The sequence below is a fragment of the Lutjanus erythropterus genome, chromosome 24, assembly GCF_056507025.1.
Source record: "Lutjanus erythropterus isolate fLutEry1 chromosome 24, fLutEry1.hap2, whole genome shotgun sequence".
Classification (NCBI taxonomy): domain Eukaryota; kingdom Metazoa; phylum Chordata; class Actinopteri; order Lutjaniformes; family Lutjanidae; genus Lutjanus; species Lutjanus erythropterus.
Window position 1 is genome coordinate 13,579,392 of NC_139340.1, and position 72,089 is coordinate 13,651,480.

General features: G+C 40.7%; 1 protein-coding gene across 1 annotated transcript; it reads right to left on the reverse strand.

The window, feature by feature from the left end:
- Positions 1-12,281: 12,281 nt before the first annotated feature.
- Positions 12,282-33,865, reverse strand: slitrk6 (SLIT and NTRK-like family, member 6). Its single transcript, XM_084713966.1, has 2 exons — positions 33,329-33,865; positions 12,282-15,280 (listed from the first exon to the last, which is right to left on the reverse strand). The coding sequence occupies exon 2, from the start codon at positions 15,263-15,265 to the stop codon at positions 12,728-12,730; it is 2,538 nt and encodes an 845-aa protein (XP_084570092.1). The 5' UTR covers positions 15,266-15,280; positions 33,329-33,865; the 3' UTR covers positions 12,282-12,727.
- Positions 33,866-72,089: the final 38,224 nt, after the last annotated feature.

Consider the following 72,089-nt stretch of genomic DNA (forward strand, 5'->3'; position numbering starts at 1 on the left):
CTAAGAATGAGGCAAACAGAAGAAAACAGAAAAGAATAAGAAATAGGCTTACATCTCATCTTTTTTTGTGCTTTGCATGACAGCTCTTTGAGACGGAAGAACAAGATAGCTGGGATCCACTGCAGTGCTAGTACTGATGTTGGCACACTATGAAACATTTAATTGCACCATCATTCAGTGGAAGGAAGGAGCGGATGGCTTGTGCTGCTCCGCCTGCACGTCTTCTCGAGCCATGAAAGCCCATCAGTGATCCTGTTCAATGTTCCAAGTGGGCCGGGCCAGGCACTTTCCGAAATGGGTCATTAGCTTGTAATATTATTAGAAACACTTTGGGCTACCATCTCATATTTCTGCAGCGGGATCACATGAGGAAATTTGTTCAAATGCGGGGAGCACAAGTGTGACTTGTGACTCTCTGTGTCTTGGAGGGTGTTGCCCTTTCTCCCTTTTTCCTCCTTATCGCAGACGGTCGTGTCACAGCCGTCCTCGCTTCATGCTTGACAGGCTCGCGCTGTGTTTCCAAGATGTAATGAAGAGTATTCTCTTATGTATGCACCATGTATGCATGTCCCCTATTACATTTGCATGAATGGGCTTTTCCTCGCCTGTGAAATTCAATTCATTGAATCCATAGAGAGGGAATAAGGCACTTCTGTGATAAGGTTCATTGAGCGTTTTCAATGTTACTCTATAGGCTACACTTTTCTACTCCATATGAACACTGTTAAGGTCATAGGTGGAATCTCACGTGTTACGTCTGTGTCACTTGTTGCCTTATCTGTGAACCGTGCCGCTCACGCTCTGCTTGGAACAATTCGCCAACGGGGCAGAATGAGCAATTAAAGTCCTGTGGAAATGTAATGGTGAGCAAAGTCCATTTATTTGTTCAGCTGAACATCTAAATAAAAACATTTATTGTGAAAAAAATATCACCATTCTTGATTTAACTGGTACACATGTGATATCAACGCACGCCTAGGTTGCCGCAGCCATGCATCGCTGAGTGGCAAACACCAACATTCAGCATCTGCCATTGATGCCCTCACATGGGAATGAAAAATACATGCTAAAATAGTAAAGAGATGTTGTGCAACTGACTGCACAAACAGACAAAGACGGAGTTCAGGCGTACCTTTTTACAGACTGCCTCAGGGTGAAAGAAAAGGAAACAACATGAAGTGATACTTGTTCAGGGGTTGTGCAACGTTAAAGTCCCTGAAAACCAAATTTATCTGAAGCAACGGGAGGCAAGACTGGGTGAAACCTAGTATATGGCTCAAATTCAAAGAGCTGTTGTGACATTTAGATTAATTTTTATTATTACTTTTTTGTGCCTTCATGTGATAGTGCTACAGTCTCTCTCATGCATGGTCTTTAAAGTTAAAAACTAACTAAGCTAACTCAATATTTTGAGAAGGTTGCACATTATTACAGTGCGGACGGAGCATCGACAGCGGCCGCGGGGGGTGTGTGATTTGTTTGAGGGGTGTGAGGCCGAACCGAACGGGCGTCGTGTCCAAAACACAAAGCTCTCTCTGTCTGAAACACACAATATTAAAAATTATCATATCCGATGGGAAAAGGCTGGACACGAGCACAGAAATAAAACCAAAAAAAGTCGGAACATACTGACACATATTTACATGCAATAATTCTTTAAACAATATCTTACTGTCTCCCAATCTGGTCCCTCACCACAAAGGAAATCACCAAACCAATAGCAAGACTGTAGATTGCAGGTTATATGATCCAGGGCAACTTTGCCCCTGGACACACCACTGCACTTTCACATTCTAATAATCAAACTATTAAATTTACCATCAACCTCTCCAACACTCCAGATCCCATATTATATTATATCAATAACCTGTTATGCATTTTAAACAGGCGTATAAACGCTATATGTTGGCAGGACACACTTGCAACCACCATAATATATATGTCCGTGTTGCTGTTTGTCTTCTTGTTTTTGTTGACTTTCTCTGTTTTGTGATGTGATTTTGTCTTTCACGTCCTGCAGAACAGGAACCTGCTGTGAACCAGTTTTAATTGAGTCAGGCCTGTTTCCTGTATAATAAATTAAATTAATTCATTAATTAATTAACTTGTTTCAAAATTCCAGAGCTTTAACACAAAAATGAGTTACAGGTGCAGAGACAAAAAGTGTTACAACTGTCCCTGGTCTCCCCTACTTTTTAAAAAATTATTCTAATTAATCAGTTACTTGTATTTTAATATCAGGAAATTAAGACCACTTGTGAAGTTTTTTAACAAAAGGGACAATGATAGTTGCTAAGCAACCAGGATGCATCTCTGTCTGTGCAAAAAGTAACAATATTTCTATTTGTTCAATATAACTGCTTATGGCCAAAGCAGGTAAAAATGCTGTATATAAAAACATTTTAAATGAAAACACAGGCACTTTTAGGAGAAGTTGGGTAGCAGCAGTATTGTATTTGTTAATTCAACAAAGTTGTTGCACATATAAATTTAAAAAGGGTCAAAATGACAACTTTGGATGTTTTTGTGTTAAATAGCCGAGCACATGGTTCTCTAAAGGAAACGTATAATAGAATCAAAATAATATAATCATCCACATCCACAGACATCCCTTTGAAGTCTTCATGAATTCAATCAAACTGACAAATCCTGCTTTAACAGAGGACTTGGCATCTGGTATGCCTTCAGAAGAACATTACTATCCTGATGTTAAGCCACGTTTAAGCCATATGTGCCAGGAAACTCAATTTCTGGCCTCATTTCAGTGTCTAGACGTCACACGGGTCATGTCCAATTCCTTTACGTTTTTGAATGTGTCCATTTTCCACTCAGTGTCACACCTCTGCACATTCACATCAACCCGAATAGCTGTATCTGGCCTCTCTTTGGTGGTGATGGGGGTTGTATCATGTGAGAAAAATGACATCAAAGCATTACCCTCTATTGAGCCGGAAGTTTTCTTGTGCAGTTGTCTCAAAACTTTCAAATTCAATTGCTTCTCTTTTATGATCAGTAAGGATTTAATAAAGTTAATCAATTAGAGATAATGGGTTTTCTTTGAATGTAATGTACTTCGTGAAAGAGTAATTGCCCTCCAGTTGGTTTAAAGACAAAAAGGAGTCTTTTGAAGAGGACAAATCAATACTATTCATAAAACACAACGTGTCTCTGCACTTCTTCAACTGATACACACCGTTTAATCCATCAGTGGTTATGATCTCACTCACACAGTACATTTTCCCATATTTCTCCCCATCCATTTTTGCCGTACTGCAATACCTTATACAGTAAAACACTGCACACACTCCATTAAAGGGCGAAACCCTCCCTTGGATACTTTTATTGTTATATATCATCAATCTGAGATGTTCAACACATTCCAGGAGCTATTTGGTGATGAAGTGCTGTAATTTAGTTTTAGCACCCAATTTCTCTCACTATACCTTGTTGATTTGTAGTCCAAAGTGACGTCCTACGTTCCCCAGAACATCCTTGAACATACAAGTGAGACTTATGCATGCAGTTAAATTAACACATAAGAATTTTGTGCTCTTTGAAAGGAAGGTGATAGCTAGAACCATGTAAGGTTCTTCAGCTTGTCCCCAAGGGAGAGTCCTTTCTGGCTTTATAAAGGTTCCACCTGTAGGCCTTTTTCACCAACATGGAACAAGAAGTTTCACATATAACACACTTGTCTTCTCAAGGTTCTACAAAGAACCAAATTATATTCTACGGATGAGGCAAAAACACAAGAACACAAGTCAAATGAATTAAGGGGATTCCAGATGCATCTACATTTAATAATACCATTTGAAACATGCATAAACGTGAATATTTGAGGATGAAGATCTTTCCAAAAAAGGGTTTATTGGATGTAAGGGTTTCTTAATGAGACCCTTAGTTTGACAAAGAACCCTTGATGAACTGTTCTCACTAAAAGGATTCTTCAGAACTTTATGCAGCCTTTTTTTTTCTACGCTGAAGAAAGTTTCTGTTTCTGGATCTGAACATCAGTGCAAAACGTTTGGGATCAGACAGAAAGCGACACAGCCGCAGCGCAATGCAACAATGTCTACAACAAAAACAACAAACCATAAAAATCCTAAAATATATTGTCAGAGGATGGTTTTAACGCTTGATTTGAGGGAGGATTTTTTCCTTTCACACAACGGTTTTTATCCCCTGTACCTGAGAGGCTGCTCTCAAAACAAAACATTCAATACAGTACATCCCATGACTAAACACTTCTGATGTTCAGATGCAAAATTGGGTCACCGGCTTGCTGTTTAAACTGTGTGCCAGGCGAACAACAGGATAGGGGTTCAATGTCCACGGCTTCATAGCAAGCTGCTCGCCTTGGCAGCCAGCATCATAAGATCGCCCCCAGGGTAAAAGCTCAGTAACAGACTACAGTTCAGTCAGGAAGTGGGGGTGTGCTGACAGACAAAGTCACCCCTCATAATGGCGCTTCGTTTGCGGTTGGGGCTTCCAAAGACACTACACAGCGCGTGGACACTTGATGTAGATTTATGTCTCTTCAACGCCTTGAATAAATTCCCTTTTTATGTGCTCGGTCTCTTCTTCCTTTGTCCACAGTCGTATTTTTGTCACAGCAAGATATTTAAGAAGGTATTTTGTGCCAAAAGTGTCGATCGAATATATTAGAGGAATCTCTGGCAGCCATTGCGGCGGCATTGACGTTTTAATAGACACGCTCAATCTTCCATACCACTTTACATAGACGTGCATTTCATGCACGTCTGCATGCAGGGATAGGCTCCGGCCACTTTCATGACCCCGCGCGGCAAAAAGTGCATATAGAAAATGGATTGTTGGAAGGATTGATGGATGTGCATTTCATTCTGAATCATGCCCCATCAATTAAACTGACCACAGGTGGAGTCCACTGATAGAGAGGTCTAGGAGAGAATTCTAATGCATCGCGGGTCAATTTGTACTGTCACTGCAGAGGGGTGGGATGCCTGCTACTTTATTGCAGCTCCTGGGCAAAACTAAACTTAATATAATATTGAAAGTCCAAATTTATTGGCTCAAGAGTCTAAATCATGGAGCAGGGTTTCAGTGCACAAAGACGCTGCTGCTCGGCAGTAATCAGGCTTTGAATCTGCCTGTTAGTCCTCATCTTCAGTGCAACGTTCTGTGGAATTAAACAGTTTATTTTGCTTTATATGATGGCTTTTATTTTTTAGACCCCACAGTTCTCACCATGAGCAAGCACTAGGTGACAGTGGTGAGGAAAAACTGCCTGCAAATTCTGTTTTACATAAGGTATTATTTAAGAGTTGAACCCTCTTATCAGCTTATGAAAAACAGAATGCAGCTGCTCTCTTCAGACTGTACTTTTTATACCATTATTTGAAATCTGAAAAGAAAAAAATTAAACCCAGTGGCATCATAGCAGCTTGAATTGCATTGTGAGAAATGCATGATCCGGCATTTTTGAAGCTCGAAGACAAAAAATGTGAATATCCCAGCCTCTGCTGCATCGGGTTGACTTTTTTTTTATCTGTCATGTGAGACTCCACAACTAATTTCCTAAACTTTCATGTTGACATGACCCAGTTTTGGGTCAGAACCTGTTGACTTAAACTACCTTAAGCGAATCTAGTGTTTGTGGTAGCCTACTTTCTACTGCTCCACTTTCAGAGGCAATTATTTTACCACATTTATCCAACTGTTGACACTGTACACAGCAATTACTTTGCAGGGCGTGCAAAATATATGTTTTTACAAAATATGATGCATTGTTATCGTCTTACCAGCAACACTTAAGTACTCATTAGACTTTAGAACGTAATCAGAGACATATTTCACTGCAGTTTACAGGACAGTTCTGCTATAATGTGTCCCAAATAACCACCTAAAAAAAGGGTCTAATACTGTCTGATAAAGAACATATTATTTCTATTTTTTGTGCATCTTGTTTCGTCTTATTAGTGTGCTGTAAAATAAAGCACCACTGATTAACCTATACCCAACAGCACTGAAATATTTCCAAATGTCGGCCTTTTGAAGGAACTCTTGTGTTGTGGTATTGTTACACTGGCTCAAGAACACTTCCTCCTCCTCTGAGGAACAGGCGCTAATTTCAACCTCAGACCTACATCTTTTGACCTCTTGCTCGCACCGAACCCCTTTTGTCCTCCGCCAATTATATCCGACAGGCCGATTGTTCTGCATTCCTGCCACTCACTGTTCATTAAATGTCAGGAGGAATTAAAGGCAGAGAACGAGGTGCAGCCTGAATAATGTAATCTGCGAGGCATTAATTGACTGCGGCTTACTACAAAGAACCGGCTGAAACTCTTGGACGCAAACGAGGGATCGATAATGTTGCCCAGAAGAGACGTTCTGTTGTGGCGCTCTCAGATATGAATATTAATGACTTGCAGTTGTGGGATGTAACAGATAGAGCGCTTTATAAAATAATAACAGGGTGAGATGATATAGATTTTTCAAACCGCTCTTTGAGAGCATTTTGCTAATAAAGCTAATACATCATCTGCAGTACAAATGAGACAGTGGACACTCCAATAAGTCCACTCACGCTGCCTGAATTAATGGAGGCAACACAAAATACCATTATTGTAATAATGTGTTGTGTTATGTGGTGCATCAGATGCATTTTTTGTGCACTTGCTGCTGTTTTTGAGTGTAAAGAGACTGTATGTAATTACGTTTTAGGTCACAAGACATGATTCGTGTCTGGCTGCGGTGCAAAGCAAACACAGGCAGCGATCAAAATGAATTGTAAATAGTCACAGTTGGTTGCTGGTGTATTCGGGTCTGTGAGCTTGTTTGCCTGTGAATCCAGCGTGTGTGTGTGTGTGTGTGTGCGTCTAAACAACATAGTATCTTTCAGTGCTGGTTACCTTTACACTTTCAGGCTTATTATGAATCCCACAATTAGCACCATTGTTCACGCTTCCGCATAATTGCATTACACGTGATTAAAGTAGGAACATCGGCGTGTGAGCGTCTGTGTTGCTTTGCAGCCCCTAAACGTGAGCATCCGTGGTCATTACAGCTACAGTCCCATAGCTTACACAGAACGAGGGCCGCTTAGCTCTAATGTGTCGCCATTTTTCATCGTTATTGTGCAAATTTATGCGGCAAAGTGCATCAAAACATCATCACATTACGTACTCTGCGTGGGGTTATTGTTCTCACGCTCACAAGACAGTGTCCTAGAAAGATGCTGTGCAATGTACAGCACTGTCAGGGTTCTCAGGACATTATTAGTGATGACTGAGCCGGTGTGACACGCAGAGATGTCGCCACACTAATATGTTCCTCTGTGTGGAAGTCTGGTCTTTGGTTATTAACCATTGCTGCCTTAATACAAATAGTAGCTCACAATTTTGCCAGCTGACTAGACTGAACTTTACAGAATTAAAGGCACAATATGTAAGTTTTGCCGCTATGGTTCTCCCACATTAAAACAACAACAATAACAGTAGTATTGGATCATGGGAGTTGTTATGTTCGCTTGAAAAAGAACCCCACCATATATACATATATATAAACACCATATATAACTAATTATACAACTTCCTTCCTCACTCTCAGACGTATCCTGTGTTTTATACAGAAGTTATAGCAACGGCTTGCAGGAAACAAAGTGTTACCTTCAATAAATTATGGATTTCTCTGTGCAACAACGCAACCGGCAGAGATCTCATATGTCCAAAACTGCTGCTTTTTAGGAAATGAAAAAGATCCTGTGCTTTTAAACTAAAAAAAAATCTAAGTTGGTAGCTCTTTTTTAATACTTTTCAATGATTAAATAATTGTCAAACCCACAGTGAAATGTGAGGGATGACCAATTGCATTAACTTATGAAAAAAAAATAATGAAAATGTCAAAATATAGAGCTATGAGGTTTGCGCCCGACAGCAGGACTGGTCAGGTGTTTTCCAGGATGAGTGGAAAACCCTGAAAAATATTCTAGAGTTAAATCTTTTAGAAAGCGTTCCTCCTTAAGCTCTCCTCCTATGCGAAGATTTCTTACTTTTGAAATATTCAAATAATTCTCAGGGCTATACCAAATCTTCTATTTTAAAAAGAAGAAAAGTTTTTGACGTGTATAATTAACAGGCTGGGTCGTCCTGCACTCTAAAGTGAATATGAATTTCATAAGACCTTTTTCAGTTTCTAAATCCTTGCTTAAAGATTAAATATTTTAACAGTTCCAAGCCATGTTACCTCTTCTTAGAGTTGTGTTTTACTTATCTTATTAATTGCATTCAACAGTGTAGTTTTGTTGGACTTTAGCACCTTTAGTTCATAAGTGATTTAATTTATTTGAAGGCAGCCCCTAAAGTAAAGAAACTCTGAACACAGTTCTGCACTTTGCTCATGTTTCACCTTTGGAGGAGCATATTGCTTATAAGTCTCACAGGATCAAGCTGCAGAGGATAATTCGTCTTTCCTGCAGTGTGTGTTGCCTTTGTGAGTTTGCATACCTTAAATGATGCGTGTCTGCATACAAATGTATAAACATTTATTTATTCATGTTGGTGTGGTATCTGTATTGGAGTGCTGCACGTGTGCCCGCGTCTCAAACTGCGAGGTTACGTGTGCGTTCTTGCAGAGGAGCTTCAGATACATCAATTATGATAGAAAATGGAGGAATTAGAGAGGGTCCACTGTTTCCCCAGAGAGAGGGACAAAATGAAAGTCGTGCAGAAAAAGCGCGGCTGGTGAAAAACCCTGCAGCCATTGTTGTGTGATTAAGGACTAGGTTTGAGCCATCGTGGGGGGTTAAATTATTCACACAGCAGGATAACGACCAAATGGTGTTTACACAAGTACACGCATGCACGTATATGTTTCCAGTGTGGAGGACTGATAACACAATGAGAGGGAATGTCACTGTTTGGGGATGTAGATGCAGCTCAGGGTGGCTGGAGTGTCAATCAGCTAACAGACGGTGCACTGCAGAGAGGCTACGCATTCTTGTACACTACCTATGAACGTCGTCTGAATAGAAAACACATTGTACACTCAAAAATGTAAATGCTCTTGTTTTTGCTGCCATTATTCATGAGCAGAATAAAAGATGTTGCTCTTCTTCAGTTTGCTTCTCTCAAATTTTGTTCAAAAATGTTTAAAATTCCTGTTAGTGAGGACTTCTCCACCTGACAGGTGTGGCGCATCGAGATGCAGATTAAACAGCAGGATCGCTGCGCAGGTGTGCCCCGGCACAATAAAAGGGCCACTAAAATGTGCAGCTTTATCTTTACATATCAAGCTTTAAACTGCGTCTGTTTTACACAGGGCTGATTTTAAGTGCTCATTCAACACTGTGACTTTTTCTGTACCGGCAGTGTGTGCACGCCGTTAGTTAAAAAAATAAAGATAAAAAACATTCTTTCATGTGTGCCCAGGACTACTGTGTATTATTTTTTAATACCAGAATTGCAGTATTAGTACTAGTTAAAAATTCAGGGGCTGTTCAGTCTGAAAACAGTGCACAGTTTTCCTACAGTTTGCAGACTAAGTAATGTTTCTCTCATTTCACGAGTGAGTCAGAGGTGCTGCTCAATCAGCAGTGATGTATATATTAAAATAATCATATTGAAAAGGTGTTGCAGTCTGCTTGGGTGCACAACACCAGTAGTGATATTGGATCCTGAACAGTACTTTTTTCAATACCAGTGTTATAAAATATATTTTAACAAAATGAAAATTACATTACACATTATGGTAAAAATAAAACTGTGGGGTTATGTTTCAGCAAACCGGCATTTTTCCACTTAAAGCAGTTTTACAAGATAAAAAATGCACATATGAACTCTTCCCAAGATTTACTGTTATTTATTGTTAGCCTAAGTTGGGTCATGTTGGTTTGTCACTTTTAAAAAGTGGGTCTCCTGGAAAAAAGTTTGGGAAACAAACCTTGGAAAAAAAAATAGCTGCAGCCCTGTGTGAAATAAACAGTTCAGTGCCTAATAAATGTCCTGTTTTAAGGATACAACTGTACATTTTAAATATTTAAATATTTCAGGTGGATGGATTATCTTGGAAAAGCGGAGAAGTGCTCACTAACTAATGGATTTTAACAAATTTGTTAACACACACATTATATGGGAGCGAGAACAAAAGTGTTGAATTTACATTTTTGCTCACCATAAATCCAGCTCAGAGTTTATGGAATATTGCAACTCTTTATTTCCTGTTTATCAGTTACAACTTCTGTTTATATTCTGTACAGCACTGAAGGCACACAAAAACCAAAGATATAATGGAACATAGGTATATACAAAATATACAGAATAAATAATTAAATCTAGTTAAGTAGAAAAGCTACAGAGTGTGTGCTTACATGAACCGTTTCAAAGTCGGATGAGTTTCCAAGAGTATGACTGGAGTGTGTGGTGTAAATCCTGACAATGTCCGCACTGCAAAATGTCAGTCGCCAGCAGTTCATTGCTTTTAATGAGAGCTAGAGAGGTTGGCTGGAAGTCGGTCGGCAGGTTGTCTGGAGCTTGGCGTTTTGGGTAACGTTGCTCCTCGGTAACCGTTTGTGTGCTAATAAGACCCGCCTCTGATCAGTTCAGAACAGTTCCAAAATCAGCCGCTGTCAGCATGAGGAATATTGTCAAGACATAAATTAGTGACATGAAACACAGCCTCGCATACACTCGCACACATAAACACACACACTGGAGGATCATACACATTTGTGGCTCATTTCTTCTGGCAGAAAAACAAAAACAAAAGAAAAAATCAGCAGGACTCTGTTGATTGTCATGCACCATCTTATGGCATTTGATTAGTGCAATGCATTTATACAAGATTACAGTTGTGTATAATATACTGTACTTTAAGTGCTGTATTTACTGATTGAGAGAAGAAAAAACACCCTTTCTGTGAATATCACCAGTTTGTATAAAAATAAATAAAGGTCCTATTACTGCAACTGTGCAGTGTATCGGATCGATCAAAAATAGAAGTGGAACCACACTCCTATCACTGTTTTCCGATGTACTAGTTGGCATTTTGCTAACTCTACGGCACAATGAGCATCCTGGTTACAGCCTTCCAGCTGGCTTCTGTTGACAGAGGGCGTAATCAGGTCATACCCAGAGTCAGGGTAGACTGATTAAACGGCAATTCTGGGTCAAGTGGTGATTGAAATTCACTCACTTCCTTCCAAACATCTGCTTTATCCTATCAGGATGTCAGATGGGGATGTGTGCGCGCTGTGCGGATCAATTCATTTGGCGGCGGTGCCAAATGGAGGTTTAATCAATCATAAAAAGCTGATCGAGTGGATTTCAACGACGGTTTCAACCCAGGCCTGCTCCACAGCCTGCAGCACACTCTTAGAAATAAAGCTGCTAACTAGAACCATAAAGGGTTCTTTGGCTTGTTCCCGTAGGAGAACCCCTGTTGTTTCCTGCACATAGTTTTAAGGAAATTGCCTTCACTAGAATTTTGAGCTAAATTTTGAAATAAACTCAAAGTTTTTGCTATTTCGTAAACTTTTGATGAGTTTTAGAGACCTGGGTGAAAATTCAATAATTGCAATTGAAAATATTAAATGATAAAGCATTATTCACGTTACCCTCCATGAATTTACTGAACATTTTTTTAAATACATTGTTTCTATACTATCAAAAGAAGAAAAGTCAATAGAACATTATTAGTTGGTGAAACTTTTCAAAACTTAAAACTCAAAAATCTATTGAAGTAAGTTGCCATGAAATTAAACGTTTTCCTCAACTCAACTTTCATTTTTACAGTGTCTCTGAAAGGGTTCCAAGTGGAACCTTTATAAAAGGCATAAAGTGGAACCTTTCATAAAGGTTGGAGCCCTTTTAGAGAGTTCTACCTAGAACCCAACACAAAGGTTTATACCTAAAACCATCTGTGAAAGGTTTCACCCAAAACCCCCTATACAGAGAGCCTTTCTATACCCAGAGCCGTCTCTGGGGGTTATATCCAGAACATTTGCACCCTCTGAGGGTTCTAATAAAAACTCAACCACACGGTTCTGCCCAGAACCTTTCCCTACAGAACCCATCTAGGGGTTTCTACTAAGAAGACTTTTTATATTACGCTACAAAAAACCCTTGACGAAAGAGTTCCTCTTCCAAAAAGGGTTCTTTGGATGACAAGGATTCCTCTTGGAAACCTTAGTCTTAGAAAGAATCATTGATGAATCCTTTCTTTAACAAGGGTTCTTCAGAGGCAAATGGTTCTGAGTAGAACCATTTGAAACAAGGACAACTTTTTAATAACTTTTTTTTTTTTCAAAAAATTGGTTCTTAATGGACCTTTAGTCTTAGAAAAGAAAACCTTTGACAATCCAAAAAAGGCTCTTCAGAAGCAAATGGTTCTGTGTAGAACCCCAGCTCTTCAAGAAGAACCCTTTTGGAACCCTTATTTCTAAGAGTGTAAAAAAAGCTGATTGAGTGGCTCTCAAAGACAGGTTCTACCCAGGCCTGCTCCACAGACTCTGACAGCTTCTTTAAATTACATTTGGCCAAATATTCTACACCTTTCCCCAGCTACATAACATGGCTGTCAACAGATAAAAGGTAATAAAAAATAAACCAGTTACATTCTGTGCTACAATTAAACTTAAAGTGATGTGCCCATGATATATATTTCACACTGTGGAAAGTACAAGAGGGCCAACAGGACAAGGCACTTGGTTCAGAATATAATATATATAGTTGTTTTTGTCTGCTTAAGCTCAGTTAAATGCAGTTTGATGCTCCAGAACCTCTAAGTAGTCTGGCTCAGTATGCAAGTTAGCCTTAAGTTCAAAGTACTCATTCTTAGTTTGCTCAAGCATGACCTTGCGTGGCCGTGAGTACATAATTGTCTCCATTAGCTTTAACTCCTCCTGGTGCCCCGGGACCTGCATGTCTACAGCAGGCTGGAGCTGGGGCATGTTTTTCCTTAGGTACTCTGTTATTCCAAGCTGCTGCAGCTCCTTCTCCCGCTCCAGAATGTTCCTGTACAGGGAGTTGGGATTCCCGAGCGTGACGAACTCCGCCGGGCACTCTCCGGTCATGGGTCGGAACTTTGCGCTGGGGTTCCCCGTGAGCGGGGACGTGTTCTCCTTCTCCATGATGCTCCGGCACATGTGGTGCTTGGCGCCGGGCTCGTCGAGGCTGTAATCCAATTCGGCGTCGTGCTCCTTGTGCTGGGAGCAGTAGGTGGGGTTGCGGCAGATCTGCACGATGGGACTGTGCGATCGCTCCTCGTAGAGTGTGGCGGACCCCGTTCTTTGCGTCAGAGTGTGGTGTGTTGTTTTCTGCCCGTACATGCTGTAATGTAAGTGGATGGGGCTGCTGCTGGTGTTTTCTCGGGGCTGCTCCTCTGCTGCTTTTTTCTTTGCCCTTCGCCGCCGCCGGTGCACCACAAACACCACCAATCCGGCAGAGCAGAATATAATCATCAGCACGAACATAAGAAGGCTCAGAATGAGCACAGACAGCGGGACAGTGTCTGTGAGTGTGCTGAACAAACCCTTCCCAGTTTTGTCAGGCCCCAGCGTAGCCGTCACGCTCTCCTCCCCATCTGGGGACATAGGGTAGTAGGTCCCTAAACCGGGACATAGGACCTCATGACGAAGGCTTCTTAGCTCAGCCTGCATCACTTTCTTTGGGGTGTGACACAAAATGGAGCCCACCACTGTGTCCTTTCTGAGTTTCTCCACCCATTGTTTGAGGCTGAGCAAGTCACAGCTGCAGTCCCAGGGGTTGTCCTCTAAATAAATCTGCTCCAGCGAGTCAAGTTGATCAAGCACGTTGCTCACTGGCAGGTGCATAAGTAGATTTTTCCTCAGGTTTAATTTGGTGAGGGGCACGTTGCGGAATATCTGCGCTGGAAGGGAGCTGAGCAGATTGTTATTTAATGACAACAGCTTCAGGTTTGGCAGGGGATTAAATGTGCCTGGAGCAATCTCTTTGATAAGGTTATATTCCAGATACAGGTATTCAAGGTTGTGCAGCCCAACAAACATTGTGGAGAACAGTTTTTCAATCCTGTTGCCATTCAAGTAGAGTTTTTTCAAACTGCTCAAGCTGAGGAAAGTTTCATTATCAATGTAATCTATTCTGTTGTTTGCCAGATTGAGCAATTCTAAACTATCATATGTGACAAAATCATACTTGAGGAGTTTCTGAATCATATTTCCTGTCATGACCAGTTTAGTGGGGCTCTGCTGGAGTATTCCGATATCTGACACCTTTTGAATCCCTCTGTCCTGACAGTGCATCAAAAACCCAGCCACAGGGTGATTGTGACAGGAACAGTGCTCCACACAAGGACTGCCAGGAATGTGAGATGGCGTCGGTACCTTTGCGTCATCTTTGGCGTTGATCAGCTTGGGAATCTGAGACACTTTGGACGAGGGAGTCACGACCATATCCAGTGACTTTGACGGCTCCTCCAGGTTGATATCTGCGTGGGACGGGCACAAGACGTCCCGCTTGACCTTAGCAAGAATAGTTCCCTTGAGGTGATGTGGCGTGCTGCAGACCACGTCCCCGATCGCTGACTGTGCCCTCATGTTCTCCATCCAGATTTTTAAGTGTAAAATATCACAGTCACAGACCCAGTCGTTGTCCTCAAGGAGAAGTTCCATAATCCGTCCGATGTGCTCCAGAAATCCGACATAAGGCAGTGTCTGGAGCTTGTTGCCACGTAAGTCCAGGTGGGTGAGGGGCACGAACCGGAAAATGTTGCTGGGTAAAAACTCGATGGAATTATCATTGAGGATAAGGACCTTGAGGCGGATCAGCTTGTTGAAGGCCCCCGGCTCGATGACCCGAATGAAATTTGTGTCAGCTTGGAGGAACTCCAAATTCACCAGGCCTTGGAAAGTGTCCTCTTTCAGGGTGACGAGGAAATTGCTATTTATATGGAGTTTTTTCAGAGAACCAAGAGTGCTAAAGACCCCTGGTTCCAGCTCCTGTATGCTATTACCCCCGATGTGCAGCGAAAGGGCATTCTTAAGCCCTTCCATTTCCTCGGCGCGGAGCTCAACCAAGTCATTTTTGTAAAGGTTCAGGTGGAAGGGCACACCTGCCGGGACTTTGATTTGGGAGATTTTGCTGATGTTTCTCTGCTCGCAGTTGAGATGAAGGATGCCGTCTTTTCCCTCGCATGAGCACAAGGAGTCACAAGACTCGCTAATAGAGGATGATGCCTGTGAGGGATGTATGTCTTGGGATTGGGCAGCGGTGAGAAACAAGGCGATGAAAATGATACGGGGCAGCATTTCGCTCTGAGATATCTGTGAAGAAAGCATAGAAACATGGGCAGAAGGGGTGGGGAGGGGAAAAAAAAAGAACATTAAGTATAAGTTTGATATAAATTTAAAGTCATGTTCTAAAATCTTTTTTTTTTTTACGTCTGAGTTTGTTAAACGCTATTCAATCCCAGGGATTCAAATGTCATACAAGTTTAATGTGTTACAATACATGAACTTTGGTTGTTGTATGTATGAAAGGGTAATAGCGTAAAATTACATTTATGGTTGCATTATATGCATGAGGGGAAGTCACACACTGAGGATGAAAGGGTTTGTGTAGTGTTGAATTGTCTTTATATAGTAAAAATGATGAAAAATACATGACAGGAAGAGGCAAACAGTGTTTACATGTTCATTATTCTACAATTATTTAATACACAGTTTTAAATGTAGCTTCATAAAGTTATCATTGTCATCATGTTCTTTTCTTTCTGAATGTTTTATCCTTATGTGGCCTGTATTCTAGTTAGCACTGTTGTATCCTGGCTGAACTTGAGGAATAGGAGTTAAACCAAGTGTAGCGTCTAATGGGAATCCTAATAATCCACATAAAACTGTCATCAGAGTCCACAGCGTCTAACAGGACAGTGCATTTTACCGATGACTAAATGCATTTCACGGGGTGAGCAATGACAGTAAGACAGCATCTCTTTTCGATGACTCACAGAGGGATAATGGTACATTTAAAGAAATGACTTTCTCATTTGACTGATTTTTTCTGCCCCTTTCTTTGCAGACTCATCTGAACAAAGACTCAGTGTGAGTCATACAAATGCAGAAGTTATTTCGGTCCATGTCAAAGTAACATTCATAACAGGCATCCTAAACAAAGAACTGAAGATTAATGGTCGCATCTTGATGGTCCAACAAATTACGTCTCACTTGGCTGGACTGAAAGTGAACTAATCATAAGTGAGACCTATATTTATCAATCTGATTTCTTATACTGTTCATCTGAAACTGTTATCCATACTGTGAACTAAAGATCACAATGCATCATGGGAATTGATGCATATGAGGGCCATGTCTCAGCCTATCTGTCTCAGACTGAAGTCCAGTTTCAGTCTTATGTAATATACTACCTCAACTATGACACAACTAATAATAACAATAAAAATCCCAAATATCAAGAAAAAAGAGTGCTGGTATTTGTATTGTCAAGATATTCACAGATCAGAACCAGATCTGAACTTAAAAAAGTAGACTGGTAGATCTCCACTGTGAACAAAAACTTCAAGAGCAGCACACAGACAGCTCCGTCCACTGAAAACAAGTTCAACTAGGCTCTTAAGAAAAGAATTCAAACATCACTGCCGGCAGGATTTATGTTGAATGACAAGAGAAAGGCCGAAATGTGATTTTAATGATGAGAGCGCCTCAGCACCACATCTCAATCCATTAGGCTACATTAATTTGACTGAAATCACAACGGATCAGAGGCGAGAGCACTCTCAGGGGGACTGGTAGACGAATAAAGACATCTTCCCCTTATCAAGGATAACTAGATATCCACTGTTAACTAACAGAATCCTTCAAGAGATAAGGCATGGAAAGCTGGCAGGACGGCACAGCTGTTCCTGTTAACGAATCCGATTAGCATCTGGAGAGCTTCATCCTAACAAGACTGGGCAAGTTCAGCCGATACAGCTTGTGGAGAACATTGTTTGTCAGAGGGTGAAACCTCTGAGTCATGATCCATCTATAAATGGTGCTCGACCCTCCTCTGACCAGAAAATACTTCCTCCCCATTCAAACTTAATGAGACATGGGGCACATTTTCAGGGGGTGTTTGGAACTGCCTGTGCCCTAAAGCAAGTAGTGTGGCATAACATGCAGTTTAGAATGTGGATTATCTGACTACACGCATAAGAATTTACATCCATCCCTAATGAGGGATACAGTAAAACCTCAAGGAATGATAACACCACAAAAAAATATTTATCTCGCTACATTAAAATAAAAATGATAACTTGAAATAGTGTCCTTACTTAAATAATAAATGATGTGTACAATTAAACAAAAATGATAAAAAGAAAAAACTTGTTTTTGTTCAACCTCCTTATAACTTTCAGTGTAATTTTAAATGTCTGAAGAAGTTGCTGCTGTGTGACACTGTCACAAACACTGCATCTTGCTGTATTTTTACTGAACCTACAGCAGAAATGTTGCACACCACACTACGTTACACTTCCTTTCTGCCACTCACCATGAATGTATTAAACTTTACAGGTTTGATGCATAAGCGTGTGATTGTTCTCACATCCCAGAGGCTTCCCCAGTCCTGTGACATGGGCCAGCGAAATCAAAACGTCAGGGCTGTTTATTGGCACAAACATTATTAAAAAGTACTGAAAACCTTTGGAAGTGATGCAGAAACCCACATTTTGTATTTATATAAGGCTATCAATAGTTTTTTTTAAGGGAATCAATACCAAATGAGCAGTTTGTTAGAATCAATGTATTGGTCCTGCAGAATCCATCGACTCATCCTTACTGAGTACTAATAGGAGAAGCCTAACTTTAAAAGATATATGAAGGTCCAGCGAACTCCGCACAAACCCAGCAACAGAGCTCGAAGCTCTGGAGACAAAAGCTGAACTTGAAGGAGTCTCTTAAATCGTAACTTGACTCTCTCGCTTTCACCTTTTGGTCTATTTGTGTCTAAAAACAGTTTTTGTGCAGGGGGTGAAGTCAAAATTATTGATGAAAACCAACTCAACACCATGTCCAATATCTTTGATGTATTAAGCCCTATACCTCAAGGTCACTCTAAACTTTTCAGCTACTATAGATCTAGACTTGTACTCCTCGCTCCACGGACTCCGGAAACACTGAAATATTGAAGAGAATAGTAGAGAATATTAAAAGCGCTCATCACCATGTGAACCAAGACAGATTAAAAAAAAAAAAAAAAACTCCTCTTCCTAAACGAAAATAATAAAAAAATCTCTCTGTACCATACATCACTAACAATCTGCCAACAGACTGAAATAAAAGTTCACAAACTAAATGCATTAATAATGCCTCTTGCTAATTTCTGCAGGGAATCACCACAACATCAGACAGAATACACCAGAATAATTAGTTGCATGTTCTCGCCTCCAGAGACATCCAGTGCTCTGAGTCAGCCTGCACAGCAGCTCCATAACAATGGGGAGACCTGCTATTGAAAAACCTTTCAATATGACAAGTAAAAACCAGTGACTGTGCACATAAAATTGTAGTGTAAAAGGTATTTCTTAAATGATAAGCAGTGATTTTCAGGCAAGTATTCTGCAACTATTTTGCATTTTCAGAGGAAACCTTTCACATCATCTCACAGAGCTGAAACTGTTGGATTGCTACAATATCAGTGTAAAAAGCCTTTGAGGTGATTTACATGCACAGGATTGCACAAAGATGTAGGGGCAGGTTGCACCGACAGGACTTGCACCTGGTCTTAAGCTAAGTTGGTGATAACTTGGCATTCTAAGTCCAACCTAACAGTCACACCAGCTGCGCCATCGAGGCTTAAGCCTTCTTCTCGCTTAAGTTTAAATCTAGGCTTATTCATACAGATATATACAGCCTTTAATCACAAGTACTTTCAACAGAACTGTGTGGAAACTTAAAGCATTACAGGTTACAATACCGGTACAGAGTAGCTAACACTCTGGGACAAACACACACACAAAGAATTAAACAACTTACTAATATCTAACATTTGCCGAATTTACGAGGAGGCCCAAATAATAAAGTATTGTAGTAGACAGCGTTCACAAGTTTATTACGCTTCTCCTGACTCAACAGCTCTCAAAATTGCACATCTTTTAAAGGGAGTCTGGGGATATTATGAATCTGTTAAACCAGATCTATTTCATCTGATCAAGCGTTCGTGGCCTCCGTTATTTCTCTCCGAGTCGACTGTATCTTATTCGTTATTACATTTGACTGCTTGGCAGTCAGCATTTTCTTGTCCTGGATGTACAGCTCAAGTAATTTTCTTACCTAAATGTGAGACAAAATTGACTTTCCTACTTTATATCTTTGATCCTCCATAAAATTGCAGCAAATTAGAAATGATTAGCTACAAATCGGCGAGACAGCGGGAGATTGTTAATGTATTCTTGCAATTCATGCTGGCTGCTACAGGCGTGGTTAAGGCTAGGTTTAAGTTTGGTCTGTGCAACCAAACCAAAGTCCATTCTAAAGACTGGTCTTAACAGAGGCCGACTCAGCAGCTAGGACCAGATTTAGTAAAGACAGTTCATGCAAGCCACTCTTAGGGAAATCTGACTTGCTTTAACATTGTTTGGAGAAACATGTGGACAGCTGAACATGATTTAAAATGCAGGAAAGATGATGAAAGTGTCCAGAACTTACAAGCTTTTAAATCTTGTGAAGTCTCTTGAACATGACAGCAAGCTGAGAAATGACTGCATCAATAATAGACGGAAAATGAGGAGATACGATTGTCTATGAGCTCCAATTACCCATGTTTATCATTCAAAGATAATATGGTGAAATATAATGAAACACCAAAATCTAATTTGTCAAACCTATTAAATATGTATTGTTTGGACAGTAATAACATTCAGAAAATGGCTCCGAAACCCGGTGCCCGAAAATATCTCTGGCCATTTCCTTTTCATTACTTGCTTGTTCAGAAGTCTGGTGGTGGTCATAGCACCCGAGGCATTCACCTCTGTGACCCTGATGGCTCGCAGGACAATGTGAAATGAAACAGACTATTGACAGATGTTATCGCGTGCTGCATGATAACACTGCAGAGGGCAGATATGGAAAAGGCATTAGCCTCGTGCGCACTTTCTTCTGTATTTCAAACAGACTACTCTAACTGATCCATTTTTCAGGTAATCAATGTTGCATGGGACTCAGCGTGACGGGCACGAGAGATGAAACGCTCTTCCGGTGCCAGTCCGCCGCCGCGCTCTCTTTTCCGAATTCAAATGCGCATCCCTTGCTGTTCAGACAATTCAATTAGAGATCTACTGAAGCCCTGTGAGATCTCCCCTCATGCATGTGTGTGAAGCCAACTCATCGTCCAACATCAAATGAGACGAGTTAGAAAAAAAAAAAAAAAGAAAGACGAGCACAGAGCTGAGGAAGGAAAGACGGCGGGGAAAGTGGAGACGAAAAATCTGTTGATAGAATATTTATCACGCATTGAGCCCTTCTACAGGCACTGTAACATACACAATAGGTTTTGCCACTTACACACCCATAAATAGCATGTTCACACTTTATTTGGGCCAGCTATAAATTATATTGTTCCAGTGCAGTGAAGTGTTCCATAATATCATGGAAGTACAACGCGCCCTCTTGAGTATAATATCATGTCACAGAGACGAGGCTTCCTCTGTGCGTTTCTAGTGACACTCGCACAGATTAGTCATGAATACACATGTTCATATGGCACCCAGATACTTCTTCAACAGTGCAGAAACTGCTGTCTTCTCATGTCCATCACATTCACTTCCATTCACTGAGAACAGGGTTTGATGTTAATTGTAGCCCCATGGCCACTAAAAGTGACTCTGTGGCCAGCAAATACTCCGTAAAGGTGATCCCCTACAAGCCTTCCCCAATGCAATGTTACAGTTCCACAAAGACTGCGGATGTGAGCAGTTGCAGAACAGTAGATGCAATGGCTAAACACTAAACGGGCGTGCACATCACTCACAATGATGTGGTCAAGGCAAGTTCAACTTTTATACTTTATTGCTCCCTAAAGGAAGTTCTTTTTTGTCTTTTGCATCCTTCAAAGGAAGGTCAGAGGGCAGGTTCGCCTACAAGGCAAATAGAGTCCTGCAGCGAGCGAAGATTCATTGTCGTGCTCGTGGACATTTCAGTAGGGCAAGAAAGTGGATTTACCACTTTGCTGTAGCTGCACCAAACTACACGACTAACCTCACCTTAGTCAAATATTCTTTTCTACTTTATTTTCCTCCTTAGCGGTGTACCAGAGTACTACCAACTGTCATTCCAACCCTTCCCTTCACTGATGCTGGTTACTGGTGCTACTTTCATGAGGAAAACAGTGCTTCTTAACTCCACTGTTTTCATTCAGGGACAGGCAGACAGATGCAGAACTGATGTATTCTCGTTTTGAGTGACAGGCTATTTAGTGAACGGTTGCTAATTGACACCCTGTCAAAATACCACGACAGATTGCTACATCTGCCCCCAGCCTCAGGACAAAGATGAGTGGATTAAAAATTAATGTTTGATGGCAACGTGTGCATCTTCTTTTTACGCTGCTGGACCGCTTTCTCAATGAGGGCTGGCTGGTAAAGGTTCAAACTCAATGATGGATTGACAGATGTTGGACTTTTAAGTTGTCTGAGTGTTTATTTTGTAAGTTATCCTCCCACAGGCCAGGTCGATGTTGGACTGATATTGTAATATTGACGGACAGTTAAGAGAAACCGCTTCACTGGAGGCCAATTAGATAACTAAATGAATTTACTTGGGAAACTGCAGGAATTCATTTAATTGGCAAGGCTGTGTAACTTTGCTTGGCACCATTTAGGCCACCAGCTAATGGTGCTTCTATCACCCAATCTGTTGGATGAAGAGTAGTAGAATTTCACTTCCTGAACTTTGCGTGTAGGCCGATACGAGCACCAGTGCGATAGCAGGCTGCAAAAACATTTCAGTCCAATGTACATTTGAAGAATCAGGGTCCCGTTTTGGGTCTAATAGATGAAGGACACTGGATCATGGATCATAGACTTACTCACACTCACTGATGCCCAATGATGCATTTTAAGCAGTGATGGAGGCATTTTTTGATCCTTGCATTGATATCGAAACATCTCTTAAAAATCTTAATTATGTTAAAATTGACAGTTGCTTCTTGCAACTTTTTCTGTTTTGAATGGTCAGACACAGTTTGACTTTGACAAAACTTGTGAAAGACAATGGTGTTTGCTACACAGCTGTGTATGTAATACTGACTGAAGGGCACGAAGCACACGTGCCCTTGCTTCCCATTGATTTTGCACACTTCATGACTCAAACGGTCAGACTGCTGCAGTACCACTCATTTTCCTTGCATTTATCATAGTTTGCAGAGAACTGACGCACACAATGCAGATCCCGTATGTGACAACACAACGTGAACCTGGATATGTACTGCACCGAGTGGCGTGCACATTATCCAGTTGACAGTTTAGGGCATTATTTTTAGATAATATGAACACAGCTGTAGTCATGTTCTGTCCTCGTCACTGTCAGAGTAAGTAAAGCATGCTGGAGCCACAAATAGCCTATAAGGCAGAAGCCTAATTCCTTTTTCTGTAGCGTGAGGCAACTTGATGTACGAGTATGAAAGGCTTGTTATCCCTAGTGGCACCCGACAGATAGAGCCATTCTCCCAACTCCGTCAAGACTGATAAAAGTCACTCCATATTTTCTTTTAGAACATATCGAGAGGATATCTAGTGGATAGACTTTTTTTCCTTGGTTTTCTACTTGTCTTTAAAGGCTCCACAGTCACCTCACTTCTTAGCATTTTATGACCTCAGTGCTCTTCTTTGCTAGGCTACCTGCAGTCATACTGATTTATGGATCTTGACAACATGGAGGTTGAGGGAGTACATTTTAATTCACTGAAGTCTGAGGTTCCCTGTCAGAATCATAAATAGTGTTTAATATACTGGTGTATCGTCTACGTTTCTAAAAGCTAAAATGTAAATGTAATCTGCACTCCAATAACAAGGAGCAAACACTATGATTGAGAATTCAAAGCAGGTATGAATTGCTCTTACACTCTTAGAAATAAAGGTGCAAGCTAAAACCATAAAGTGTTCTTCATCTTGTCCCCAGAGCAGAACCCTTTTTGGTTCCTTTTATAAATGCTGCACTTTGAACCCTCTCAGAGAGTTCTGCCAAGCACTCAACATAAATCCTTATACCTAGAACCATCTGTGAAAGGTTTTACATAAAACCCTTCTATTTCTTTTCCACCAACGTGGAACCTATTCCAGTTCAAGCACCAAGTGGGCGTGTCATATGCTACAGGACATTGTCAATTGTGCAGCGCCCTTTGTGGGCTGGTTCACCAGACAATACCAAGGTTCCAAGAAGCTGGAAAAAAAATGGAACCTGAAAAGTTGGTTCCCAGATGAACCAAAAACTGGCAGGTGGTTTTTCTGCAGACTGCATGGTGCAAGCCCCCTGTTGAAATGGAACTGGTACAAGAACTCGTGCTAATGTGGTGTAAAAGAGCAAGAGGCTTTACACTTTCTACAGATGCTAACAAGAACTGACATGGGGTTCTCCTGAGAAACTTTTTATAGGATAAAGGTTTTACATAGAACCCAACCAAGGAGATCTACTGAGAACATGTCTGAAATTAAATTATGGCTGCAAATTTCTATGAACAGGGTGCTTAGTGGAAGCTTTAGTCTCAAAAAGAACTTGACACCCCCTTTGTTAAAAAACGGGTTCTTTAGAAGCAAAGGGATCTGGGTAGAATCTCAGTTTTTGTAAGAGGAACCTTTTTGGAACCCTTTTTTCTAAGAGTGTAGACTGGATATTTTTCTTATCTCACTAGTGGAAACAATCTCAGTTTATGGCAACTAATGTATCAAGTACGTGCCAAGAATAGATGCTCTTACTACAGAGGCAGGATTCTGGTTGATGATATACATCTTTGCATCATTCTCTGCACATTTCCTTTGACGTCATACTTTTCTTAGTTCCTGAAGAGGCCTATGTATCTGCTCTCCTTTGAGATATCCACAAAGTCAATAGATATTGAGCTGCGTTTGCAGCTAAAGGAAACTCCGTAAAACACCAACTTGACCAAACTTCAACCTATTAAATCAACCCCACATCCTCCACCTGGAAAGGGAGCTGGGCTGTAGCGACCCCATAATTCCTCTACCAACTGCCGTGCAGAGACAAAGATCCTTTTGGCAGCGTCGGAGGCACACAGCCTTGGGTGACCAGGGAGCCGAGGATCGTGGCCCATGCTCTGCTGGCTGCTACAAGGCTCGCATCTTTAAAACATCATCAGTGGCCTGTTAAAAAGCTAGATCAGCTGTGAGCTTCCTCGCGTCATGCAGTGGCTTGAACAGCTGGCAGATGATCATATGGTGAGATGTGAGCAGCGTGGGCTGATATACTGAAACTGCTGTACACATAGCAACCTCATATATATATGTTGAACATAAACTGATACAAGATCTTCACTAATTCTCTACCTTGTGTACTGCAGTCCCTCCTCTCATACTGTTCTCAGCTGGTGGGCCTTAATTACTGATAGCAAACATATGCATGATAGAACTAATAATAGCAGCACAAAGACTGCATGGGGAGGGGAGGGGGGCGGCTCGGCTCCCCTGGCAAGCGCGATTTAGAAGGCTTGCATTTCAAATGGTCTGTTTAACTAATGCGCAGTAATTAGTTCTCCAGAAATGAGCAGGCAGATTACACCAGTGTATTGTGGCATCAAGGTACATTTTGTAAGAAAAGACATCTGCACCAAGCAGATGTACGTTTTCTGTGTAAATTATTGTCCCTTTTTTTAAAAAAGGACACATTTAATTCAGGAGTGACAAACTAGGGCCCAGCAAGACTGGTAAATTGTAGATAAATTCATTTCCGAATTCTCATTCCAGAGGCTGGAAAATCAACCACATCAAAAGAAAAGCATAAATAACATTTGACAAGAAAAACTTTGTTAAGACGTCCTACATACCGCCTTAAGTGGCTGCGTCTTTATCTGTTCACAGCTGACTCGCCCATTTAAAAGGAGCAGCCACCCTTCAGTAAAAGGGCCACAGGGTATCAGTAATGACAGTCTTATGATTCACTCCATAAATAAGTGGAGATCTGCAGTCTGATACACAAGCCAGTCTCAAAGGAGCTGCACGGTACAGGTAGACAGACCTGCTTACTGAGGATAAACAATATAAAGGGCACCACCTAGAACATTTTTTGTGACGCTAATCAAAGCGTGCTTTATGTTGCCCACAAAATATGCATGTACTGCACTTTCTTTTGGATTAATTACCACCTACGGTTGAAGAAAGTTTAAATGCATATAGTATTTTAATCTCGTTATGTACGGTTGCACAATTAATTGAAATATTATTAAAATCGTAATACGGCGAGCTGCAATATCCAAAACACAGATGCTGCAAATTTTGATAGAGAAAAAATTACAAAGCAGCATTATAATGAAGTACCGTGGTGCTGCAGAGATGCCCTGGTGATTCTTGTTCTCTGGATGTTTGGTACAGACTCCAACAAATGTCACATCATCATGAGCTTAACACTTAACAGCCCGATTCTTATGCAACTAAAAATACATAACATGGACACTTATATGCCTTTTTATGAGATATGGCAGATACAGTATGTAACTAGTTTGAAGTTCAACATACAGTATGTAACAGCTGGCTGAACTCTAAGTGTTATTAAGGGACATTAAATGATGCCTACTATAGAAATACATTATTGACAATTTGTAATAGCAACAATTAAATTAATCGCCACCTGTTTTGTTAATTGGTTTGAGTCATTTTTTTTAAGAAAAAAAAGTGCAAATGTTAATATTTTCTGGTTTCTTTAGTCTTCTGCATCAATAAACTGAATATGTGTTTTGTTATGGACAAAACCAGGCGTGTGAGATACTAATCAAACCTTCATAAACTTCATAAGCTGCATCCATTGCATAAAAACAAGCCTGGTGACTTATGACTTTTGCAAAACGTTGGCGAATTGTGAACATGGCGTGCTTGATTCAGTGCTGCGCTTTATCTTCCATCGCTTGCAGAAGAATCTAACCTTGGCATTATGATCTGGGAATTTTGCCACAGACAAATAAACTCAATCAGAATGTGGTTTAACTGTCTTTAACCTCTACACCTGCATATTTGTGAAATTTCACTCATAGCTGTAGTGTCATTCATAGGTGATTCTGCACATTCTGGAAAGTGGCTGCACACTTTGTTGAGCCCATGCATGTCCATGAGCAGAATGAAAAAAATCTAGGCTAAATAAATTAAAAAAACAATGGTGGCCCAGCTTTAAGCCCTGCGGATTAGCTTTCGCCTAACCTAGCAAAAACATATCCAGGTTCCAAGTTCCCTCGGCTCTTGCGGCGAAGGAAAAGTTAGAACAGGAGAGAAGATTAGCAGCAGACTCTTTTTTACTGTTTGGGAGACGTGCACTGGCAAGTTTTATGTTTGACAGAAAATCACTGGCTGGATCATGTATATCCCCTGTTCAGATTCTCTTTGAGCTCAGCCCTCTCCCTATTTATTCAATGGACACTTCCATAATTCATTCCTCTGGCAGACTGGGAGCAGTTTTAGTTGCTTTGCGATGCAGAGCCAGTAGAACAAAACCGCACCTATTTGACACTGTGAGTGGACTGATACGCAATGCCTGAAGGAAATCCAGTCTACCTCCAATGGAAATAACAAGGCTCGTTGGAAGTGCCAGCATCAAACAGAGCAGGCTCAAACAGCCTACAGACAGAGACAGAGCTTCAGTGTTGATGGGTACAAAACATTTTTTCACAGAGGACAGGGGAAAAAAAAGGTGCACTCTCGGCTCCTCAACAGGACAAGCTGGTTAGAAGACTGAAAAAAATCGATAGACGACAAGTCTGTGCAAGTCTGCATTCAAACCAGGGTTGTCACAATACCTATAATGTGACACAAAAATGACAATTACCAACATAAACCACTATAAACTATGATGTTCTGAACAAATGTGTTACAAATGGATGACAACATAATCAGAAATACTATCAACTTAAAACTCAGCAATGCATCATGGGAAATCATGCAATGAAGGGCTATCTCGCAGCATATCAGCTGAGCATGTCAGTGTCACAAACCAGAATCCTGCAATGCCCCACAATGGTTGAAGGGCACCACTTCACAAGTTACATTACACGAACTGCACAAACTTTCCAGACACAGTTTCAGCTGCTGGCCTCAGTGCATTATGGGTATAAATTCAGACATCAGATTGGGATCAGAACTGAAAACAAGTGGATCAGTACATCTCTAATTTAAAACTTATATTACTAGTGTAAAAAAATATACTTAATATCTCTTTTGATATCACAGGAAAAAGGGAAAAAAAAAGCCTTAGGCACAGAAAATTGGATAAATTTCTTTCATTTTATTTAAAATTACCAGCCTGCACAAAGTGCTGGTTCAGAAAGTCACTGAACACTGGCTGGTTTTGCTGCAAGCTAAATTTCAGAAAAGGCAATAAAGACTGAACTGAGGTCTTTGAATGAGGACTCAGATCTTGTCTTTTTATAGCTTTCAATACTAATGAATGTTGGTATTGTATCATTTGTATCATGTGGTATTGAAAAAGTATAGACACTTTTAATAGCCTAAATGCTTGTGTTTTGCCTAAACACAGAGAGTAGACCTGCTTGATGATCATGAACTTCAAAGACGGGACTTTTAAAAAAGCAAAACCTGCACTACAAAGCTTCAAAGTTTTGATTTGACAGGACAAACCTTGGGAATCTCAGAGGGGGCTGATTCTTTCGGTCTGGGATAAAACGGGTATATTTTTACATAAAAGCTTAGAGGAGCTTTAAATAAGTCTATTAAAGTACACTTAAGGCAGGAACTTTAATGCCGACTTAGTTCAAGGTATCTTGTTTTTCTGGCCCTCCAGTTCTTCTTTTTTAAGATCAGGTAGAGTGACTGAGTTAATTGAGTGTCTGATGACTTAACAACTACAGAGACTTGAGCTGACCTGCACCGTCCTACTGAACAAGACCTTTCAAGACCAATTAAGTAGGAATGCCACAGCGGGCAATTAAGGAAGCCGGACAGCATTCGAAAAGCTCTTGTTAAGACCTGCAGGAGGAACAAAAGCTTCAGATGTCAGATGAAAAAAAAAAAAACCCTCAGCAACCATAATTCCCTGTTTATGTTTGGGACAGATTACTGCCAAGCATTTTAAAATGCTTCCAGTCAACAGAAATTTGAGATTAAGTGCATTTACAGGCAACACAGCACGTACCGCACGTCTGGAATACGAAATGTGTGCATATGACACATGACATTAATGCAACAGAAGGGAGTGTTCCATTTCAAACAAAGGCAGCGTGGCTGTTTATTGTCCTAAATAATCTGCTCGCTGAGCATTTCACCAGAATGCTAACCACAAGCCTTCATATACCATGCACCACTTTCCAAACAGCAGGCTTTCCAACATTTATAACCCACTCAGCAAGACAGACAGACAGACTCAGTACCTGTCATGAATGTCTGAATGAGAAGACAAAGCATCCCTGCACCGGTGCATTGTTATTTCTGTAAGGCGTCAGTTTAAAACATTGATCAGTAACACAAGTTTTCAAAAGAAATCGCGTCGAAAATGATTTTAAGTGGTGTTCAAGCATCGGGTCTGGAGCCCCTGCTAGGACTGCATCGACTCAGCAATAAGAGATCCACTGGCCTGAAGCTCCCCACCTGCTCTACAGGCTATCTCTCGACAGAGAGGTTTACAGCCAGACGAGTTTTTAGTGAAAGGAGTTATTTTCTTTCAGGTGTTAGAGATAACACTCTCCAGGACAACTGCAATACAACAAGGAGTGACTAAGCACAAATGGCTGAGAGCTAGTTTTAATAATAAAGAATAGCTTGTCTGACAATTACACAGAAAGCATTTTATAGGGAGTGCTTTCCACAATGTGAGTCATACCTGCTAATTTAGTCCAATTTGCTCTTGCTGTCCCTTAATGCAATGCAAAGCATGAAATATCATTGATAAGGCTGGGTGCTAAGGCTTTTCCATAATAAATACTTTCAGGCTATTCTGTGATAAACAATATACACATTTTCTCTCAAATAACATGCAGCAAATTGTCAGATAGTGCAAACATATGATGATCTTATAGAATATGATGCACTGTTGTAGAGCTGCAATGATTGATTGTCAGAATAGTTGGAGATTCATTTAATAAATCAATTAATAATCAATTAGTTAGCTGTTTTTTTTCACTCCTCTCTATGATAAAATCATCCAGTCTCTTATTACGATATCGATATGTTGATATATCCTCCCTACTCTTTTCTCCTTATTCACTTGGAGGTCACCAACCAACAGTTGCGTGTTTCCACTAATGCTCAAAGTCAGACTGCTTTTGCTCGGGGCCTGAAACAGAGAACGAGAGGCAGACTAAGACGGAGGATACGAGATAGCGAGACTTGTTGCGTCCAGCCAGGGGTTGTTTCATTTCAGCCTGACATGGGAGAGCAGATTAGAGCCCCCTGCACTCTATTGCCTCTGCGTGCGTGCGCGCCAGTGTGTTCCCGCGCTCGTGCTCGCGTCCCCGGGCCTTGTTTGTGTACACGTACACCGCCCCGACCGTCTATCAACTTTTCCCGGAGCGGCCCCGCAGTGTTCCCAGGCACCAATTACGGTGGGACTTGTCCCTTTTCCCTCTGTATTGGAAGTGATGTGGCTTGCCCTACAGGGTCGACACCACCGCTACACCCACATATCTGCAGAGATTCTGCCAGCGCCCGCGGCCCTCCACCGCAATCCTGGAGAAATGATAATTATGACATCCGCCCACTCAAGAGGCAAGAGATAGTTCAACTCCCTTGCCCCTTGTTCCGGCCTTTTTTTTTTTTTTTTTTTTTGACTGATTCAATATTCTGTGGGCTAGCGCTGCCTACTCTCTCCGCGTCTTAGAGAAGCAGAGGCTCTCCAATATATCTGCAGGCTTTCTCTGTCTGAAAGTAGTGTGCTTTAATAAAGTTTCACAATACCTCCAACCTTGTTCTGCCCCTGAGCTGATACTCTTAAAACTACAGATTACTTGCACTGGTCAGTCCAGTTTCCATCGGCTGTTTCACAAAACACAACAACATCTATTCAAAACACACATTTGTGTTTCCTCTCACTGCAAGACAGTTGTTCAATAGGGGTCAATAGGGATCAACATTATGCTGTGGTTGTGTGATTATTGGTATTGAGCCACTGGTCCTTTTAAGGAGAAATATATAACATTTGCACGTCCAAAATTTAGTACTGCAATCCAAATAGCATGTGAGGTGGTTAAGTATCGTAAGTTTATGGTCCCTCAAATTGATTTTTGGATTAGTGGGTCCATTTTTTCTTTATATAATCTACTTGTGCTTAGCCTGTTAGCTCGATGCTACACATACGGGGAATTCCTATTGATGTGCTAACCAAAATTAGCATTGCAGTAACATTATCTTAAATGGATCCAATTTACTTCATGTGCTTAACATAAAACGACATGCATGCACACGTATTTCTTCTGATCTGTGGAAACAAACTAATATCTGTTAGCCTCAGGTTGCTAACTGTGGCTTCAGCATTTCACACTGACCAGTGACAGCAACCTCGAAGGGTCAAAACTCAAAACTTATGTGCAGTATAGCAATGATGCTTCCCCACGCTCCCTCCTTCTAAGACCCAAGGAAGCTCAGGCAGGCTGCAAAGATGGTGCAGGAGTGTGTGACGAGCACAACATTGTATTCTGACGATAACAAGCAACAGTGAATTCTACAATGTAAGTTGATCAGCTGTTTATAGCCTGTTATCACAAAAACAAAAGCTCACTGCTCTGAAAATACATAGTATTCAGTGACTCCCTGCCAGACTCCATTAACATTTTACTCAATTTAACCGTAATAAACCATCTACTCCTTGGAAAAGATTTTTAATGATTCCTTAAGACTCACAAACAGACACTTTCTGTTTTGGCAAACATTCGGCATTAATTACATCTCTAATTAATGTGAAACGGGCAAACAAGAACACAAGTTAAAGGCAGACATTTCAAAGGGCACCACAGCTGCAGCGTTGATTTCTGTGAGCCGAGCATTTAAATTTAGCATATTCCCTTAATCCCTGTTGACATATCATGATCATTTTATGATTAATAACTGTAAATATATTTCAGATTTCTCCTTTAAAGCTGGAGAAAAGAGGGGGATGTCTGATTATATTCAGACCAAACAGGAGGATGGACAAAGCAGGACACAAAACTCAATTTCTGAATCCTTAATTTTGCACATTTTCGGCCCACCAACCATCAATCAACAGTTAATCTCAAGTTATTCCTACACATTAGTCTTAAGGAGTCTATACATGCATGGTATGGAGCACTTATGACTAAGCTATTAGTTCATCCAAGCAAAAAATTAGGATGCAAACTCAATTATGCAATTCACAACTTAGAGCTAATTAGACACTTCTTTCCTTCATTAACTTACACTTAAAATACGACTAACAGTATGACCCCACCCTCGCAGTCCAGCAGGACAAAGTGCAAACTGATTAAATAAATCTAAACTGTATTTAAAGCCTAATTTAATCAGTCGTGATCTACAGTATGGCTACAAATGAATGCTTAATGTTAACAACTGTAACAACGCCTGATGAATTTTAATGAGATTCAGCTATGACAAACAAAATGTGCTTCCGAGGAGAGCGGATACCCTGCTTTCTGATTGGTTGGAGGTCTGTTAGAAGTCGTGATGCGGTCCTCATTACACACACCTGCGACCACTAACAGTAATTATAAATATTCATACGCCACCACTATATTTAGCTGGATGGCTGAATGCCAAACAAGAGGAACCGGTGAATAATGAAGGATTTGGCGTCTGAATCTGTTTTCGAGTGTTTTTAAATTAAAACAGAGCCACATAGAGCTGAGTTTGAAGGGTTTTCGGTGGGTAATAAGAGGCCAAAGCACCAGTCTTGAGTGCTGTAAGACAGCACAGTGCTGTAGGATACAGTAACTGTGTGTGGCAAACAGCCAGGTGTGCTAGAGGAGGTAATGGAGGACCCTCAGGAAAACTCACTCTCTGTCAGTTCCCTGTCGAGTCCAGGCACTTCTTTTTTTTTAACAGCACTTTTGCTCACTCGTAAAATCATCCCAGTGACAAATAGCTTTGCTTTGTGCCGACAAGTCCAGTCCACATAATGTAAATTTTACAGTAGGAGGTCAAAACTGGAGGGGTGGTGGAAACTGCTCTACAGCATACTTCTGCGAGCTGAAACCTGCCCTTAATGGACATATGGATTCCTAGAGCTACTGAGGCAATTCCAAAATAGGGGGGAGGGGGGCATCTTGTCACAGTTGTTACACTGACAACACCAGAGGGCATCATCTTAAAAAAAAAAACAGACACACACACACACCTTTGAAGTCATTTTGTTATGAAACGCAATGTCACTGTATTCTCAGATAAGAACAATTTCCATATTTTTTAACCATAAAAGTAAATAAAAAATAAATAAATAAATAAATAAACCATTTATTACTTTCAGTGCCTTTGCATTTAGTTTATTATAACTTACTTTTTAACTTGGCTTTTGTTACTTATATTGTTATTCTATAGGCAGTTTTTCATTTACTCATATATTTTACATTTCATTTATATTTACACTCTGCTAGTTTTCTAGCTTTTATTCTGTGTAACTACAGTTTCGGAGCAATCTGTATGTAATAAAACTTTTGATACCTAAACAAAAGTCCTCTACTGACCTTAGCTTGTGTTATAGCTAGCACTAGCACACATATGTCACTCTGCCCCGAACGCACTGACACAACTTGCCCCAAATTGTCACATGTGACAAAATTGCCCCAGTATGCATTGCTCAGCTGTAGCCCTGCAGAAGTGCAAAAATGAACCTCTATCCATTGATAAACGTGACAACTTACCCTGCATCGTGTGACACCGTACCCAGTGATGGGGCAAATTTTCACAGATGCACTGTGCTTAATTTATAACTAAAGATTATACATTTGTGCACAGGAATTCATCATTTAATTCAATGTGGAATATGAGTCATGTACTGAGATGAGAAGGGAGAAGCAGAAAGTGTGACAAGAAGCCCTAGTCTCCCCTATAGCAAAATGAACCCACCTGGCCCAATTGTAAAACAAGAAATAAAAAAAAAAGTAATTTCACACCCTGCAGCACTATATTTTTAGAGAAATATATCCAGGAAAAATATGACAAGTGACTCAGCTTCGTGTCTTACCGGCTAAAACTGCTGAAAAAAGCGCAAGGCTGCTCCAAATGTCACCGTACTCAGTCCATCAGTGGATACGACGAACCGACGCATTGAACCTCCACAACACTTTCTCCCCGCTTCACCGCGCTCCTTAAAAAAAAAAAAAAGAAGAACAGGCTGACACAAACTTCACGGGGTCCGTCAGTCAGTCCCCGCTCGTCCTCCTCGGGTCCTCGCACAGTCTCTCTTGAGTGTGACAAAGCTGTCTCACACCGGTGACTAATTATTCCGCCGCACGTATGAGCTCTTTTTTTTTTACGCGGTGAGGTTGTCACTCCGGTCCCGGGATGATGAGTGTAACCCTCCTCCCACGGCAGCCTCCACAGAATTAATTATGATTAAGTTGCAGGTTCGAGCCACGGGATCAAAATTTTTAAAAAAAAGAAAAAAAAGAAAAGCAGAACAGTGATTAAAAATATTAAATATGTCACCTTTCTACAGTCCACTCAGAAAGATGAAAGCGCGTCCAGCTCTGGCGCCGCGCCGTGCGCTCTGTGTAGTTAACCAATCTGCGATATATTGGAGTTGCTCCGTAATTTGCATGCTGTAGAGGTGGACTACAGAGGAGGATGGCTGAGACAAGTCACACACAACGCACAGCGCGAGTTCCTGTGATGCATTTCAGAATAAAAGCGCCCAAACTCACTTTTAATTCATGTGACCCCTTTTACGCATTTCCCCTCAAAAGCAGACTTTACAGAATCAAGGCACCTACATATAAAAATAACCTTACTTAACAATTCTGTTTAAAAAATCTGAGCATCCATAACAGTTTCATCCCTGTTTCCTTGCCTTTATTTAGAAGGGAAAACCGCCCAACTTCCCGTATTTCCCTGTCTATATGTGGTTATTTCTGATACAGCTGGGAAAGCTCTGTAGCAGTTACACAGAGCTCCTCCTCTTGGAGGTTCTTACAATACCAAGGAAGAAAAAAAAAAAAAAAAAAAACTTGCATTGATGGGCTTTAAATAGCCTGGCTGCAGCACCAAGCCGAAAGGATGAAACTAATGCGAAATAATAGGCATACCGATGCATCCAAAACGTAGATTATAATGATCTAGGGAGCCAATGAACACTAGTAAGCCATTTGCAAAACACATAATGCAAGAGAATCTGTCCTGATGAGAGATAAGGATGCATGAAATAACAATGCTATGGAAACATAAGTTGCAGTTATTATTTTGGGGGGAAATAATTTCCAAAATGCAACTTTTAATAGAAGTACTTTTAATATTAGAACATTATAATATAGGTATAATATTCTAATACTGCAGCAAAATTAACACGCCAAGGAATATTAATGCAACGTCATTCCTTTCAACTGGGGGATATTTTTTATTTCCAATTCAAAAAAGTGTTCAGTTGTTTTGTAATGTGAAAGAGATGACAAGTATCGTATGAGGATGTGGAAATGTATTTCATAATTATGCTAATAAATCAACTTGATGCTTTGAAGGCACAACAATTGCATTGCCAGTGGGGTTGTAAATTTTGTCCGTTCTTGCTAACAAATCGTTGAAAATGCCAAAAGATGATCCATCAATAAATCATTAATAATTAAGATACAAAATGCATTTTTTTTTCCTCATTAATTTGCTCTTGTTTCTTCTTGTTTTTGCCCATTTTAAGCTGAAGTTTCCTCATTCAGGAAATGGCTCTGGCAGACAAAACAATGTCAAACGAGGCCCATTTCTACTTTGATCGATCACAACTCTAATGAGAGAGAAAATAAGGCACTTTATTAGCAGAAAGTCCAGTGGCCAAGTCTTGCTGGGGGTGGGAGGATGAGCACAGTGGCACGTCGCACGCCTTCCATCACGCGGCGAACTGGGGTTCAAGCTGGTCTTTGTCCTTGAGCGAGACACCGAAGTGCAACCAGCTCCAGCTGAGTTGTAGCTCAGCCTGACCTCTGATCTCCCTGTGGAGCGGGAACTGTATGCCAGAGCGTGCGGGATGATTTAAAAAGTTAAACTTGATAAATCAAAGTACAGTACTTGGGGACAGTAGGGGAGAGTGATTTTAAGAACAGTAAGTTTGCCGCAATTTTGCTCTATCACCATGGCAGTCACACCTATTTCCACACCAATTTTTGCAGTTAAAAGTCTGATTTATTTAGACAGATGTTTATTAATATTTTCCAACTTTATGTGTCTCACTGCCATCAGGTTGTGTGCTGCCATTTTGCACACATTTTGGCCGATTGCAGATGCTGACACTGATATATGCACATTTTTTTTCAGCTAATGTCACACACCTCTTTCCTAGTAGTGAATTAACAAAATAAATACATCGTATTTTATTTTGAAAAGCACTGTATTTCAAAATGGACACATTCACAAACTGGAGCAATCCTTGTAATTAGTGAGTTTGATTTTAGACACTTCAAAAATCCTACACAATGTGCACATACATGTGCCATATGCGTATAATTAAAGCGTTGTGTCATATCTGAAGAAATATTGACATTTGATTATTAATTATTAATATTGTGTATCCACCTCAGATTAAAGTGTACTGCATGTCAAGAGCACGGTGACGTCGGAACAGTTAGTTGTTTGTTTTTGATAGCGCACTCTTTTGTTGGAGCTACCCGTGTGACAACATGCCCCGCTCTCCCCTAACTGATATCATCTGTGCGTTTAACCCCTCCAGCTGTTATTCTCCACAGCTTACCGGTTGATCACTTTCATATGTCTCCCTCATGCCGTAGTTTTACGCGCCCGCAGCTTAAAGCCAAGTGGGTTTGTCACAGGATTAGCATAAAATGAACTCTTATCTGGAACATCGAGTGCGGGTGCAAGTCTGTTCTTGACCTCATCGGTTACCCGGCCCAAATAGATCTCCATGAAAGGACAGGAGGAGGATTAAAGAAGAGAAACACTGAAGAAAAATGAAAAATTACAACCTTGGAAAGGCAAATTATGGAAGGCTTAGACCTAAAAACTAATGAGGAGTTATTGCCGTACGAAAAAGTTAGCAGATATATCACTTGTAAAAACAGGAGAATGCGTGCACATCCAAACCAAAAAAGGGCTGGTGCTAAGCTGAAAGTGAGCAAATCATGTAATGAACACTGCAGGGCTTTAATGTCCAGTTATATAATGCACCACTTAAGTAAAATCAGACTGATATATCACTTACTAATATATTCACACAACCTGAGATCATCTGGAAGTGGTTTTGCAAGCAGATTCATGCATTTAGACCAAATGAAATCAATATTTAACAGTGTGTGCTGCTTTAATGGCGGTGATGTTTCACGACCAAACTGTACAACTTTGTGAGTCACTTTCCAAATAACTCCCGACCTCGTACCTACCTCTTATTTAAAGTAAATAAACTGTATCCTTTGCAGCTGCGACTCGTTGAAAAATGCTCCTCAGCCGCTTTCTACGGTTGCTTTCCTGTTAATGAAAGCCACAAAGCCATTAAGCTCTTCTGTCAGTAGGTTCTTTATGCACGGTTCCTAAGTAGTCCAGGTGCTTTATCACACAGAATGAACTAAAAACCAATAAAACAGATAAGAAGCATATCTGTATTCTTTTGTATTTGTTTTTTGTGAACCCAGACAAGAAAAAGCAGGGGCGGCGAATGTTTAATTATTTGTCTTTTTTTATTAATCTGTTCACAGAATAAGGTGCTATTTGTTCATAAACATATAAAACATTAGCCACCAACGAGCACATAGGAAATCAATAGTCACTAAGCTTTATGCAGAACCTTGCTGTTGGATGAAATGAATGGCGTTTGAAAGAGGACGTGGGGGCTGACGCTGCAAAAACATAAATAAAACTATTATTCAAAACTGTTTTTACAATTCAAATGTCTTCCCACACTTTGTGTAACACATTTTAAAATGGACACAGTGCAAGAAAAACACCACATGTTGCAATAAAGTCCCTACAGTGAAAACCAGTCTGGTGTAGCTCACACATTTGTAATGGAGCCTAATATTGCAAATTGACCCTTCTTAAGCCCCGCCCCTTTTCAAAAAGCAACATCAACAAGCCAAGCACATAGCAGATCTAAGTATAGGACACATGAAAGAGTGCAAAAAGGGGCGGGACTTATGAAGGGTCAAGTGTAATTGGTTTAAAAGCACAAACAGAATAAAACCATCTCAATCTGAAGGTCCAATCAGTATAAACTGGTTGCAGAAGTGTACGTTTCTCCACATCCTAAAAAGCAAAATCCTGGAGCCTTCTCTTCTCTTCCTTCCTGAAGAGTTTGTTTTCAATACAAACTTTTCAGGAACTGAACATTAATTGTATTTGCAATCGTCTCTTTGTGGCTCAGATGTTTAGTTTCTCTTTGTGGTCAGTGTGTTTCTCTTTGTTATTGTTTTGGTCTTTGTTTGTTTTGGTCTCCTTGTGGTTGTTTCGGTCTCTTTGTGGATGTTTTGTTTGTCTTGGTGGTTGTTTTGTCTGCCTGTGTGGTTGTTTTGAGGGAAAGAAGGAAGCTCAACACAGCCAGGCTTTCTGTGCACAAGCTGGCTCCACAAAACCAAAAAACACCAGTCAGAGATAACGGGTATCACCACGGTGGTTACCAGCCTGCTTTGTCAACTCAGGCTCTCTTCTTCAGGCTCTGTTGCTCGCTCGCTCGCATGAAAAAAGGCCGTTCGGTGCATCATTTGACTCTTCTTCCACACAAAGTGAGGCGATCGCGAGCCACCCACTTCAGTCAAGATGAACAAGTTGTTAATGAAGAGCTACGGAAAATATAAAATATATATATATATATGTATTTATATGTATATGCATATATATCACTCCAAAAAGTAACACTGTTGCTGAAAATAAGGCAGGAGAAGAAGAATGCTGATCAGCAGATCTTAATGCTGCTGTTTAGATATGATGCTGTGTGAATTTAACCAAACTGATGTTTCCATGACAACGCGATGCATACAGTTTGTGTTGCTGTTACATTACATTATGTCACATTTTTTGTTTAACATCTTCCCTTAGATAATCTATCATAAAGAACTTTGTTACAGCCGATTAAATCTGAAACTCTGAATGTAACCTGTTCCCGACAAGGTTACGAGTTCAGCATCAGTTACCATGGTGACGTAGTCAGGTTAAAATCCCTGGCTTTAGACTCAACACACCTTGCTTTGTAGTACACCCTTTTGGTCTCTTCCTCTTTCTCTGTGTGGGTTGTTTTGTTCCTCTTTCTGTTTGTTTTGGTCTCTCTGCAGTCGTTTTGCTTCTTTTGTAGTCGTTTCCCGTCTCTTCGGGGCCATTTTGTGGTTGTTATGCGTCTCTTTGTAGTCAATTTGAGGGACATTTTGCAGATTAGACCCAGGGGTGAAGGCCTAACTGAGACCTGCTCAATAATCCACCCTCTGCTTTTTGCACACATCTGTTCGGATTAAACGCATCAGCTCATGTAAACAACAGATATGTAAACAGGTCTTCAGCTGGCATGATTCCAACAGAATGAAAAAAAAAAGTGCGCATGTAACATGTTTGACTTGTCGGGGATGTTGATTCAACCTGCTAGTATTTACTAAAGCTGCAGTTTGTTCTCTCAGGTACTGCTGAATTTCTATTGTGACAACTGTGCCTGTTTTTGGGATGTGTCATGATTTTCGAGAGGGTCCCTCTGCCACGTTACATAATCTTGCAGCGTTTGCACAGCTCCAACTCAAGCAGCAACATATTGAAAGCAATTAGCCGTACAGCGGTTACAGCCGAGTCTGTCAACACTGACGCCGAATTAATTCCATTTAGGAGAGCTCTTTTTTAAAACTGGTTCCCTTTTAATGTTTGTTTTTTCACCATGGGATCCCTGAGATTTCCTCGCCGCAGTTTGTCGGCTTTAAGGTACCGAGCCAAGTGCTCCAGGCTGCTGGGTTTTTAACATTTTGTCTCCTGCACGCCATCATTAAAAGTAAAATCAAACTGAAAAGTAGGGTGACGCTCACAAAGGAGCAGTCTGTTGGCAAATGTTCAAACACATCCGTCCTATTTTTCATCATGATCATCATATACTTAACAGCAAAAAGAAAGCACCGCTGCATCCAGTGTGAACCCACGTCTGAGCTCTCTCTCAGTCCTCCATCAGTAATGACTGCGATGTTACCTCTGTGTTACCTCTATATATTGAAAAGGACACAGCAGCTATTGTATCAACACAATTACATGCCTCCCACTCGACTGATGGAGCAGCAGATACAAGTATTTGAGTAGGAGAGTGCTTGGAGATACTTCAGGGCAGGACGGCATTAGTCAAATGTAATACCAAAACTTCATCCCAACTAATACAAAGTTCCCATAAAATTCCCAGAACATCCTCCCACGGGTTTCTCTTCAGCACTCCACACTGTTCTAAGGATGTTTTGCAAATGTTTTAGTGCAATCTTACATTTCCAAAACTTGTTTTTTTTTTTTTTTTTAGGGGGACAGTTTTAACAAGGTTCCCCCGAGGTTCCCTGTTTGTGGGCCCTCTTGCAATGTTGCACAAATGTAAAGACTGTTCTAGGACTGTAACTGGCTGGAAAAATGTTTTTATGTAAGGGAGATGCAAGAGTTTAACTTCCAGGAAAGCAAACAGGAAACTTTGTCAAAATGTTCTGGAAACATAACCATAACTTTAGATTTATACAAGGCAAACTTTGAGAGGATGTTAAGGGGAATCCTCCAAGAATGATATAATTTACTTTTAACATCCAGTGAACGCTGAGGGGAAATATAACCTTCAACCAACAGTCCCAGAACATTCTGGAAAAGGTTCAATAATGCTTTAAAGTGCAAAAAACTTGGCATTTTAACTTTTAAGGAACGTTAAAGGAAAATGTTTAAGTAAGCTGTCTGGAACATTCCAGCTAACCTTCCAAAAATGTTCTAATAACGTAACAATAACATTGATTTCATGCCAGAAAAACAAATTTTGCCAGCTTGGATCTGACTATTCTTATCAGTTGGATTTGGGTTGAAAATCCATCATTGAACAGTTAAAAATGTTTCATTTGGAGAATGTTTACTTTGCAACAAGTCTATCTGGATTCTGTTATTGAGTGAGTGTCTAGTTTTCGTAGTTTCTTTGTTACATTTATTTATGCATAATTTAAGAGCTCTCAACAAATGCGCATCTTTCTGAGACGACTCTTGTATTTTCTGAAAGTTGAGTGTCTTCTGAAGAACCTTCCTTTGCTAAAAAGAGGATTTTTACATAATAGTTTGCATAATAACTCTGTAACAACATGCACAATTATCATCAATGTATTCCACAGCTGTTTGTCTATTTTTTCCTCTCTGTCAAGGTCATAATCTCTGCTGTATTTTAGGAAGGAAAAAATCACGCTGTGGATGTGTTCTTGGCTTTGTTTTAGACCTGAAGGCACAAAGATTCTGCAGCCCATTCAGCGCCATATCCTCTCTGCTCCTGCTTTTAGTACTTCTGATGTCATGATCAGTCATCTTCACGGAGGTGACGCGGTACCTCAAGAAGCCAAAGGAGTGAAACGCTGCTGCGTGATGGCGTGCAGAAGACAGGGCAACTTTTTTGCTTATTTGCAGTATCTGCCTAAAGAGGAATGGGGAAGATCCTCATGCATCTGTGTGTGTTTTTCTCCTGGCCCAAGGAGGTAGCCCACCCACAGTCCTACGCTGCACAATTTGTGTGTGCTGCAGTCTGAGATGTCTCACATGCTCTGCATCAGGCACTCTTATGAAAAGAGAAAAAAAAATCCTCTGCCAGGACCCAGACTGGGTAAATTTAGTCTCGCTCCTCGCTATTTCTCCTGTCAAAAGGAGACCCATCAGAAAATAGGCCTCCCAACCCAAAATTTGGAATCCCATCGAGTCTTTTACGCGGTTCACCTCAAGCTCTCAGTCGTGAAAAACTGGTCATGTAAGCGAAGTCCACAGGCTGCCACTGTGTGGGATTAGGGTCAGCAAACATTTTATTTTGTCAGAGCTCAAAATGTTCATATTAAAAGTTTGGAAAGTGGACTAAAAGGGAACGAGTCTTCTCTCCGCACTGAACCCTTAACAGTTTACCCCATGAGTTTGGAAAAATCATTGTCACAACATTCAAAACTGTCGCGTTTTCTATGGCTGCACCATTCAAATAGAGATGCTATGAATTTCCCCAAAACTCAGCCTGGCATATTTTGTATCTTTGGAAACTTTGTACAATTTAAATTCTGGTGGACATCCCAGTGTTTGGCTGCACAGCAGCGGTGTGTAATGACTGACCCACAGTGGCGCAGTGGAGTTTAAAGCTGGATTTCCACTTGATGCAAGGGGACTGTCTTGCATACATATCTGTGGCGTAGGCTTTGATTTAACGTTGGGTTTCACCCGTTCATCGCACCACCGCAAGACCAGATGGATGCATTGTATTGCATGCAAGGCCTTATCACGTTTTAATTATATTCCCACACAGTAATTGTGATCGCGTCCTTTCAGTCATGGAGTGATATAGAGCAACAATGAGAAGGTTTGCCTTGGCTCACTATCAAGTGATGTGCAATTGCAATGCTCTTTGTTCTTTCAGTCGTGATCTTGATTGTGTTAAGCGGAAGGTTTGCAGACATGGCTTTGCCAGGTGTGTTACTGAGAAGATAACTGAGCTGCTCAGCTTGAATAATGTATTCTTCACTTGCAGTAAAATGCAGAAAGGCTACATCCATGTGGTATCATCATAGTCAGAGCCAGGGGTTAAATTGGGATTTGTTGTGAGCTGGACTGGCGTACAAAACGTGTGCCGAGGACACATCTCTCTCGGTCACTCTCTTCGATCCAACCTAGGTTAGCTTAGCGCTTGTTCTGGCTCTCTTCTCTCTCACCCTGGGGTGATCACACTGCTCGCGTTGGCATATGGACAGGCTGGTCTGGCCGGTGGTTGGACGATGCCATGGGCAGTGATCGTCTCAAGGTCCGCCGCATTTAATGTGCTTCCCTCTCTGACACTGATAAGTGTATTTCTATCTTGCTGCTGGGGCTGTCAGAGGCTACTGAGCCTTGGAAAAATTTGGTCTCAAGTATGGTTCATTTGCACTCGGGTACAGTTTACATCAGGTGGGAAAACTAACTACCAAAACAAAGAAGCAACTGAGTGTCCCAAAGACCCCTCTGGCCAGAACAGGTGCTCGCCTAGTCCTCTTCAGGTTGGCTTAAGTGCCCTTGTGGTTAGCGTGATTGTTTCTTTAGTTGGTGTAACTGCCATCCAAGGACTCTTGTAATCAGGTCAAGTGCCCTTTTGATTAGCACAAATGCTAATTATTACCCAAACTTGAAAAGGCTGATGCTCAAGTACTCTAGGTGTATGGCCTGAAGTGGTAGCTGTGGCAAAAATAAAGCAATTTCCTATCAATTGCATTTTGAGCATCAGATCATAGTGTATTGTTCATGGAAGAGAACCGAGCCCCTTTTCCCCAGACTTCAAAGGAGCTGGATGGTTGAGTCAATTGAAAAAAGGTCAGTCTTCATCTGTTTGATAATGCTCGTCGTCTCTTATCATTCAGCCATTGTTAGCATGAAGCACCAGACCATGGAGCAGCAAATCACCCCGGGACACATGGTTGACTTTGGTGTCTTACGCTCTTATCACCAGCCTTTTTAAATCTTGTTCAGTCTCTAAAGACATCTTTAATAGTTCTCTACCAAAGTCCTGAACTTTTTCAGCACAGGTGCACGTCTGGTTGAATTTGTTTGGGTGAGGAAAGTAAGACAGAATCAGTGGGTTAAATAGGATGAATCAAGGACAGGAATCAATCATCTGGTGGAAAGACACAGTGTCTCTTTGGGTGTAAACAACTTGGATGACATTTACCTTCAGCATGAACTGTAATAGCCGTCAGTGACAGAGAAAGCCTGAAAATGTGACAGTAAACACACGTGCAACTTGGTTGATATTTACCCATGCTAAGTCCTAAACCTTGTGCTGACAGCTTCTTTCATCATGTCATCCTTGGAGTGGGGTCAGCTGCTTTTCCTTTCTGTTAGCACAATGGCTTAGTGGCGTCATGACAAATAAGACTTCCTCTCTTAATTTCAAACCCTGCCTTTTTGACAAACAGGTATGAGGCTGGGGTGTGTGATGAAAGAAGCATGCTAATTTGCCTCGTTGACTCAGGTCCAGGCTTGTAGGATATTTGATCACCACACTCTGGCAGTTGGACCTGTCCTTGTAGTGTTGTGCAATCAAGGAGTACAGGAGGAGTGTGATATTTTTTATCTAATGCCAAATACAAAGTTATGTAACAAAAAAATGTAGCATGTTAATAAAGCTGCATTATTAAAAAAAATATTCACAAATTTCAAATCAAATCAACTTATTTTTTATCATTAATGTAAATATACAAGTTTCATTTAAAACTGAAGACTTTTGACTTGAAATGGTGAGTTTCGCAGAGTTCAATCAACTCATTAAATTAAGTTTCTAAAGAAATATGATCAGCAAATTAGACTTCCCAGCATGCACTTGCTATGTGTATATATAATACACTTTAAGATAAGCCCTAGCCAGATGCTATGTTTGTTAATAACAAAAATCATATAGGAATTTAGTGGAATCAACTAATCTTTTGTAATTAACACAACGTAAATATACACAAAACTTGGAATGAAATGCATGAATGTACTATACAGACAGACTGTACAACTCAATTAATTAAATTAATTTGATAAGAAAAGTTTATTTGTTTTGAATCATTACAAACTTCACAAATGCATTCATTTTGATTGAATGACACCTGTGCTGTGTCATGCAAGGGCACATGGGAAATGAAGTTCAGTATGAGCTCTGAAGACTTAGAAATCCTTGGAAATACAAACAAAACAGAATCATTACAAAATTCTCAATTTGTCTTTTCAAATTCAATGAACTTAAAATTTTAGGTTTTTGTAAGTTAAAACACAGTTCTTACTTTTTACAGTGTACACAAAAAGTTAATTATAGGCAATTTCATGTTGCCTGTTAATCAGTTTCACACAAGGCATGATAGGACATGGAGGATTATGTTCTACAGCCTATATTTTTGGACTGCAAACACAACCCAAGCTACAACATGTTTGTCTTTAACCTTCGCTGACTAAAGCTTGTTTTCAGCCTTGCTCTCCCTGTAGTTAGTGATGATTTATGGTTTGCAATGAGATACTTTGCTGCACACTGGAGTTGTTTTGTCTGAGTAATCGCCAAATGACATGATAATGCAGCACTAGTAGCCACTGGAGCTCAACAGGAGCAGGCAGGAGTGGGAATTCTTCCAGTGTCTCTTATGCTAAATGTCATTGCTGGCTTGGATGCAGAGCACAGAGGAGTTTCATGGTCGTAATTCCAACCTTTCTTTAAAATCTTACACACATTTCAGGCTTGCTCAGCAACTACTTTCTTTCATGCACTCTGTCAGGGCTTTGTTGTTTTCAGGGTATGGGTGGTGCCTTGTTTTCAATTCCACTTTTACACAGTTATTGTGACAAGAGGGCAAAAGGTGAAAACGCGGCAGCCAGATGCAAAGGCACCGCAGGACGGGGGAACATGGCAGGTGTCGGATTTGATCCCTGCTCCCTCAGGGCGACACACTTCAAGTGTATGACAGGGTGTAAGAAAACATGCGCCAATGGCTACCCTGGCAGAGTACAAACATCTGATGGGAAAGGACAACAAAATGCTGCATGATTTCCCACAGGGACGGCACAAGCGTTCTTTCACGCAACACTTTCCTTTTCTTTTTTCACAAGAAAAATCACCACACTCAAAACCAAAACTGAAACAAAACAAACGATTCTGCACTCCACACGCAGCCAAAATGTCAGTCTCACACACACTCATCAAGCACCAGCAGCAAGAATCCAGCACCTTATAATGGGAGGTGATTGCGCACACCTGTGCTTGGTCATGCAGGGGCACGTGGGAAATGTAGTTCAGTAAGAGTTCTAGGCCATCTTAGCAATGCAACAAATCATGAGGCATCAACATTAACTGACAGAAAGACCAGTGAGAGTAAAACATTTAATACAAATATAGAAGAAAATATAAGAAAAATATTCTTGACTCACATAATATAAATACATTCAATCTAAGGCATGCTTTTTGAAGTAAACCGGTACAATTAGCTGTTTCTGCTCAGCAAGCTTGTGCAGCAAGGAAAAGGTAAATTAAAAAAGAGGTGAGGCTGAAATTAATAGAGCCTCTGGCTGTTAGTCTCTGTGGGAATCTTGAGTTTTGACCCTTTGAGGTCACTGTAGCTGGCCAGTGTGGAGTGCTGAAGCCGGAGAAACAGAATGAGTTAGAAATGTGAAACCAGAACACTTGTCATTTTGTGTTAAGCATGTGAAGTAGAAAGGATTTGTTGATCTTGATGCTAATTTCTGTTTTGCCAAAAGAGTTTAGTTGGTCATATTTGTCATATACAGTTATGGCAGAAAAGATTGACTGACAGCAAGATTAAGTGACAATACACATACACCGGTACTCCTGCTGCTTTTTCCAAAACTGGACGCCGCCATCTACTTCAGTTAATACACTGACTATTGATTAATACCTCATACCAAATGCAAAATTTAAAAAAAACTGCAATATCCCTTTAACATGGCTGTCAGCTCCAAACATAAATTTGACCTTCTGAAGGTCTTTAGCATGATGTAGGCTCTTGTTCTTGGATCCGCTGACAGCAAATCAAAATCTATTTGCAGGAGGAATTAGCCTCTAAATTAAAGCAGCAGGGCACCAATTATTCCCCACATACAGACTCAGCAAAGCCTCAAAATCTGATGTATTTTTTGGACTTTACACCCCTTTAACCTTCATGCAATAGAAGTTCAATTAATGCTAACGTCTGATCGATGCCAACATACCCTGACATCCGACTATTAGTTGTGTTCAACCATTTTAAATCAACTAAACATAAAACACACTGCGCGTGGAGGCCCTCTGTCCTTGAGTTGAAGTCGAGCCAACTTATCTCGCACATGCATTACTCATGCTGCCTGAACCCCATTGATCTATTATTGAGCCAAAATCTTATTAGCAATCCAATCCCATTTGTCATACAGTGCCCTTCCCTTCAGCGTCGGGCCTCTTTTACCTGCGCCGCATGACTCATAAGCGCTATATGAGCGATCCCTGATAATGTCGCCCTTGTGATTTTTTCCGTCCTGTGAACACCTGTTTGCTCTCATGAGACGTTCACTTGACACCGCTCCAGTCAAGCCCATGTGAGAGCCCGCGTCCTCCTCCCCCTGCCTCTGCAAACTGCTACAAAAGATGACTACCTGGGCAATATCCTGCTTATTGTTCACCTGGGACAACTTTTAATTAAAACCTAACGCTGCTTTTGTGTTTCCGAACAAAGCAACCGGTGCTATTGTAATCAGGCTGAGGGGAGCCACCTCCGCCTTTTGTGCTCTCTTCGCCTTTTCCTTTATTGACTGGTGATCTATGAGCCACTTCCAGGTAACACAGCAAATGATGAACACATCCTGACCCGTGAGTGCAGCTGACGTAAATTCTGGTGAAAGAGGACAGCTTGTTTCGCTGATGAAGTGGCTTTGAGAGCGAGATCGGAAGGGCCCCGGGGTGCGAGGCCTCTGCCACATGGTTCCCTCGGTCTATTGCTCTCTGATTTCTGTTTTATTTCGCCCTCGGTGCCTGTCACTCTGCATGTCGCCCCCCACTCTCCCTCTGTCTGTCTCTACTGAACTCCATTGGAGCCTGTGTTTTGTTGGAGCCACATGCAGACTGTCTGGGTCATTGTGTAATTGGTGGCCATTTTGGTCCAGTGCACTCTTAGAAATAAGGGTTCCAAAGGAGTTCTTCCTGAGAGCATTGCTTCTGAAAAACTGAGAAGGGTTCTGTGTAAGACTGTGGGTTCCATTAAGATCCATGTTAATCCTTAGAATCCTTTTTGAAAGATGTGTTGCAGGCATCAAATTCATAACAAGTGTATATTTTGAAAAACTGAATTCAATTAAATATAAGTCAGTTGCAAATTATTGCATTACGCAGTGCTGCAACTTCTTTGGAATTTGGGTTATATGAAGCGGTTCTAAGTAGAACCCCCTGGGTGGGTTGTTAGCAGCCTTAGAAGATGAAAAAGTCAGTGGATAGTGGGTGGGATCATCACACCAGATGGGTTCTCTGTAGCATCTCACACAGAAGGTTCTGGGTGAAACCTGTCACAGATGGTTCTCCTTTATGTTGGGTTGTATAGAAGGGTTTGCTAGAAACCAAAAAGGGTACTTTTATGGGAACAAGCCAAAAAAAAGCCTTCTAGTTTGTGTAGTTAGTGGATAGAAGCAAATTGCAGTGTGGCATTAAATGAAACACACACACACACACACACACACACACACACACACACAGAAATATATAAAGGAGTATTAGGTTTTTAATGCAGGTGCATTCCCACTTTGTAGGTCTAATATAAATTTGTACTCAGGATATCCATGGCTGCTTTCATTTGCAGCAGTCAAAGCTCAGAGGTGAACTGCAGGGATGTAATATGTTGCTCCAAATTAACAAGGGCATCTTTGTGACTTGGAAAATTTATTAAAAAAAAAATCTGAGGGAAGAATTGTCAATTTCACCATTTGCCTCAAACCCCATGATAAATTTCAACAGACCATTGCAGTCTTGAGGGGGACGTGTCGTGTTATTTGTTAGTTTTGGGGGCCCTCTGCTGGCCATTTGACATAACAACATTCAACATGGAATACTGTCTAGGGAACTCAATCTGAAACACATAAAACACCACTGATGTTTATCTTATTGAGTAGAATTTATTTGTCTTAAATTAATTAGAAAAAAGAAAACTGGTTTAATACATAGAGGCTTAAAAGACAGCTCTTGTCAAGTCATGAAAAGTTAAAACAGACAAGAAATATTTAATATTATGGATAAAAAAAATAGTTAGAACTTTATGACAACCCATAAGGATCATTGTAAATGAAAAGAAGTGAAAAAAGAAGTTTGTGGTGGTGTCTGTACCTGCACAGACCCTGCCCTCTGCTTATTTTCTCATTGTTTTGCTCTGGTTAGGACGCTTCACTGACACAAAACATCAGTATTTTATGCCCTGGGAATGAAACTCAACAGTGAACTATTACCTCCTAAGTTGGTAATTTGTGAGAAAAACAATCACAAATTTACGAGAAAATATGCACAGACAATATTCAAGTTCCTTCCAAAAAACCCCAGTATTTTGTCAAGGAACATGAGTTTTTTTTTCTCGTAAATTTGTGACTTTAATCTCAGAGAATATTTAGTTTTTTTCTTATACAATTTTGAGTTTTTATTCTTGTAAATTTATGATATAATTTAAAATTCAATCTAGGCAATTTTGAGTTTTTTCTCCCAATATTACTCCCTTCCCTTGCTCAATATTTATGCATTTATTTTTGACCTACATTGACCCTAATATGCTGTTATAGAATTGAAAATTAATGAGTATTGCTCATACTACCTTTTCCTATATAACTATCCTATAAAAAGTAGCTTTCACACAGACTCATAAACTCATAAACAGCTAAAGTAAGTTAAAATCTGTTGCAAAATGTTGACTTTTCTTGTTTTCATGCCTTAAATATGGTAACTAACTTTAATACGCATCTAGAAAATCAGCCTTTAAACAGCCTCAAGTCATAACCAGGGCGCCATAAATTTAAGTCCCAAAGATTTATGGAACAACTTCAAAAAGATGAGTAAAGTGATTTCAGGTGGGTTTGCTTTCCAGGTCATCCATGAATGAGAGGAGCTCATCCATGAAAAGTGCCTTAGTCGGCCTCCCACGCCCACTCTGACCCTATCTGCTGCCTCCATGTCAGCGCTGTTCTGTGATAGCAAACCTTTTACTCACAGAGGACTTTTTGAGGCGAGAGCAAAAGTCTAACTGTCACCCAACAGCTGTAAAGTCAGTTTAGACTGTAGGGGAGACCTGGGATGGTTGTAACGCTTTATGTTCTCAAACTTTGATATGCAGTACCCTTATTTGTCTACTACAAATAAAACTCACTCAGCAAACTGTTTTAGCATGTGAGCTTGAAGGTAGCATTAATGCAAAACATCAAGAAACTGCAGAGACTGTCTTTTTGTCTATTGACATTGCTGTCCATAGACAGCATTGCTTACAACCGGGTGTAAATAGCCCCATTCACTATTCCACCTCAGGTGCAAATAGCTTCTGCCAAAAATTGTCTGTCGGTTGTAAAATCCACATTGTTGCACACATGGCGCCACTTCTCCTGTGAGCTCAAAAAGGAAATGGGACTGTGCGGGCCAGCCAGCCCAAGGTTTCAACACTCCCTGGTCTCCCCTATTACATTTAAGCTCGATGCTTAAAATAACTCAATCCATGCATCTGCATTCATTATTGGCTGCATAGTAATAATAATAACTATACACAGGTGGGTAAAAACAACAAGTATCTATTCATAACCCCATTCAAACGGTGTATATTTGTGTCTGAGCAGAGACACAGTGTGTGGAGTGTGTGGAGTGTTGGCTCACTGGACAAAAGCAGCAGCCTTGAATTTCATGCACATACACACACTGACACACCATCTCTGGGCCTCAGCTGCAGGTTGCCCTCCACTGGCAATTACTTTCATCCACAGACTGTGACCAGGAACTGTTACCCTTGGGGTTGGCACACACACACACACACACACACACACTGACTCCCTCACACACACATGAGCACACACACACCGCTAGCCTGCTGAATGCTGATTCTGGGCTTCTGCCTGTGCAGCTTTGGTTCTGACTCTGGTCCTGATCCCTTCCTACACAGTGGCAATCCTCCTAAATGCACCCTGATGGCTGCGTGGTCACTGGTCCCTGCCCGACCATGCCGGTCATACTCATAAAGACATGTGCACGCACACACATACACACAGACCAAGCTTTTAGTGCCCCGGTTATACACGAATAGGGCGATGATGTGCGCATACACCCACAGATCAGTGAATTCACTCATATACAAAAGACACACATGAGCCTTGAAGTGCCTTGAAGACAATTAGAGTGAAAAGCAAATAGTGAAAGAGGACTTCAGGGAGAGGGGATTAGGGCGGCAGTGTTTGGCTCCAAGGATTAGTTCAGGGGTGCAGGGCGCTTTAAAAGCAGGAGATAAGCTCTCCAACAACCAAAGGTCACTCACCAAACAGATTGAGTGCTTAGCAAGGATGAGAGGAGATCTTAGCGGCAGCCAGGTAGAGCTCAGCAAAGAGAAAGTGTGTGTGAGGGGGCACATGTATCTACGGTACTGTATGTGTGCGGTTTGTATAAATAGATGTGTTCAGAGTATAAAGAGGCAGTGACCTCCTGGGATCGTAGGAAAGCCCCCACATTCTCTCTGAAAACTCACAGTCACAAGGTTTCGAAATATGTGTCCTCTGCCACCATTAAACTGTACAGTGTAGTTGGATAGAATTTTATTTGTGGTGTCCAAAGCTTTGAAAAATTGTGTAATAAAAAAAAAACAAAAAAACATACAATCGAGACTTTGCTATCTTCCGGAGTAAACAGTGCACAGGTGGGAGGTTTATTCAAATTAGGTGGCACAAAGCAAATTGTATTTTGGTGGAAATAGTCTTCGTCTTTCCACTAAATTGAGTCTCAGAGGAACGTTTGTTTCTGGCAATATGTCAGTCTGCTGCCATTTTGGTAGATTTGATCAACAAGAGAAATCTAAATACTTTGAGTAATGCTTAAACAAAATAAACCATATAGGCAGATGCTATTTTCACCCAGAGTGGAAGAGTCAGAGTGCCTATTTTCACCCAGGGTGGAAAAGACAATGTGACCATTTACACCTGAGTATATATAGCTTAGCATGGCAGAGGCAACAACGCTACTTGCACTCAGGGTGTAAATAGCCAGTGTGGCTGTATGAAATGTATGAAATTCTTGAAATAACATATTTTACTATATGTGGTCATTTTGATGTGAGACGGCAGCATCAACAATTTTTAGCTTTTATTTCTATCGTTGTTGTAGAGACTGAATAAAAACCCATCTGCATCTGCTTGCAGATTAGCGATCCAGCGGTTGTGTTTATGTTCGGAACTGCCTTGACTTCTTCAGCCATCACTTAGCAGCCACTCAGACTAAAATAGCATTGATGAGGAGCAGTTTGTCCATCTCTATAACATAATTTTCATTTGACATGCAAGCGACATTAGCAGCAGTCAGTAGGACTGGTCAGTTGTTAGAGGTTATTATAAACTATGAGCGGAGGTTATTCAGATAGATTCAGATGTGATGTTTTCATTGCATTGTTCTTCCTCTGCATCCCAGCCCCTGCTGTGCAAAAGCAGCACAGCCTCATTGAAATGAATGGGGAGGCTGCAGTGTTTGACGGTGCTTACTCTTACTTAGCTGCTCTTCTAATACCTTTTACAGCCTGTTAGTGAGGTAAAAAAAAAAAAAAAAAGTTTTTCTACTATTTAAAGACTTTTTTTCTCTCGAGTTTCAGTCCTCGCCTCACAAGTGTTTGCATAATGCAAGTAACAAGCTTTACCTCCAGACTGCTAAACATTCTTGTCATTAACTCTCATTTACATTCAAACATGCACATATATCTACGTATACATGCAGTCGTGCACCTCGATGAGATGTCTCCATTCAAATGTCTGCTGGTAACACCTGCCGAGCGGCCCACCTGCCTGCGCCCCCCCGCTGCGATTCAACTCAAGAAGCCCACTGGGTTTGTAACAGCCGGCCTTGTTTAGCACCAGGGACAAGGTCGTTTAAGTGATAATGAAATCGTCTCATTACTGTAATGAGACACATTTATAATGAAGGTGATTTGCCAAAAAAAGTACACACGGGCAGACACGCTGTTGCACGCACACACGCAGGTACACGCAAGACAGATAAGCATGGAAAACACACACACACACACACACAAAAAACAAGGCTATCCACATGGAGACAAGCGTGCTCTCGTCGCAAACACGCACGGAGGCTTCAGGCACAAAAATCTGCCACCTAATTACCCAGCAAGCAAATCATAATGTACAACCTCTGTTTGAGGAGAGCGCCGGCGTTTTTTCCCCCCTGCTACAGTCCAGATCAGTCAGAGAGGAGCTCTTTATATAACGGCTCCGTATCTTTGTATTAGTTTATCTGTTTACTTTCAGCCGCCACCTCAAAGCTAATTATGCTGCAATGAAGTCTTAGACTGTCAACAGCAACGGCGGCTGTGGTTTGACTCGGGGTATTGTTGTTACGGAGAGAGTGGGAGAGACAAATATGTTCTAATTGGCAGGGATGTGGCTGTTTACATGATTTCTTGTTTAAGCCATTTCATGTTTTACAGAATTGGTATTGTATTATTAGGAATTATCAGAAATTACGCCACAATGAACTCCTGCTGTACAGAATATGCACAGTTTATATAGGTATGAATGCATATAATGTGTGGGTATTATGCAAAGTCGTGAATGTCACTGATGCTGATTAGTCTGCTTATTAAGAGGATTCATTAAGTCACATCTTTTCTAGTATTATAGTACAACCATATGCAGGGCCACCATTTTTGAAGGGTTTTACTGAGAAAGACATTTATGTATCCAAATTAGTTTTAGATCTTCAAACTCCTCAGCTGTTCCAATGAACTGAGGAGCTGGAGGGGTTGAGATCAGTGGGTGGGGTGACATGTGGGACAAACACAAGGGGTTGAACCAAGGTTTGGATCTAAGAAAAGTGTAGTAGGCATAAGAAGGAACCCAAAAATTGAGACTCTGTTGGCCTTTGTCCACCAAATAAGCTCATTGGCCAGTTGTTTTATGTGGTATAAGAGAGATATTTGTGACAGAATTTATTCCATACATTATTTATTTATCCCCATAAACTTGACCGTGGTGCAGTGAAGAGTCTTTTTTTCCTTACTTTGGTTGCTGAGGTTAACCTGACTTCAGGGCTCACAAGGCAAAAATGTTAAGTGAATATTTCAAGGAATAGATGTGGATGTTTTGTGCAACCAGTTTTATTTTAAAGAAGCCTTAACTCTGACTTGAAACTGAAAACTTGGTGATTTAATTCTTAAACTGCGGTGGTTTCTTGCAAAGTTTCTTGCAAAGGATGCATCATCAAGACAGGGCATTGCAGAATGCACAACAGCCTGCAGAATGACACGCCCACCTCAGTTCACACAGAAAATCTGCAGTTGGGAACCAAATTTTCGGGTTCCGAACCGGTCTATTTTTGGTCAAATGTTTAGAATGCTTCAAAATTAGATGCTGATGGAAATGGCCTAAGGATGGTGGAAGCTTCATTCCCCTTCTGTTGTTCCGCAAAAAATGTTTGACTGGGTTATTTACTCTTTCCACTGTAATGCAGCATCTATGTATCCAACCAACATGTGGAAATACTTGGGTCTTATTGTTTGACAGGTCTGTCAGTTCTTTAGTTGAGGTGCCAAAAAGACGTATTCACACGTCCATTCATTCTAAATGAGGAAAACAAGGCGTGCAAATGTTTGCATGATTTCCAAATTGTTATTTTGTTCCTGTCAAGCTTGAAAGTGTGTTTAGCGACGAGCTAACAAGGTAGCCTAATGAAACTAGTCTTGAATCCAAATGATGTGTGGTTGTATTTGTCTGTTTAATAAGGAAAGTGGGACATTTTGTGAGTTTATTTTGTTTATCTATTAGACTTAAAAAGGTAAGCCCCCCTTCCCTCGTGGCTCAGTGAGCAACGAGCTAGAGAATGAATGAAGAATTGCATGATAGCAGTTGTGAAATATTCTTTTTCTATTAGAATTTTTAGCATCACAAGTCATAATTAGTTTTGAAAGTCATCAACTGTTTTGAGACCTCATTACAATATTTTAATGATTAAGACGAGTACTTTGAATGTAAATAAGGTGCCAGAAGTAGCGCTTGTGTGGAGGTGTGGAAGTCCGAGCTACGTCATCAGCCTGCATCATTGAACACCTGCAATGCGGTTAAATGTTACAAGGAGTTTTGGATCGGAAACAACAAGGATTACCTTAAATTACACCGAGTTCTTTAACTTGTGGTTCTCTTTGCTAGAATTTACGTGAGTGAAGCTGGATTTAGTCCTCTTGTTTGCATAATATCAAAGCAACAGTCCAGGCGAGATGAGACAGATGAGATGCAAACTCTTGATTAACACCCTGTGACTTTGGGCTGCATCGTGACACGCAAGCACAACCATCGAACCAGACCTACTGAGTTCAAATGACTGTCAACACATTAGCATAACGGTGACTGTGGACTAAAATGTTCTTTCAAAACTCTTGACAAAAAGTCCTGTATATCATTTAAAAAGAATCCATGAGCAATGTTTTTATTTTAAATAAGTGCAGCGGTGAAACTTTACAGAGCCACAAAAAACTTCAATGTTAGACTTATGTGAGCTAGATGAGAATAAAAAGTGGTCTTTGCTTTTGAAATTCTCTTAAGAGATTTATATTAATAGAAGATGTTGAACTATATTTAGGTATTTGCCTTCAAACTGGCAAATTAAGCCTGCCAACAGGGGCGGACCCAGGCTTTCTGAGGGGCAGGGGTGCAAAAAGGACACCATGATGCCAAAAGTCATAATGCATTTATGGTGAAACAGTTCCAATCAATTGTTTTGGTCAAAATGTTTTATTTTATGATTTATAGTACAACAACCTCACCTCAGTAATAAAAACACACAGGGAACTATTTAGAGGCACATAAAGGGCCAACTTTTCCACATTTTGTCCACTGGAAAGGCAACTTGGAGGATACTTTTTCATGTTTTGTCCACTGGGAGGGCACTCTAGACAGGACTTAACCACATTTTCTCTGCCTTAGTGCGTGCACGTACCATAGGGAGAATTAAGAGGGCACTTTTGCAACATTTTTTTTCTATCACTAGAGCCCTTCTGCCCCTCTTCTGAGTCTAGCAGTGCCTGCCAATTATCTTAGCGTGGACTGAAATAATTACACGTCCTCTTAAAAAACTCCTCCTGTGGAATCTGTATTTGCTTGATATGACTCCAGGGATCTGCCTGACTGTGCTTTTTCTTCAAGACAGACACTTGTTTCCAGGAAACCGCTAAAAGAGGAGAGAAGCCGTGAAACGCTGTGTTGCAATTATCGCGCCGCATTAACAGAAGCTGTCACAAACAAAGATGCCGAAGTGAGAAAGTAGAGGAGAAAGAGTAGAGGGCGATGTGAAACGTCGACGTGGTTCGAGCCCGTGAGTTTAGGAGCGCGTTTTGCCCCGCCGAGTCCCCGAGTAGCCTCCCGCTCCATAATTTGCCTTTTAACCCAGCTTGAACTACCTCCACCTCCCCTCTGTGTGAAAGCACACTCTGTGCAGTAATGTCACACACACTGAGAGTCTGAAGGGTGCTCTGCTGAGTCTGGTTCGGTGGCGACGGATCTGCACACTGACTCCCCTGGGTCAACGCACCACTCGGGAGGGATTTCACTGCATCCATCTAATATCACCTAAGGCTTTATGGCTTCACTCTTAAGTGTTCACTTAATTTGCTCACCCCTCTTGAGTAAAACCCCAAATAAATACTTTTTCAAGCAGGCTGTGGGGTCAGTTTTCAGACACACGAGGGCACTGTTGTCTCTCCAAATCAGTCACTGCAAAGCACCCTTGCAAGTCAATCATACTGCAATGCCCCCTGGAGTAAGTAGCCTATTCTCTGGCACTTGTTCATATATAAATAGTCCCCCAAGGTGAATATCCTATAAATTGCCTGTCCGTGAGTAAAAGGGATCGCAATTAGGTCTGTCATTGAGACTGAAAAAGATTGAGACCTTATGTCATGCCGTGCGCTCTACATCCAGCACACGACCCTGTATCTTTTGCCACTGTGCATTTATTTTTCCTGTTTGTGGCTTTACCCTACAACAGCGGGGGCACATCAACTCCATAACTCACCCCTGGTCATAATGGCCGCGAAATGTCCCCCGATCACTCACAAAGAGGCCCTATTAGCTTGTCAGGCGATGGAGGATAGACAACTCTTTGAGGAGACATGCATCTCAGCGGTCATGGCTGTCTGTCTCATATCTGTTGCGTTTCGCAAAGCATGTCGGATGAATAGACGTGGGGGCTGTCTTGTACCGAGTCACAGGGCGAGGAGATGAAAGCCGAGTGGGCACGCGCACACACACAGGCACACACATGCTGCTGCCAAACAAGTGAGCATCCATGACAGATGCAACAGAGTGAATGATGGGAAAGACTAAAAGGTACAGTCAAAGCTTGAGAGCATTATGTGTGTTCCAGTGTGTATTTTGGATCTCTGTATGCTGTTTTGTGTAGAGCTACTCAACAAAAAATTTGAAATGCAACACTTTTGTTTTTGCTCCCGTTTTTCATGAGTTGAAGTAAAAGATGTAAGACTTTTTTCTGTGCACACAAAAGGTTTATTTCTTTGAAACTGGGTCCGAAAATTTGTTCAAATCTGCGTTAGCGAGCTCACTTTTGCCAAGATATCCACTTGTCTGGGCATCTGCTAGTAGCTGCAGAGACATCAGCGTTTGTCCGGCTGTCTCCGCTATGTTTTTTGTGATTGTTCTGATTCGGCTTTTTAGAAGTGAATCTGTACACTGTACACTTTATGCAATTAAACATCTGAAAGCAAATAATATTTTTCTGTATTCATATTTGTGCATTTGAATAATACTGGATATTTATCTTGAACAAAAAAAATATTAAGCACTGATTTATGGCTATTTCACACAGGGCTGCAGAAAGCATTTATTTCTCCAGGAGGGCTGCTTCTGATTGGCTAGTGCTCGTTGCCTTTGTTGGTTGGGTTGATTAGGTTTAAGGTAAAAATACCAGGGTGAACCAGTCAGAGTGGGGCAGTTCATGACTTTGCCCTTCTGGGAAAACTTGGTAAATGGCATAATTATTGTACAGGTGTTCCTTGGATTGGACACAATAAAATGGCACTCTAAAATGTGCAGACATTAACCAGGCACAGAATTATAGCTATTTGACATGGGGATATAGATATGAATTATTTTTCCCAGAGGGGAAGTCCAGCCAATCAGAGGCAGAGAAGAGTTGGGCTTAACTCTTCCCTCCTGGGGAAAAAATGGCACCAGTAGCCCTACATTAAACAGCCATAGTTCAGTGCAAAATAAATATTAATCATTTTTCCCAGGAGGGCAAAGTTATGGTCAGGTTGGTTAAGTTGTAGGGCAGGTCTTGACTTTGCCCACCTTGCAAAAAACCTTCTGTAGCCCGATGTGAAATAGCCAACTGTATTTTCTCAAGAAAATCCAAATTTCAGAGAACTAAACCTTCTGTGTACGAGGAAGAAGTCTTAGATTTTCTACTTCAACTCATGATAAATGGGAGCAAAAACAAAAGTGTTGCATTTATGTGTTTGTTTGGTATATATCTTTATATTGTATGTATGCATTCCTCCTTGTGCATTTGTATCTTCGGATGTGTTTGCTTCTGTGTTTGTAGACATCTGTGTGTACCTCCACTGTAAGTGCTTTTGCTGTGTGTGTATGTATGTACACTCCCTGCAGATTGCTGTTCATCTGTGGTTTATTCATCCCTGTGGATAGCAAGGGTGTACATGCTGAAAGGATACATCAATCATTGGACAGTGGGGGTAAAAATAGATAGGCTCGGTCGAATACAGATGTGTCTCTTAACTCTGGATGCATTTGCAAGATGTCGGTGCGAGATAAAAGACGGGCGAGAGTGAAAGAAACGCAGAGGAAGAAATTAATTTCTTCCCTTTTATTGTCCACATTCACAGCCTGAAAACACGTCAGCCTCTCTCCACCCCGCCACCTTCTAATCCCACACACTGAGAAGCTCCTGCTGTCCATATCAATTAGCAGCATTTAGCTGGTCACACCACTGTGCTACAGATGACTACATTTCCCACGTCTCAGTGAGGCAGATTGCCTCCCATTATTAATGGCACCGCTGGGGAGGAGATAGTTGCTGAGTGCTACACTGTGAACCTGCAGTTGAATTCTTGCCATGAGAATGCTGCAGAAACCTCCTCCTCTCTGCAAAAGGTCAACTATTCAGATATGGAGACATTTTTTTTTTCTCCACTTCCTGCACCTTTTTATCATGCATTTTATCAACTGTTTGGCACAGTCGCCCAGCTGCGAATGCTTTCTACTTATAGAAAGTGATGTCAGCTGTCAGGGAAGATAAAACAGTGAAGAAAAACAGTAGGCACTTCTGCAGAAGTATGCATATATGATCACACACGTGCACATAAACGCATCTCGCACATACACCGTACCCTCGAAGGGAGGGTGGGGGATCTGTAGGAGGGGAGCCAAGGGTGACTGATCGATCTTGGCATGGTGTTAATAGTTTCAATGATGGAAGGCGCGGCTCCAGTGTGTGTGTGCGTGCAGTGCGCGCCTGCACGCGCGTCTCCCCGGCTTTATTGATCATGTGCCAGGGGCGCGGGTTAATGCTCAGGGTTTTTCAAGTGCTCAGGGCAGACGGCGGCCAAAGTCACTCCATGAAAAAGTGCCGCTGGCGAGGGATCTGCGTGTTTAATCCCCGAATCAAGAGGAAGGGGTTAAATGTTGTGTGTCACCTTCATCTAAAGTGACTCTAAGAGCGCTCAGAGGGTAACTGCTGGTGTCTATCACTCTGGACAGGTGTTTCAAGCTGGGGAAGTGTTAGATATATGGCTTTATTTTTGCATGTCAAATTTAAAGGGCCAGTACGTGAGATTTGCATGGATTTACTGCCAGTATATGGTAGAAATGGAAAATAAGTATGTTTTCAGTGTACAATAAGAATCCATGTTGCATCGGCATGTTTCTACAGTAGCCCAGAATAGACAAACCAAACCCAGGCACTAGATACGCCCTCTAGGCCTCTGCAGCCAAGATAGTTTCTCCTAAACGCTTGGAAAAAAAGGGTGAGACAAGGCAATCTGCATGCTCATTGTTAGATGCCACTAAATCCTGTGTACTGACCCTCTACCTATATTGTTTATCTAAAGAAACACTCAAGAGTAGGTACATCTTCCTTCAGTTTACGTAACTATAACAGTATAGTAGACAGCAATGAATAAAGTGTATGCAAAGACAAAAAACAACAAGGATTTGTCCATTAATAGTACCACTCAGACAACTACCAACCAGCTCCAGAAATTAAAGGACCTGTGTGAAGTGAGGTTGTAGATTGCAACCAACTGACTACTCCTCGCCCGACCCTCCCCTTCCAAAGTGTGCAGGAGAACCTAGAGGACCCACTACCTCTGTAGATATAAAGCGCTCATTCTGAGGTAACGGATCTCATTTTCAGGTGATCACACACTAAAGTAAAAATCTTAGACACTCGACCTTTAGTTTGACAAGGATCTTGTTTTTGGTGTTGTCAAAATTGTGGCAGTATTTCTAAAACAATGCATGGAATTTGACAGCTTTTTGGCACAATTTGGCAAAAAAGTTCTGTAATTTTTGGAAGTCACAAGTCTGCAAGAAAAGGTTGTGCAAAGAACTAATAAATGATCGTAATTTTACAGCAAAATAGTACTTTTTTTTTTACTTAGCCCTCTTGTGAATGATGGTTGGCCAGTAATCTGTGCAGAAAACCAGCCAGGAATAGACTCTTGTGCCCTGAATTAGTCCTTTAATTATGCTCCAAGGCTACTACCAACAAGCGCCATAAATGAAGCTATTATGAGGTGACATCTCTGAATCCTTCACAGATCTTCCAGGTTCCAGCATAGGAAACTGTTTTTTTTTTGTTGTTGTTGTTGTTGCTTTGTTAGCATCAAGGTTTCATTTTATTTGACCTTATAATTAAAATTATTTGAATCTGAATTCCAAAAGGGGGCAGTGACAGATGAAATTTGCAAGAATTCATCCAGTTATTTGCATAAATATTGCAAGGAGTGGATGGAAATATGAGGTCTTAAAAAAATAATATTAGAATTAGTTAAATTGGGAAGACACAGGTTTTGTATTATTCATTTTTTATTCAGTTTGAGCAAATAGTTATAATTGCATTCACTAATAAACTTCCCATCCAGTTGATAAAAATAGTTGTTTCCTATTAGGACTGTTTCCTCCCACTCATGCTAAAAGCATCAGGGGCAGCACAGAGTGTTTTTGCACCTCTCTGCATGTCCTTGGTGAGAACAAAATGCTGTCTTGTCTGTTTTTTTGGGGAGTTCAAACATAAGTGCAAAAGGTAATAAGTATTCGTAACTTTTATCGTCCTCTGAAGGTGAATGCAGCGCTTTTAGAACTTCTGTCCCTCAAATCTCACAGTTTCCCCTCTAGTCTCACTTTCTGTCTAATTTATTGATTGTAGCTGGTTGTTACAGTGCTGAAAAAGGTGTTTTTTTGTAAGTTGAGATAACACTGAATATGCCTTGTAACCTTTTAAATCATATTCTCAATAAAATTCTGAGGTCTGGTTCAGCAGCCTCCCACTGAACATGGCCGGACCGGGACCCAACACAGCCTCCGAGACCGACAGGGAATATAGTACACTCTTAGAAATAAGCGTACAAAAGGGTTCTTCTAACCAGAACCATTTGCCTCCCATTTTTCAAGAAAGGGTATTGACCACTGCAGCAAGCCCCTCCCTCGCTGCCAAAACAAATAGCAAATATCTCACAAACTGTTCTCGTCAGCGTCCTCCAGTGCCGAGCCGTTTAAGATGCTGGAGACCTGCTGGACAGGCATCCCAAACACCCGCTCGAGTATTTTTTTGGGGGTCGCTGGCGCTGATCAATAACTCGGCAGATGATATGTTGTGGTCATTTTCTGTTATGGGGCGGCGTAAATCTCGCTCACTGCCCCTTTAAACGGAGTCAGTGAAGGAAGTTTAGTGCGAAACGTCGATACAAGCGATGATCACTGCATTTCAATTCCACCCCGGGATTTATCATCCCAGTGACTCGCGTGGCACCAGCAGCATTTTCTCTCCGGGAGCCCGACAAACCAAACTTCATCTGCTTTTTTTTTTTTTTTTGGAATGTGAGGGGGGTGTTAATAAACCGCTGATTCAAGCAGCATGATTGCTGGCAGCATACACCTCCACTTAACTTAACGGCCCTCATAAAATTAACAGTGGCAATAAAACACATACCACGAAAGTATGTTTCTAATGACACCTGGAGCCCCGCAGGTCATTTATGTAAGAAATTATATAGTAAAATACTATTGAAGCCAACAACTGCACAGGATCAAAGTGCAAAGTGGTGGGAGGAGGGACACAGGAGCAAAATTTGAATCTTTGCAAGTCCGTACTTAATAAAAATAAGAGTGAAATCACCCAAAAAGCAGATATTTTCCCCTGAAAAATTTTTCTTTTGATGCCGAGTGAAAGCCAAATTTCTCAGCTTTTCAAAAAACCAAACCAGACCCCCACTGCATTACACACGTGGCTGCCATTTTTGTTACAGCCATCCCCGTGGCCATTTTGATACAGCTATTGACACTTGTGTATTCCGTAGTGCTTTCTGAAGATAGCAGAGGTCGTAAATTGTGTCCATAGGCTCCCTCGACAGTCAGAAAAAGCCATTACTCAGGGCAGAAGTCTCAATATGTTTCAGGAAACCCAGGAGGAACATGGAAATTGAAAAATCATCTGCACCGTGCTGCAATGTGGAGTAAATGATCCCGTACTTTGGTAAGAGGAGGAAAAAAATCTTATCTGTTGCTCCTCGTCTTGGGTGAGTCATTAAATCCCTCGGCCTGAAGGAACATATGTTTAAGTTATTTTTAAATTCTTTGATAACATACAGTAGAGTCATACACTCATAGAAATAAAAGTGTTAGCCAGAACCATAAGGGGTTTTTCAGATTGTCCCCATAAAGGTATGATTTGGAACCCTTAAAGAAGGTTATACCTGAAGGCTATACACTCAAGGGGTTCCACAAAAGATATAGTGGAAGAACTCTGCATAACTTGTTTAAGTTTCGAGGGTTTTAGGGTTCCACCAGGAAGCTTTTTATATTCCAGTGGTTTTATCTAGAACTCTTTCCTTCAAGGATTTCAACAATCCTTCAAGAGCTCTTTCTTCAAAAAGTGTTCTTTTGATGAAAAAGGTTCTTAATGCAACAAGTAAAGCTTGACAAACCATTTCCTCAAAATAGAATTATTCAGGAGTAAATGGTTCCGGGCAGAACCCTTCAGGAAGAACCCTCATCTCTAAGAGTGTGTCCATCATTGAATCCTGCCTGTCATGTCTCATGTATGGCTGTTAGCTCTGCAGTAGCCCCTACAGCTCATTAGACCATTTCTCCATTTGTGGGTCTGTTTTAACACAGAACCTGCTGTCAAAGTGCCTGTTTCCTGGAAAATCTTTGATATTTTTGGCCACTGGAAAAAAAAAATAAAATAACATGTCTCATTAATTGCAGGGAGCAACCACAGAGTCACAAAATCAGCTACAATTACACTACGTGGGTAAATTTATCACCCAACTGCATGCTGACGCTCTCTGGAGAGGCTACAAATTACATCTCACGGTCTAAATACATGGTCAGCAGGGATAGCATGTGACTCAAACTCTCGGTTCTTTTGAGATCACAGAACAGACCATGTGACGTTATGAGTCACTTGTTGTGGGCCTTGAGGAAACCAAAAAGCCTTTTTTTTATTAACTTAATTTCTTCCCAGATACAAGCTGTCTACGGGACTTAATATATGATCTGGGGATGAGTCATGTATGAGATTATTTCTGCAGACAGCGGCTTCTCTTTTCCATCCTCTTGTACATTTATCAATTTGTTAGCCAGTACTGGTTCATCAGGCCAATGTAAGAAAGGTTAGACCATATCACAGCTCTGTTACTGTGTGAAACAAAGACAAAGAGTCTGCAGCCGAGCTACAGAAGCAACTCTTTAAGGCCGTTCTTAAACACAGTGCTGCTTTGAGCTGAATGCTAACACCAGCAGGACAATATGCTCAACTGACAGTGTATTTTTACCATGTTCACTATCTCAGGTTAGCATTTTAGCATGCTAACACTTGCTACTCAGCAGAAGGCACATTTGAGAGTGTAGGAATGTGATTAGTTTTGCAGGTTCTTGCCAAGTATTGTACAAACTTTGTTTGGCCACCAAACAAATTATAAGTCCAGTATTCACCCTCCTTTTAACTCTGTTTTGGTCGCCACCAACTCCTGGGACAATATCTGTCTCTTTATCTGATAAATGATCCACTGTGTTAACCAGATAGTTGCTAACTAGCTGCTAGCATACAATGGTTGTCAAGCTTTTAGTTTTGTAACACCTGCCTGCTGCCAGAAACCCTGTCGGTGGTAAGAGCGAACCAAAATAGATGCCCTTATATAATATATATATATGATATATAATATTGTTTGATAAGAAAAAAACAAACAAACTAGCATTGCTGAAATATTAATTGGGTCAAAACATCATGGCTGCATCCCTTTTTGGGGGTAAAACAAAATGAAAATGATAGAGATGTTATATTTACTTAGTGTAAGTGTATTCTAAGTGTGAGCATTTGCAATATCCAGATAAATTATGGTTCATTGTGCAGCTGCTCTTTCAGTCTTTCCCCCCTCCATGAGTCAGTCTTCAATAACCCAACACAGAGGCCAGATATTGCTTATATTGAATCATTAGGTATCATTAGCCTAAGTGTTTCCTGTGAATAATTAACCTGCTAATAGCCAACTGTTTGATCTAAGCTAGGCTGAGATTTACTTGAGAGTCATGTTTACTGATGCCTATGACTGCACTCCAGCAGCCACCCACTCAAGCTTTATCCATCAGTACTGTAGTAACTGTCACCAGTATCATTTAGCCATTTACAACACTGACAGTGAACATTCATGGATCATATGTTTCTCAAATCTCAGTCTGAACACCTTGGTTATTAATACGGTTGTTTCTAGTTTCCAATTCTGCATCGCTTCCAGTAAATGACACTAGCTAATGTCATCAAAAAAGAACTTATACTGCTGCCAGAATAAAGAATTACTGTTCTCCGGAGACTCATATATTCTTACTGCTCTCCTGTTGGGATCCCTTTACTTTCCAGAAATGATGGGGAACTGCAGATCTGGAGTTTATTTATTTTACAACCTGCTATACAACAGCTTTTTGGCACTTTCCCATTTCTCTCGTTATGTAAAAGTATGATTCTTTTCCTTCTTTCCCAGCATGCACTGAGCAGAAAGCATCACAGGTAGGAATAAATAACAACACCAACAAAGATGGCAAAACGCTCAGATACTTACTCTATCTGGGGGTCGTAAAATGAGATTTCAGACACTTTTGAATTGTTATTTTGTACCACCATTGACGGCATCATTTAAATTTTCAGATCTTTCAAAGGAAAAGCATTGCATCATGGGAGAAAAAGTAATTTAATTCTGTTGAGGGAATTTTTTATAGCACTATATAATGACTACATTTTACAGTTAGAATTCTGACACTCAGATAAAGTGGCGGACATTAATGTGAATGTAGTGAACAGGCAGCAAATAAGAAGGGATTTCTAACACAGCCTTGCACTCATTTATCTATACAGAGTCTATTTGCACCTCAGTGAGAATAGGTACATGACAGCTATTTGGTTATTCACATCCAGCCCCTTTACTTTAACTATATAGAGCAATTATTATAATTATTATTATTATTTAATTATTCTTTTCAGTTTTTAGTCAAACTTTAAGCGACAAAACTACTTGGTTAGGCTCAGAAAAGATCATTGTTCGTCTTTGCTATGTATGAAAGCCACACTGGCTATTTTATCCCTGGGTGCAAATAGCCACATTTGTTTTTCTACCATGGGTGCAAATACTATTGTTGGCAATGGACACCTGGATGCTTGTCTCTGCTGTGCTAGGCTTTGTACACATGGGTGTAGAAAGCCACATTGGCTAGTCCACCCTGGGTTCAAATAGCCACATTAGCTATTCCACCCAAGGTGCAAATAGTATCTGCCTTATATATCCTGGCAATGGTCTCAACTGCAATTGAATCACATGTTTTTGCAAGGTCAGAAGAAACCTATGCTGGTATTAGGAACAAGAGACTTAAAGAAAAGCTAAAAAGAATTACAATAGCATTTTGAAAGAGGATGAAGAATGTCCCAGGATGCATTGGGAGAGACCTAGATAGTGCATCACAAACACAGATATCATGTAACAGTTTCTAATCAACCTAAAGAGCATGTTTTTAAATGCACACATACACAGGACAACATGCAACCCAAGAACCAGCATTATTTTCAGTTTTCAGGCATAGTTTGGTTATGAGAAGACAACAGAACTGCTTGGCTAGGTTTAGGCAAAGATCATGGATTATATACACATTGACAATTCCACCCCAGATGCAAATAACATCTGCCTGATTTGCAATTCTAAATCCCTAATGCAAGTGAATCACATGATTTTGCAATGTTAGAGGAAACCTATGCAAGCATTCGGTGCAAGAGACTTCCTTTGTTAATTGAACAATGAAACTATTACAGTGACACATGAAAAGAGTATCCCAGCATGCATCGGGAGAGACCTAGATAGTCTAGTAGATGCCCTGAAATATTAACATAATGGAAATATGGAAATGCCTCATAATCACATGTACAGTCAGGGTCTGAGAAGCATCCTCCATGTGAAAATGCAGTTCACCGACTGACAGCAAGAGGGCATTACAAGCTTGTGACACAAGCAGGAGAAAATCTGCCTCTCCAAGGGATGGTTATGTCATTCTCTCTCTTTCTCTCTGTGTGTGTGTCTGCATTTCAGCCACAGGAAGCTGAATTCTGTATATTTAGAGGGAGAAACAATAGCCTGATCTCTCTGGTGTTTATGCTGGTGTCCCATTTTCTGCCTAACCACTCTTGTAGTCCTCCTACGCACTGTATCACGACACTTACGCCATTGTCATTGAAATCGGTGTGTAAAAAAGCCCGCCATACAGTAAACACCGGCTTTAAGAATCAACTTGGCAACCTCCACCTGGAGAGTGTGTGTGAGAAGTGCTGATGGTGGGATCAGCTGGCTGGCAGGTTGATGTCTGAAAAACACGCTCGGTTTCTCCCTGCATGTCATTGACTGTGTCTTAGTGATGCTCTGATGACCACACAGCCTTCAAAATCCCTGCTTTTCAACTTGATGACTCAGGATGGGTGTTAGCTTATAATGAGACTGAGTTAGTATTTCTGACATAAAAATCACTGCCTGCCCTCTGCTCCTGTCTTATATATTAAGAATTATTTTCATAGTTCCTCCCTTGTTCTCATTTCTTTATTTAGCATTCATGAATAATTTTAAATGATATTAGCCGTGTAAATATTCGCTCAAATTATTAGCTGTTGCATAACAGAAACTCTGAGAGGATGTCAGCTGTGATAGTGGATCTTATTTTAGAACACAATTCAGATCTGTTCTGTAAATGCAGAGTTAAACAGAGAAAAATAACAGGCTTAACATACTGGGACTGGCAGGATACAATGTGCAGAAATCTTTTATGAGTTGAAGCAAAAGATCTAAGATTTCTTCTGTGCACACAAAAGTTACTATTTCACATAGCATTACGTATAGCAGATGTTTTTTTCCCAGGAGGGCAAAGTCATGACCTGCCCTACTATGCCTCTGATTAGCTATACTCTGATATTCTTACCCTAAGTCTAACCAATCACTCATTGTGCCTAAACCAAACCAACCCAACCGCTGAAGGCAAAAAGTACTAGTCAATCAGTTTTATCTTGAAAAAGTATATAAGCTACTGAAATATGGCTATGTCACATAGGGCTACAGATATCAAAATATGTTCCCCAGGAGGGCAAAGTCATGACCTGCCCTTTTTTGATTTGGCTGCTTGGTTGCTTTGGCTGTTGCTTTCATTGGCTGGGTTGGTTAGCTTTTAGCATGTGGAGTGATTGGCTTGGGTTAGGGTAAGAATATCAGGGTAAGTCAATCAGAGGCAAAGGAAGGCAAGTCATGACTTTACCCTCCTGGGAAAAAAATGGTATTTGTTGGTCTATATCTTTTCCACACATTGTACATTGTAGAGCGGATAGATTATCTTTGCAAAGGAGGAGTGATCACTATCAGATTTTAAAAAAATTGTGAAACAAACTTTGAGTGAAATAAACCTTTTGTGTGCACAGAAGAAGACTTTGATCTTTTGCTTCAACTCGTGAAAAACTGGAGCAAAAAAGTATTGTGTCTTTTTCTTGAGTTTAAAAAAGAAAACAAAGAATGAGACTAATATAATACTAGTTGAGAGAGTAAATGAAAACCTAGCTGTGGGGAATGTTCCATTTTGCTTCCCAAAAAAAAAAAAAAAAAAAAAAAAAAATGCAGCAGCATGATCAAGGGAGAAAAACAGAAGCAGTATCGATTGTGGTGAGTAAAGTCAAGAAAGACATTTCATTGTTGTTGTTGTTCACAATCAGAAGTACAAAACTGTAGAATCTCAATCTATTGATTGCATGGTAGAGTGTAGCTATACATCACTACAGGTGCAAGGCCATTTCATCCTCTTGATTAAGACCCCCAGGGGTGAAGGTTTAAAGAGAGAAATTGTAATCACTCTCCCTTTGAAGAAGAAGAAGGTTATTTATATCTCCCTCCCTTCTTGGGGCTGTAATGTCCTCTATGTCTGTGTGTCTGGAGGAGGACATTGAATGTTTGCCCTGCGACTGGACTGCAGTGGTCCTCGCCACAAATACAGCAGTGCTGCTGTTTTGTAATGCATGAGGAGGATATTGTTAAAGAAATGGTTCACATGAAGGTAGGTAACAGGGATTAAGAGTGGCAAGCACCATAAACACTGTGATGATATAAATAAACCATTTAAAATTTTGCCCTTCTGTTCATAGTGTGTTTGCAGCAATATTGTATTTTTATTCTTTTATTCTGTTAATGTGATGAAGTGCCTTGATTTGTCTGGCTAGACCACTTAATTGTGTCTGGCTCTTTTATCAATAACTTCAAATGATTTTCCTGAAAAGATAAACATTAATAACAATATAAAATTATGGCAATCTACACAGGATTTCCTCTACATCACACACTCTTGTTTGTCTTAAAGGAGCTATATGTATGCTCATTTGTCAAATTCATACTCCTGTATTCTGAGAAACAAGGAAAATGTCTAAAACACGACACGTGATATACTTTGTTGAGTTGTGTACTTATATTAACTCAAATGTTTTCTAGCAATCTTCAAACACAGAGAAATACATAATTTAGCAGTAGTGTGTGTTCTGCTAGCTATTACCTGCTAGGTGCTATAAGTTCCAGGGAAACATGGGATATTAGCTGTTAAAAAGTGAAGAACACAACTCCCATGATCCCACAGCAATTTGCAATATCACTTAGCAAAGGCAATAGTAATGTTGCACAATTGGCTATCGCTAAATAGCTGTCATTAGCATTAGCAGCTGTGTTGGACTGCGGATGGACTACAGTGACTCTAGAGATGCAAAGTATCAGGGTATTTTGAGCCAGGCTAGCTGGTTAGCATGCTGGCAATATAGATATCTCTGCAATACTTCTCTGACATATCAAAACTGTTATTATTATTTCAGAATTTTTTTTAAGCAAATATTCTTACAAAAACATAATTTAAGGATTTGAGCTTTAGAGAATGGAGCTGTCAGCTGGGCGGTGATGCACCATATGTTAGTCCCTCTTTAAAGGTTTATTAAAAGACAGCAGAAACCAATAAAAACAATCATGATGTGATAATGTCGTAAAAGTAGTCGGCTGCTGAGCTGTTAACCTTATAAAGAGTGCTTGTGTAGGCCCAGTTTGGTACTGAACAAAGCTGTTTTAATCAGCACAAACACAGCAGAAGACATTGGGCCTGCAACAAAGGCTGTGCATTCATTTACTGTTGTACATACTGAACTGCATTTGAATGTTAATTTACTCGCTAAACCATGTTTTCCTTCAAGAAAATCAACTCTCCAACATGTCTGGCTTGTAAATGTGTGTTCTTGACCTCCTGAACAACTGAATGTAACATTACAGCTTGAAAGGCAATGAAAGAGCTGTTAAATCTAACAGAAACTTCAATGAAAACATGTTTTTCTTCAAGACCATCAAGTTTCCAACATCGCTGACTTGGAAAAAAAATTGTCATCAGTGACTGTCAGTCTAAATGAAACAATTCAAATCAGCAAAGTGATTCAAAATTTCCACCTTTACCCTCCAAGGAAAGGAGAAATTGATGGTAAAAACTGATGGGTGAGTGCTGCCCACCAGCACCTGATTGTGACTGATTGTTGGGCTCTAATTTTCCCCAACTTGTAAAAAACCCTGAACGGACAATCAATCGATCACCTGTGAAATTGAATCAGACATGATTGTGACGCATCTCTTATTTTTCCCCTCCACATGTGGCCCTTGCTATGTAATATCGTGCCACCGCTGATTTTCCCTGAAGCTTATTAAGCCTAATATCATATTTAATAAAAATGTGACCATTTCTTCTGCTTGGCAGGGCAGCTCCTCCATAATTTCTTTTCTCTTGACAAATTATTTTGTTGGCAATGTCTTTTAAAACTTCAACACTCACAAGTCGTGTCAAGTAGAGTTGTGTATAGCTCATTAAAAAAACTTGCTAATATCATCATATAGACATGTTTTTGGCTGTATTTGAAGCAGGCCTCTATCAATAGGCTAAAAAAAGTTTCATGAATTGAAACTGGATGAACATTTTTTTGTTCCTTTTTTAATAAAGAGGTAGGCAAAAGCCTGGTCACCACCTCTTTTCGGAAGGAGGCTGATGAATGCCTCTGCCATTCTTTTCACCCGGTGCCCTTGAACAAGAGCCTTGTCATATTAGTCAGTTTAGTCGCATTAGACGAATATGCACAAAAGAGTAGACTTCAGAAAAACAAGCTGATGAGATGGAATACAAATTCTGACAAAGAGGCTACCCTGATGAATAAAACCGCGCAGCTAGACTCACTCAAATGACCCTGATGAGTGTTTCTAAAAGGGCAAAACATCCCCCAGACAGTGGTCCCAGATGTTGGCAGCAATACCGGGAAAGGATGAAGCAACAGTCCTACAACACCGTCGCATTTTGACTTTAAATCTGCCGCTGATTAATGAGTGGGAGGATTTCCCTAAGGATGGAGTACAAATGTCCTCCTAATCTGAGACAGACTTCCTTGAAGACTCATTTGATTCCTTTAAAAACCAATACATTATTTGACAAACCTCCTTCAGGCAACTATCAGTGTAGCTCCTGTGCACAATGCTGCACATGTGCACTACTTATATCCACTGAATTACTAAAAAAGTAATGATAATAGGCACACAATTTATTCTCCCCACACTTGCCATTTATTTGATCAAAGACCCATTCAGTCTTTGTTAAAGAGGATAGTGACATCATAAAAACACCAGACCCCGGTGGCTGAGAAGTTTGGCTGTTTCATAGTAAGACTAATGCTTTCTCATGCATCATAGTCAATTCACTGTGTGACAAACCAGGTGGCGTTGCAGGAACTGGACACCATAAATTTAGCCATGGGTGCACCTAATTTGGCAGGAGCCAAGTGTTTAGATTGGTGAGATCGGTGTTGGTCTTGAGACCAGTCACAAGACCACTTTTTTAAGGTCTCGATCTCAAATGATCTCTAACCCTAACCCTAATCAAGACCAAAACTGCATAACAGCATCCAAATAGCTAGCATGCTAAGTTAAGGTTCTTCACCAATCCAAAGCACTGATAATCAAATATCAACCATCTTTCGCCAGAATCACTCACTGCACCTTTAAATATGTCACAAAGCTGCACCGCGAGGAAGAAGAAAAGAAAAATGCATCCCTTGCAACTAAAGCTATTTTCACTGTCAATGCATAGCTAAACATGGCTGCTAATTCAGCTGAAACAACATGTAAACACCCACTTTTTTACTCTGCAGTGGGCTTGGATTCATTTAAGCAAAAGCAGCTTTTCAGAAGCTGAAGGTTTTGTTGTGCAAGAACCTGATTTCAGTGCCCACCCACAGTATGATACTGAAGGAAGTACTTAAACTTAAAGTACTCACTAACTAAGCATGATGGGAAATGAGCGCTGTGTTTTTAAACTGGGGAATGGCTTTTGCAGTACGGTGTCTGCTATTTTGCTTATTGATTCATCATTTAAGTAATTTTTTGAGCAGACATGGCAACAAATCTTTGGATGCAGTTTCTATCTACGGTATTAAACTGAATATCTTTGGGTTTCTGACTGCTGGCATGACAAAACAAGACATCTGACTGTGTTGACTAGGGCTTTGGAAAACTAGGATGAACATTTTGTACTATTCTCTGACATAGGTTGGAGCAAACAATTAATTGAGAATAGAATCGGGAGATTAATGGATTATGAAAATAATTGTTAGTCCCAGCCTTAAGCCCTTCTGTAGCAGATAAAGTACCAATTTTTCATTTTCATTGTCTCGCCCATCTATTTGTTTTCTCTCTGTGCACAGAAACAAGAACATGAATCAAGCGCTAACCTTTCTTGATGGAAACCTTATCAAAATAAAATCATCACAAATTACACGTGTTAGACTCAGGGTGATGGCGGTAGACGCAAACCTTGTAAACAGAACCGATTAATTGTGGCTGATTAAAACGTCTGAGGATTAAAACATTAAAAACGAAATGGCAACACGAGATAGTACTGTTCAAGATGCCCCGCGGAGGTTTGACTGTAAACAAACACATTTACATTCAACAGTCATCACTAAAAAGCCGCCTGTGTCCTGGAGGCCTCAGGAAACATGCTGCAACATGCATTTTCTCTTTATATGCAAATGATTTTGAATGTTCTGAAACATTTCTGGCCAGTTTCCC

Excerpts from the sequence above, each read along its gene's own strand:
- slitrk6 (XM_084713966.1), bottom strand. The coding sequence starts at position 15,265 with ATGCTGCCCCGTATCATTTTCATCGCCTTGTTTCTCACCGCTGCCCAA.